The sequence below is a fragment of the Carcharodon carcharias genome, chromosome 29 (genome assembly GCF_017639515.1).
Source record: "Carcharodon carcharias isolate sCarCar2 chromosome 29, sCarCar2.pri, whole genome shotgun sequence".
Taxonomy (NCBI): domain Eukaryota; kingdom Metazoa; phylum Chordata; class Chondrichthyes; order Lamniformes; family Lamnidae; genus Carcharodon; species Carcharodon carcharias.
Genome location: NC_054495.1, coordinates 2,536,371 through 2,607,663, shown reverse-complemented (window position 1 = coordinate 2,607,663; position 71,293 = coordinate 2,536,371). Strand labels below are relative to the sequence as shown.

Sequence of the window (71,293 nt, the reverse complement as noted above, 5' to 3'; positions counted from 1 at the left end):
GTGCGCTAAAGCAATGACGCAGCGTCTCGATAGTTGCACTCGGTGCTGGCAATTTGACTTTGTACACATCCATCAGGCAACGTCTGTTGCTGCTGACAGTGCTTGACCAAGCTTTCAATGTCACTGTCAAAGCCTAGCCACCAAACATAGCTTCGCGCAAATATTTTCATTTTGGACATGCCTGGATGCGCTCTGTGAATCTCCGTCATGAGTGGTTCTCTACCTCGTGAAGGGAGGACAACTCTCAATCCTCACAACAAGACTCCATCTTGGCAACTTAACTCTGTGTTTCGAGCATGGAATGGCCTCATCTCTTCAGACCCTGGTGAATTTGACCATTCTTGCAATACAAGGTCTCTGACTTTCGACAATATTGGTTCGTCCAGTTTCTAATTTGCTTTGCACACACAGACGAAGAATCCAGGAAATTCAACAGGAGCACAGCTTCTTGTGGCACTGGAGCATGTTCAACGCTATCTGGTAACGGGAGACGACTGAGTGCGTCCGCATCTGCGATATGTAAGCCAGGACGGTACATTATACTCATACGCAGATAATATCAAAGCCCACTGTTGTGTTCTTGCTGAGGCTATTGGAGGAATGGCCTTAACCTCACTGAATAAACCCTTTGAAAGTGAAAGTCACCAAAGTCCCGGAGGACCATAGGCTGCCCTCTGATCAGAGAGAGACGACTGGGGGCGAGTTTAACCTGAGGGTCACCATGCCTCAGGTGAGGGGTGAGGTTGAGAAGGTATGACTTTCATGGCGACCTCAGCTGACACAGGAACTGAACCCATGCAGCTGGCATCACTCCGCATCACAAAGCAGTCGTCCAGCCAACTGAGCTAACCCATCCCCAATAAACCCATTAATAGCTTATGGTCCAACACTATAGTGAAATGTCGTCCATGTAGATACTGGTGGAATTTCTTCACTCCGAATATCACCGATAAACCTTTTTCTAGCTGGGAATAACCCTTCTCGGCTGTGGAGAGGGTTCATGAGATGTAGCCAATGGGTCTTTCTGATCCATTTTCCATTCTATGTGATAACACAGCTCCTACACCATAAGGAGAGGCATCACATGTTAATACCAACCCTCTCGATGGGTGGTAGTGCACCAATAAACACGGGGAATGTAATAGCTTCTTAACTTTCACAAAGGCTTCTTCCTGTTGTGAATTCCACGACCAACCGTGATTCTTTTTTAACAAGTGTAATGATGCTAACATAGTTGATAAGTTCAGCAAGAAGCGGCTATAGGAGTTGATCATACCCAGGAAGGACTTGAGTTCAGTTACATTGGATGGTGAGGGAGCATCTATTATTGCCTGAACTTTCTCTTCTACTGGATGTAAACCCATGGCATCCACCCTGTGACCCAGGTAAATAATTTCTGATGCTTGGAATGTACATTTCTCTTTCTTTAATCATACCCGGCTTCCAAGAATCTCCTTAGTGCCTCCTCCAGGTTTGCCAAGTGTTCGGTCTCAGTTGACCCTGTGATCAGAACATCGTTTAGGTGTACTACCACTCGGGGAAGCCCCTTGCAAAAGTCTCTCCATTATCCTCTGGAAGATAGCACACGCAATGACACTCCAAAGGGTAGGCGATTGTACTGATAAAGAGCCTTGTGCATGTTTATATTCACATATCCTCTCGACATGCTATCCAGTTCTAATTGATGGTCAGCGTGACCCATGTCCAATTTTGTATAGGACTTGCCTCCAGCCAGCTTTGCATATAAGTCGTCTATCCTTGGAATTGGTTATTTATCTAGTTTTGTTGCCTTATTAACAGTTAATTTACAGTCCCCACAAGTCGGTCAGACTTAACCACTGGGACTATGGGTGCTGCCCATTCCGGGAATTGAACAGGTTGGGTGATGCCCCAGCTTTTCTAACCAGCTCAGTTCTGCATCCACCTTCTCCTTTAACACGTGAGGCACAGGCCTGACCTTAATGAAATGTGGTGTCGCCTGAGAATCCCCATATATTTTTTGCTTGCAAGCCTTTTAACTTCCCTTATTCGTCTCGAAATACCCGGTCGTATTGCCTCAGCCATCCAGGAACTTTTCTTCTTCTCCAGTAAAATATTTCAGACCAGTCAAGCCTTGATTTTCTGAAACCAGTCTCAGCCCAGAAGACCAGGTCCTTCTCCTGTCACTATCATCACTGGAAGCTGGGCTGTCTAATGCCTATAAGACACTGGTACTGTGGCGATGCCCTTTACCTGAATAGATTCTCCAGCATATGTCTTCAATTTAGCGGTCGCCTGCTCCAGATTCAGTGGCTGGGGACCTTCAGTTAGCTATTTAAATGTGTTCTCTCCACCCACTGCAGCTGAGGTTCCCATCTCCACCTCCATTATTAGTGGCTTCCCATTAACTTGGATTGTGATGGTGATAGGTTTGGTTTTTACAGCGGTTTACGTTATACAGTGGATAGATGTCGGTGTCGGCAGCTTCAGGCTCTGCTGTAACACGTTGGTTTGCTGCTTTATGGCCTGTTCCAACTTTACCTGGCATTGCCTTACTGGTCACCACATTATAGGAAGGATGTGTTTGCACTGGAGAGGGTGCAGAGGAGATTGACCAGGATGTTGCCTGGGATGAAACATTTTAAGTTATGAAGAGAGGTTGGATAGACTTGGGTTGTTTTCGTTGGAGCAGAGAAGACTGAGGGGCGACCTGATCGAGGTGTACAAGATTATGAGGGGCATGGACAGGGTGGATAGGGAGCAGCTGTTCCCCTTAGTTGAAGGGTCAGTCACAAGGGGGCATAAATTCAAGGTGAGGGGCAGGAGGTTTCGGGGGGATGTGACGAAAAACCTTTTTACCCAGAGGGTGGTGACGGTCTGGAATGCACTGCCTGGGAGGGTGGTGGAGGCAGGTTGCCTCACATCCTTTAAAAAGTACCTGGATGAGCACTTGGCATGTCATAACATTCAAGGCTATGGGCCAAGTGCTGGTAAATGGGGTTAGGTAGGTAGGTCGGGTGTTTGTCGCGTGTCAGTGCAGACTCGATGGGCCGAAGGGCCTCTTCTGCACTGTGAGATTCTGTGATTCTGTGATCTATCTTACAGTAATAATGGCATTCAGCCTCCTTGAATCTGTAGGTGTCCGGTGTGTAGTCGCCCCCACTTCTATCACAGATTAACCTCAGAGCCGCTGCCAAAGTGTCTCTACTCGGCCTTTTCATGTTTCTGATACCGGACATTGTCTCTCGCTTCGACGCTGTTGTCTGGTTTTCACACCACGCTTGGCAGCAGGTTCCCGCCCCACCTGATGGACAGCCAGCGCCATGTCGCGTGCGTTGCAAAGCCTGCTCATCTCACGCAGCACTTTCCACGCGAGGGAGATCCCTAGGGTGCGCTTAAAGTCGATGTCGCCCTCTGGGAGTAAACAGCGCTGGACGGTGTCACCCTCAACCCCACAAACTAATCGGTCCCGCAGCAAATCATTCAACGTGCCCCAGAAGTTGCAGGACTCCATCAACCTGCTTCAACTTCATTACATAGCTGGCGATGGACTCTCCCAGGCGCCCGAGCTCTGGAATTAAATTTAAAACGCTGCATTATTACCGATGGCTCCGGCTGGAAGTGTCTTTTCACAAGGTCCGCTAACTCATTGTCAGGCTTAGAACTGGGCGCGTTCAGGACCGTCAGGGCTGTGGACGAGGCTGTATGTCTTCCTACCACATACACGCAAAAGGATGGCTTTCTGCTTCCCCTCCGCGGTAATTTTGCTTGCTACGAAATAAAGACCAAGGCGCTTGACACACTGGTTCTGGTCTTCCATGGTCACATCATGAGGATCGATTCTGCTGGCATGACTGGTCAGTGGTCTTTTCTCTTATCCTTAAGATTCGATATCCTCGCATTGGCAAGGCGAGAGCTATTTATACTCAACAGGTTTCAACAAGAAACAGGTAAACTTTATGACGGAGAGCTGTTCAGGAGCTACCCCGCTCGATCAAGACTATCGACAGGAAGTCCCACCCCCCTGACCCCACCTCCCCGCCCACCCAGAATCACCCGCGCTTAAGGCCCATTGGTCAGAGCCTCCACGTGACCCCCTGATAGGCAGCAGGAGAGGCTCTACCGTCAGTTGCTACGGTGCGGAAGAGGGAGAGGGAGGAACTCTGCATCCTAACTGCGCGCTTCACTCACACGCTCTTTCTACTCGGTCAAATGTATCACCATCTTTACACACCCCTGTGCTCTCCGTCACAGCTCAGCCCATTTTCACTATCCCAGGGTGAGTAAAGATGGAAAGTAAGGATTTGTAATTCCATTGCGCTGCTTTTTTCAATCAGCTCACTTCAAACATCCCCAATTCTTCAAGGGTTTGTTGTTTGGTTGCTGAGAGGCTGCTTCCCCCACTGGCTCAAGAGTCTAGGAGTGGGAGATTCTAGACTGAAATGAGGAGAAATTTCTTCACTCAGAGGGTTGTGAATCTTAGGAACTCTCTGACCGACATTACACAGAAGGAGGCCATTTGGCCCAACCAGTCCATGTCGGTGTTTATGCTCCACTTGAGCCTCTTTCCTCATCTAAATTGACCTTGTTGGTTTCGTTGGGCACAGCCTGCCCTCTGAAAAAGGTCATTCAAGTCTGATGCCAGAGGTCCAGACCAATGGTCTCAGTGGAGAACACAGTGGGAGTCCTGCACTGTCGGAGGGTCAGTACTGAGGGAGTGCTGCACTGTCAGAGGGTCAGTACTGAGGGAGCGCTGCCCTGTCGGAGGATCAGTACTGAGGGAGTGCTGCACTGTCAGAGGGTCAGTACTGAGGGAGCGCTGCCCTGTCGGAGGATCAGTACTGAGGGAGTGCTGCACTGTCAGAGGGTCAGTACTGAAGGAGTGCTGCGCTGTTGGAGGATCAGTACTGAGGGAGTCCTGCACTGTCAGAGGGTCAGTACTGAGGGAGTGCTGCACTGTTGGAGGATCAGTACTGAGGGAGTGCTGCACTGTCAGAGGGTCAGTACTGAGGGAGTGCTGCACTGTCGGAGGGTCAGTACTGAGGGAGTGCTGCACTGTCAGAGGGTCAGTACTGAGGGAGTGCTGCACTGTTGGAGGGTCAGTACTGAGGGAGTGCTGCGCTGTTGGATGTTCAGTACTGAGGGAGTGCTGCACTGTCGGAGGGTCAGTACTGAGGGAGTGCTGCACTGTTGGAGGGTCAGTACTGAGGGAGTGCTGCACTGTTGGAGGGTCAGTACTGAGGGAACGCTGCGCTGTCGGAGGATCAGTACTGAGGGAGTGCTGCACTGTCAGAAGATCAGTACTGAGGGAGTGCTGTGCTGCCAGAAAGTCAGTACTGTGGAAGCACTGCACTGTCAGAGGGTCAGTATTGCAGGAGTGCTGCACTGTCAGAGTCAGTACTGAGGGAGTGCTGCATTGTGCAGGAGTCAGTGCGGTGGTCAGTGCTGAAGAAGTGCTGCTCTGTCGTGGGTCAGTAGTGAGGGAGGGGTGCACTGTCAGAGGGGCAGGACTGAAGGACTGCTACACTGGCAGAGGGGGGAGCTCTGAGGGAGCACTGCATTGACGGAGGGGCAGTACTGAGAGAAAGCTGCACTGTCAGTCAGTACTGAGGGATGCTGCATTGTTGGAGGGGCAGGAATGAGGCAACACTGAAATGGCAGAGGGTGGGCACCGAGTGACCACTGCATTAACGGAGGGGCAGTACTGAGGGAGTGCTGCACTCTCAGCGGTGCCGTCTTTCAGATGAGACATGAAACCAAGTGACCCACCTGCCCGCTCAGATGGATGCAAAAGGTCCCACAGTACTATTTTAAGAAGAGTATGGGGGTATTATCCTTACTTTCATGTGTCACATTAAACAACATCACTGAAACAGATCACCCTGCTCTTTATCACATTAGAGTTTGTGGAATCTTACTGTGCGCCTGTTTGCTTTCACGTTTCCAAATGACAACAGTGATCACACTGCATAAGCAGTTTACTGGCATAAGGAACTTCGTAACAACAAAACTTCTGCATTTATATCACAGTTTTAATTGTCCAAAATGCTTCACAGGGAGCGATTGTCCAACAAAATTTGACCCAGAACCACGTACGGAGATATCAGGGACAGGCGATCAAAAGCTCAGTCAAAGAGGGAGGTTTTAAGGAGTGTCTTAAAAGAAGAGAGAGTGAGAGAGAGAGAGAGAGAGGGGCGGAGAGATTTAGGGAGGGAATTCCAGAGCTTAGGGCCCCCCAGGCAGCTGAAGGCACGGCCGCCAACAATGGAGCGATGGGAAACGGGGGGGGGACGCTCAAGAGGCCAGAGTTGGAGGAGCGCAGAGATCTTGGAGGGTTGTAGGGGCTGGAGGAGGTTACAGAGATAGGGAGGGGTGTAGGGGCTGGAGAAGGTTACAGAGATAGGGAGGGTTGTAGGGGCTGGAGAAGGTTACAGAGATAGGGAGGGTTGTAGGGGCTGGAGGAGGTTACAAAGATCTCGGCGGATTGTAGGGGCTGGAGGAGGTTACAGAGATAGGGAGGGTTGTAGGGGCTGAAGGAGGTTATAGAGATAGGGAGGGTTGTAGGGGCTGAAGGAGATTACAGACATGGGGAGGGTTGTAGGGGCTGGAGGAGTTTACTGAGATAGGGAGGGTTGTAGGAGCTGGAGGAAGTTACAGAGATAGGGAGGGTTGTAGGGGCCGGAGGAGGTTACAAAGATCTCGGAGGGTTGTAGGGGCTGGAGGAGTTTACTGAGATAGGGAGGGTTGTAGGGGCTGGAGGAGGTTACAGAGATAGGGAGGGTTGTAGGGGCTGGAGGAGGTTACAGGGATAGGGGGAGTTGTAGAGGCTGGAAAAGGTTACAGTGATAGGTGGGGTTTTAGGGCTGGCGGAGGTTACAGAGATAGGGAGGGTTGTAGGGGCTGGAGGAGGTTACAGAGATAGGGAGGGTTGTAGGGGCTGGAGGAGGTTACAGGGATAGGGAGGGTTGTAGGGGCTGGAGGAGGTTACAGAGATAGGGAGGGTTGTAGGGGCTGGAGGAGGTTACAGGGATAGGAGGAGTTGTAGAGGCTGGAAAAGGTTACAGTGATAGGTGGGGTTTTAGGGCTGGCGGAGGTTACAGAGATAGGGAGGGTTGTAGGGGCTGGAGGAGGTTACAGAGATAGGGAGGGTTGTAGGGGCTGGAGGAGGTTACAGGGATAGGAGGAGTTGTAGAGGCTGGAAAAGGTTACAGTGATAGGTGGGGTTTTAGGGCTGGCGGAGGTTACAGAGATAGGAATGGGATGGGGCTCAAGGAGGCATTTGCACACAGAGAGAATTTTAAAATGGAGGCACCACTGGGCCAGGTGCCAATGTAGGTCAGTGAGCAACAGAGGGTGATGGTTAAATGGGACTTGATGTGAGTTAGGATATGGGTTGCAGAATCGAACATGAGGTGACCTGAGCTTGTGAATGGCATTGTATAAATGAAGGTTTCTCTTGTATTGTAGAATTTGGCTATGATATAACTGCAGGATAGACACTCTTGATGACACAGTCAGGCTGCTCACTAACTTCCTTATTTGGGAAGGTTGGGTTATCTCTCTGTAGACACTTTATTGAAAGGCTCAGCATTTTGCCCCTGTTAACATGTGGGGGGGTCGTGGGGGGGTGGGGGGTGGTGCTCAAGACTCAAACTGAGACCCCTGCTGGCTACCCTCTCCCATGGGACCCCCTCCTAAAATGAAATAATAATTTCCTATTCCCACTCCTACAGACCCCCAACAATCCTGTAAGAAACATGTCTTTTTATTTTCTATTTGATTGTCAATTGGTATTGCAATGGCTACAGTTTGAGAGACATGTCCACTGAGGCAGGATGAGAGATATATGCAATGTTGCAGTCCTGGAACAGAGTGTGACATGAAAGACCGGACGGTGCCAGAAAGGAGTCCTGGACCAAGGGAGCTACCTGACAACAGCGTGTTAATTGGCTTCTGACCAAGTGACCAGGGTTTTGTGTGGTAGCAGTGAGCAGAAAGCTCCTGGCCTGCAAAGAGAAAACATCTAAAATCTCTCTTCCTCATATCTCTATAACCTGCTCTCTTTCTGAAAACCCTTGTAAAAAAGAAAAGGGGAAAAACATTGTTACAGACATTGAAAAGCAAGTTCTCAACCAGTGAACTAAATACTGAAAGTGCTGGAAGACCACCTCGTGTCATCAACAAGAACTGAACGGAATTTGAAAGACATCAATCAAAATCAATCCATCAAATCCGTTACTCCGGAATTGGTGCTATTGAACTGTTTTATCCCACTCTTAAAATCCATGTTTTGTATGTCTTATGTGTCTGGTGTATATGTGTGTGTGTATGTTTTTGTATGTGTGTTTGTGTGTGTGTGTGTGTTTATGTATGTGTGTGTGTGTGTGTGTCTGTTTTTGTGTATGTGTGTTTGTGTGTGTGTACGTTTGTGTGTGTGTGTTTTTGTGTGTTTATGTGTTTTGTATATGTGTGTTTTGTGTGTGTGTATGTGTTTGTGTGTGTGTGTGTTTTGTGTGTGTGTGTGTGTGTGTTTGTGTGTGTGTGTGTGTTTTGTGTGTGTATTTGTTTTGTGTGTGTGTTTTGTGTGTGTGTTTGTGTGTGTGTGTTTGTGTGTGTATGTGTGTGTTTGTGTTTTGTGTGTGTGTATGTGTGTATGTGTTTGTGTGTTTTTGTGTTTGTGTGTGTTGTGTGTTTGTATGTATTGTGAGCGTGTTTTTTGTGTTTGTGTGTTGTGTGTTTGTGTGTGTTGTGCGTTTGTATGTATTGTGAGCGTGTGTGTGTTTGTGTTTGTGTATGTGTGTGTGTTTGTGTGTGTGTTTGTATGTGTGTTTTTGTGTGTGTGTTTGTGTGTGTGTTTGTGTGTGTGTGTGTTTTTGTGTGTGTGTTTGTGTGTGTGTGTGTTTTTGTGTTTGTGTGTGTGTTTTGTGTGTGTGTATGTGTGTGTTTGTGTGGGTGTGTTTTTGTGTGTGAGTGTGTTTGTGTGTGTGTTTGTGTGTGTGTTTGTGTGTGTGTTTGTGTGTGTGTTTTTGTGTGTGTGTTTGTGTGTGTGTGTTTTTGTGTTTGTGTGTGTGTTTTGTGTGTGTGTATGTGTGTGTTTGTGTGGGTGTGTTTTTGTGTGTGAGTGTGTTTGTGTGTGTGTTTGTGTGTGTGTTTGTGTGTGTGTTTGTGTGTGTGTTTTTGTGTGTGTGTTTGTGTGTGTGTGTGTTTTTGTGTTTGTGTGTGTGTTTTGTGTGTGTGTATGTGTGTGTTTTTGTGGGTGTGTTTTTGTGTGTGAGTGTGTTTGTGTGTGTGTATGTGTGTACGAATTTAAGAAGGGAGTAGAGTTTAAATTCCAGATTTCAAAATTAGCAGTTCTTTCTTTTGCCACTGATTAACGACAGTTTGTTCAATAAACAGTTGTTTACTGATTAAGTTTACTAACCTGGTGCTCGTATTCTGTTATCCTAGATTAAACAGGTAGAATTGGGGCAATCTGGTGGTTTAATCAAAATTTTTCACATTTGCTGTGGCTGGGGGAGCAATGGGGCTGATATGACAGCGCACTATCCGCAGTGAGGCAGGACAATCCACCAACTCTAAACTGTGCCACTGCACTGCCAGGTGGAATTGAATATCAAAACTGTTGTGACTTACGTGAGGCATAAATATGTGGGGACTTTTGTCACTTTCCTACTTATTGGGACATTGTAACTGTCACGAAGCAGCTGCAGGTTTCGCAAGTCATAAAATCGTTGGACATTAGTAAGTCAACAACATGGGGAGCACATTGCAACAGTTGTGGCAAAAGCAGTTAAAATCTCCCTCAGCTCTAAGCCCATGGGTCCTGGACTCAAATCCCAATCCAGAGATCCAATTCCAAAATCCACACCAACATTCCCAGTATCAGAGCGGGAAGAGCACTGCACTGTCGGAGGGTCAGTACTGAGGGAGTGCTGCACTGTCGGAGGGTCAGTACTGAGGGAGTGCTGCACTGTCGGAGGGTCAGTACTGAGGGAGTGCTGCACTGTCGGAGAGTCAGTACTGAGGGAGTGCTGCACTGTCGGAGGGTCAGTACTGAGGGAGTGCTGCACTGTCGGAGGGTCAGTACTGAGGGAGTGCTGCACTGTCAGAGGGTCAGTACTGAGGGAGTGCTGCACTGTCGGAGGTTCAATACTGAGGGAGTGCTGCACTGTTGGAGGGTCAGTACTGAGGGAGTGCTGCACTGTCGGAGGTCAGTACTGAGGGAGCGCTGCACTGTCGGAGGGTCAGTACTGAGGGAGTGCTGCACTGTCGGAGGGTCAGTACCGAGGGAGTGCTGCACTGTCAGAGGGTCAGTACTGAGGGAGTGCTGCACTGTCGGAGGGTCAGTACTGAGGGAGTGCTGCATTGTCGGAGGTTCAATACTGAGGGAGTGCTGCACTGTTGGAGGGTCAGTACTGAGGGAGTGATGCACTGTCGGAGGTCAGTACTGAGGGAGCGCTGCACTGTCGGAGGGTCAGTACTGAGGGAGTGCTGCACTGTTGGAGGTTCAATACTGAGGGAGGGCTGCACTGTCAGAGGGTCAGTACTGAGGGAGGGCTGCACTGTCGGAGGGTCAATACTGAATGAATGCTGCACTGTCAGAGGGTCAGTACTGAGGGAGTGCTGCACTGTCGGAGGGTCAGTACTGAGGGAGTGCTGCACTGTCAGAGGGTCAGTACTGAGGGAGTGCTGCACTGTCGGAGGTTCAATACTGAGGGATTGCTGCACTGTTGGAGGTCAGTACTGATGGAGTGCTGCACTGTCGGAGGTCAGTACTGAGGGAGCGCTGCACTGTCGGAGGGTCAGTACTGAAAGAGTGCTGCACTGTCAGAGGGTCAGTACTGAGGGAGTGCTGCACTGTCGGAGGTCAGTACTGAGGGAGCGCTGCACTGTCGGAGCGTCAGTACTGAGGGAGTGCTGCACTGTTGGAGGGTCAGTACTGAGGGAGTGCTGCACTGTCGGAGGGTCAGTACTGAAAGAGTGCTGCACTGTCAGAGGGTCAGTACTGAGGGAGTGCTGCACTGTCTGAGAGTCAGTACTGAGGGAGGGCTGCACTGTCGGAGGGTCAGTACTGAGGAAGTGCTGCACTGTCAGAGGGTCAGTACTGAGGGAGTGCTGCACTGTCAGAGGGTCAGTACTGAGGGAGGGCTGCACTGTCGGAGGGTCAGTACTGAGGGAGTGCTGCACTTTCAGAGTGTCAGTACTGAGGGAGTGCTGCACTGTCAGAGTGTCAGTACTGAGGGAGTGCTGCAGTGTTGGAGGGTCAGTACTGAGGGAGTGCTGCACTGTCGGAGGGTCAGTACTGAGGGAGGGCTGCACTGTCGGAGGGTCAGTACTGAGGGAAGGCTGCACTGTCGGAGGGTCAATACTGAATGAATGCTGCACTGTCAGAGGGTCAGTACTGAGGGAGTGCTGCACTGTCGGAGGGTCAGTACTGAGCGAGTGCTGCACAGTCAGAGGGTCAGTACTGAGGGAGTGCTGCACTGTCGGAGGGTCAGTACTGAGGGAGTGCTGCACTGTCGGAGGGTCAGTACTGAGGGAGCGCTGCACTGTCGGAGGGTCAGTACTGAGGAAGTGCTGCACTGTCAGAGGGTCAGTACTGAGGGAGTGCTGCACTGTCAGAGGGTCAGTACTGAGGGAGGGCTGCACTGTCGGAGGGTCAGTACTGAGGGAGTGCTGCATTTTCAGAGTGTCAGTACTGAGGGAGTGCTGCACTGTCAGAGTGTCAGTACTGAGGGAGTGCTGCAGTGTTGGAGGGTCAGTACTGAGGGAGTGCTGCACTGTCGGAGGGTCAGTACTGAGGGAAGGCTGCACTGTCGGAGGGTCAATACTGAATGAATGCTGCACTGTCAGAGGGTCAGTACTGAGGGAGTGCTGCACTGTCGGAGGGTCAGTACTGAGCGAGTGCTGCACAGTCAGAGGGTCAGTACTGAGGGAGTGCTGCACTGTCGGAGGGTCAGTACTGAGGGAGTGCTGCACTGTCGGAGGGTCAGTACTGAGGGAGCGCTGCACTGTCGGAGGGTCAGTACTGAGGAAGACTAGCTTTATATTCTAGATTAATTGATTGGATATGATGTTCTGAGAGCTGCCATTTGAACCAGTGTGCCCAAAGGCAATGGCCTGGGCCCCTGAATTACTAACCCAGCGACATGAACCACTAGACCACCATCTTCCCACAACTACTAGGCCTTGTCCTCATTCCCTTCTCTGTCACTCCTGATAGGTGGTGACCAGGAACATTAAGAATCCATTCTGGGCCCCTGTTAGAACCACGTCTCTTAATGTAAACCCATAAGTGCGAAGCCTTTCTCTGCGTTTGCGAGTTTCGTGAGTGACAATGACGAGGGGAATTTTGTAAGTTGGGATATTGTAACAGCCCCTGAAGCTGTTGGGAGTTTCGTAATTCACAAAGCCGTTAGGGATTTGTAATCTAGCACCACTTTCCAATAAATAAAGCTGCAGCCTTGTGTTGGGACCCTGCAGGATAGTCACTGACTGTAACGCACCACAAGACAATGAGAGCCTGCATCTTCCTGTTGCTGCTCCTTGCTGGAGCCTCTCGGGGTGAGTTTGACACCTTAAACCTGGAGTTCTGTTCATGTACAGGGGCTGCAATGTTAACTTGTTAACCTAGTGTTCAGGGTAAGACATCCCCTGAATCCCAGATGCCCTCAATGCTTATTTTTTACTGTGCCTGCTGGAACAAGTGTCTGCAAAGCTTTCACCACATGTCCTCCTTCTCAGGGTCATTCGTTTAGGGCCTCTGGTATGCTGTCTCTCACTCATGGTGTCTCACGCACTGTTTCTCGCTCACTGTTTCTCATTTTCTCTCTCTGTCCTTTACTCTCTCTCACTCTCACTCACTGTCTCTCTCTCTGTCTCAGTATCTCTCTCTCTCTCTCCCACTCGCTCTGTGTATCACACAGGCTCACTCACTCTCACTCACACAGTCTCACTCTCCCTTACTCTCTCTCCCATTCTCTCTCATACTTTCACAACTTTGTCTCTCGCTCACTCTCTCACTCTCGCACTCATGCTCTCCTTCACTTTCATACTCTCACTTGCTCTCACACTCTCTCACCCGCTCACACATTCTTATCCCCTCTCTCTCACCCCCTCTCTCTCGCTCGACCTCTCTCACCCTCTCTCTTTCTCTCTCTCTTTCACCCTCTCTTTCTCTCTCTTTCACACACTCGTTCTCTGTCTCTCCCTCTCTCATTCACTCTCTCTCTCTCAATCTCTCTCAGTCTCTATCACCCCCTCTCTCTCACACTTTATAATTCACTCCTCTTTCATCTCACCACTCTCTCACCCTCCCTCTCCCAGTCTCTCCCTTACTCAGTCTCTCTCACCCTCTCTCTTTCACCCTTTCTCTTCCTCTAACACTTCTCTCTCACTTTATCTCTCTCTCTCTCTCTCTCTCACCTTCTCTCACTCAGTCTCCCTCTCACTCTCTATCTCAGTCTCAACCTCTCACCCTCCCTCTCACTCTCTCACCCACTCTCTTTCACTCTTTCTCTCTCACTTGCCCCTCTCTCATTCTCTCTCTGTCATTCTCATTCACTCACTCCCTCTCACCCCTCCATTCTCTCTCTCATTTTCCCTCTCACTCACTTTCTCTCAGACTCTCTCAATCTCTCTCATTCACTCACCCTTACTCCCTCTCATCCTCTTTCTCTCTCTCTGTCGTGATCTCTCTCTCCCACCGAATCTCACACTCTGTCTCTCTCATCGCCTTTTCTCTCTCACTTTCTCTCACTCTCACTCACACTCCCTCACACTTTCTGTCTCCCTCAGTCACACACACTCTCCCTCACACTCTCTCTGTCTCCCTCAGTCACACTCACTCTCCCTCACACTCTGTCTCCCTCAGTCACACTCACTCTCCCTCACACTCTCTCTGTCTCCCTCAATCACACACACTCTCCCTCACACTCTCTGTCTCCCTCAGTCACACACACTCTCCCTCACACTCTCTCTGTTTCCCTCAGTCACACACACTCTCCCTCACACTCTCTCTGTCTCCCTCAGTCACACACACTCTCCCTCACACTCTCTCTGTCTCCCTCAGTCACACACACTCTCCCTCACACTCTGTCTCCCTCAGTCACACACGCTCTCCCTCACACTCTCTCTGTCTCCCTCAGTCACACACACTCTCCCTCACACTCTCTCTGTCTCCCTCAGTCACACACACTCTCCCTTACACTTTCTCTGTCTCCCTCAGTCACACACACTCTCCCTCACACTCTGTCTCCCTCAGTCACACACGCTCTCCCTCACACTCTCTCTGTCTCCCTCAATCACACACACTCTCCCTCACACTCTCTCTGTCTCACTCAGTAACACTCACTCTCCCTCACACTCCCTCTGTCTCCCTCAGTCATACACACTCTCCCTCACACTCTGTCCCCCTCAGTCACACACGCTCTCCCTCACACTCTCTCTGTCCCCCTCACTCACACACTCTCCCTCATACTCTCTCTGTCTCCTTCAGTCACACACACTCTCCCTCACACTCTCCCTGTCTCCCTCAGTCACACACGCTCTCCCACACACTCTGTCCCCCTCAGTCACACTCACTCTCCCTCACACTCTCTCTGTCTACCTCAGTCACACACGCTCTCCCTCACACTCTGTACCCCTCAGTCACACACACTCTCCCTCACACTCTCTCTGTTTCCCTCAGTCACACACACTCTCCCTCACACTCTCTCTGTCTCCCTCAGTCACACACACTCTCCCTCACACTCTCTCTGTCTCCCTCAGTCACACACACTCTCCCTCACACTCTGTCTCCCTCAGTCACACACGCTCTCCCTCACACTCTCTCTGTCTCCCTCAGTCACACACACTCTCCCTCACACTCTCTCTGTCTCCCTCAGTCACACACACTCTCCCTTACACTCTCTCTGTCTCCCTCAGTCACACACACTCTCCCTCACACTCTGTCTCCCTCAGTCACACACGCTCTCCCTCACACTCTCTCTGTCTACCTCAGTCACACACACTCTCCCTCACACTCTGTCTCCCTCAGTCACACACACTCTCCCTTACACTCTCTCTGTCTCCCTCAGTCACACACACTCTCCATCACACTCTCTCTGTCCCCCTCAGTCACACACACTCTCCCTCACACTCTCTCTGTCTCCCTCAGTCACACACACTCTCCCTCACACTCTCTCTGTCTCCCTCAGTCACACACACTCTCCCTCACACTGTCTCCTTCAGTCACACACACTCTCCCTTATACTCTCTCTGTCTCCCTCAGTCACACACACTCTCCCTCACACTCTCTCTGTCCCCCTCAGTCACACACACTCTCCCTCACACTCTCTCTGTCTCCCTCAGTCACACACACTCTCCCTCACACTCTCTCTGTCTCCCTCAGTCACACACACTCTCCCTCACACTCTCTCTGTCTCCCTCAGTCACACACACTCTCCCTCACACTCTCTCTGTCTCCCTCAGTCACACACACTCTCCCTCACACTCTGTCTGCCTCACTCACACACACTCTCCCTCACACGCTCCCTGTCTACCTCAGTCACACACGCTCTCCCTCACACTCTGTCCCCCTCAGTCACACACACTCTCCCTCACACTCTGTCTCCCTCAGTCACACACGCTCTCCCTCACACTCTCTCTGTCTCCCTCAGTCACACTCACTCTCCCTCACACTCTCTCTGTCTCCCTCAGTCACACTCACTCTCCCTCACACTCTCTCTGTCTCCCTCAATCACACACACTCTCCCTCACACTCTCTGTCTCACTCAGTAACACTCACTCTCCCTCATACTCTCTCTGTCTCCTTCAGTCACACACACTCTCCCTCACACTCTCTCTGTCTCCCTCAGTCACACACACTCTCCCTCACACTCTCTCTGTCTCCCTCAGTCACACACGCTCTCCCACACACTCTGTCCCCCTCAGTCACACTCACTCTCCCTCACACTCTCTCTGTCTCCCTCAGTCACACACGCTCTCCCTCACACTCTGTACCCCTCAGTCACACACACTCTCCCTCACACTCTCTCTGTTTCCCTCAGTCACACACACTCTCCCTCACACTCTCTCTGTCTCCCTCAGTCACACACACTCTCCCTCACACTCTCTCTGTCTCCCTCAGTCACACACACTCTCCCTCACACTCTGTCTCCCTCAGTCACACACGCTCTCCCTCACACTCTCTCTGTCTCCCTCAGTCACACACACTCTCCCTCACACTCTCTCTGTCTCCCTCAGTCACACACACTCTCCCTTACACTCTCTCTGTCTCCCTCAGTCACACACACTCTCCCTCACACTCTGTCTCCCTCAGTCACACACGCTCTCCCTCACACTCTCTCTGTCTACCTCAGTCACACACACTCTCCCTCACACTCTGTCTCCCTCAGTCACACACACTCTCCCTTACACTCTCTCTGTCTCCCTCAGTCACACACACTCTCCCTCACACTCTCTCTGTCCCCCTCAGTCACACACACTCTCCCTCACACTCTCTCTGTCTCCCTCAGTCACACACACTCTCCCTCACACTCTCTCTGTCTCCCTCAGTCACACACACTCTCCCTCACACTGTCTCCTTCAGTCACACACACTCTCCCTTATACTCTCTCTGTCTCCCTCAGTCACACACACTCTCCCTCACACTCTCTCTGTCCCCCTCAGTCACACACACTCTCCCTCACACTCTCTCTGTCTCCCTCAGTCACACACACTCTCCCTCACACTCTCTCTGTCTCCCTCAGTCACACACACTCTCCCTCACACTCTCTCTGTCTCCCTCAGTCACACACACTCTCCCTCACACTCTCTCTGTCTCCCTCAGTCACACACACTCTCCCTCACACTCTGTCTGCCTCACTCACACACACTCTCCCTCACACGCTCCCTGTCTACCTCAGTCACACACGCTCTCCCTCACACTCTGTCCCCCTCAGTCACACACACTCTCCCTCACACTCTGTCGCCCTCAGTCACACACGCTCTCCCTCACACTCTCTCTGTCTCCCTCAGTCACACTCACTCTCCCTCACACTCTCTCTGTCTCCCTCAGTCACACTCACTCTCCCTCACACTCTCTCTGTCTCCCTCAATCACACACACTCTCCCTCACACTCTCTGTCTCACTCAGTAACACTCACTCTCCCTCACACTCCCTCTGTCTCCCTCAGTCATACACACTCTCCCTCACACTCTGTCCCCCTCAGTCACACACGCTCTCCCTCACACTCTCTCTGTCCCTCTCACTCACACACTCTCCCTCATACTCTCTCTGTCTCCTTCAGTCACACACACTCTCCCTCACACTCTCTCTGTCTCCCTCAGTCACACACACTCTCCCTCACACTCTCTCTGTCTCCCTCAGTCACACACGCTCTCCCACACACTCTGTCCCCCTCAGTCACACTCACTCTCCCTCACACTCTCTCTGTCTCCCTCAGTCACACACGCTCTCCCTCACACTCTGTACCCCTCAGTCACACACACTCTCCCTCACACTCTCTCTGTTTCCCTCAGTCACACACACTCTCCCTCACACTCTCTCTGTCTCCCTCAGTCACACACACTCTCCCTCACTCTCTCTCTGTCTCCCTCAGTCACACACACTCTCCCTCACACTCTGTCTCCCTCAGTCACACACGCTCTCCCTCACACTCTCTCTGTCTCCCTCAGTCACACACACTCTCCCTTACACTCTCTCTGTCTCCCTCAGTCACACACACTCTCCCTCACACTCTGTCTCCCTCAGTCACACACGCTCTCCCTCACACTCTCTCTGTCCCCCTCACTCACACACACTCTCCCTCACACTCTCTCTGTCTACCTCAGTCACACACACTCTCCCTCACACTCTGTCCCCTCAGTCACACACACTCTCCCTCACACTCTGTCTCCCTCAGTCACACACGCTCTCCCTCACACTCTCTCTGTCCCCCTCACTCACACACACTCTCCCTCACACTCTCTCTGTCTACCTCAGTCACACACACTCTCCCTCACACTCTGTCCCCTCAGTCACACACACTCTCCCTCACACTCTCTCTGTCTCCCTCAGTCACACACACTCTCCCTCACACTCTGTCCCCCTCAGTCACACACACTCTCCCTCACACTCTCTCTGTCTCCCTCAGTCACACACGCTCTCCCTCACACTCTCTCTGTCCCCCTCACTCACACACACTCTCCCTCACACTCTCTCTGTCTACCTCAGTCACACACACTCTCCCTCACACTGTCTCCCTCAGTCACACACACTCTCCCTTACACTCTCTCTGTCTCCCTCAGTCACACACACTCTCCCTTACACTCTCTCTGTCTCCCTCAGTCACACACACTCTCCCTCACACTCTCTCTGTCTCCCTCAGTCACACACACTCTCCCTCACACTCTGTCTCCCTCAGTCACACACACTCTCCCTCACACTCTCTCTGTCTCCCTCAGTCACACACACTCTCCCTCACACTCTCTCTGTCTCCCTCAGTCACACACACTCTCCCTCACACTCTGTCTTCCTCAGTCACACACACTCTCCCTCACACTCTGTCTTCCTCAGTCACACACACTCTCCCTCACACTCTGTCCCCCTCAGTCACACACACTCTCCCTCACACTCTCTCTGTCTCCCTCAGTCACACACACTCTCCCTCACACTCTGTCTCCCTCAGTCACACACGCTCTCCCTCACACTCTGTCCCCCTCAGTCACACACGCTCTCCCTCACACTCTCTCTGTCTCCCTCAGTCACACACACTCTCCCTCACACTCTCTCTGTCTACCTCAGTCACACACGCTCTCCCTCACACTTTCTGTCTCCCTCAGTCACACACGCTCTCCCTCACACTCTCTCTGTCTCCCTCAGTCACACACACTCTCCCTCACACTCTGACCCCTCAGTCACACACACTCTCCCTCACACTCTCTCTGTCTCCCTCAGTCACACTCAATCTCCTTCACACTCTGTCCCCCTCAGTCACACACACTCTCCCTCACACTCTCTCTGTCTCCCTCAGTCACACTCAATCTCCCTCACACTCTGTCCCCCTCAGTCACACACACTCTCCCTCACACTCTCTCTGTCTCCCTCAGTCACACACACTCTTCCTCACACTCTCTCTGTCTCCCTCAGTCACACACACTCTCCCTCACACTCTCTCTGTCCCCCTCACTCACACACACTCTCCCTCACACTCTCTCTGTCTACCTGTCACACACGCTCTCCCTCACACTCTGTCCCCCTCAGTCACACACACTCTCTCTCACACTCTCTCTGTCTCCCTCAGTCACACACACTCTCCCTCACACTCTGTCTCCCTCAGTCACACACGCTCTCCCTCACACTCTGTCCCCCTCAGTCACACACACTCTCCCTCACACTCTCTCTGTCTCCCTAAGTCACACACACTATCCTTCACACTCTCTCTGTCTCTCTCAGTCACACACACTCTCCATCACACTCTCTCTGTCTCCCTCAGTCACACACACTCTCCCTCACACTCTCTCTGTCTCCCTCAGTCACACACACTCTCCCTCACACTCTGTCCCCCTCAGTCACACACATTCTCCCTCACACTCTGTCTCCCTCAGTCACACTCACGCTCCCTCACACTCTCTCTGTCTCCCTCAGTCACACATGCTCTCCCTCATACTCTGTCTCCCTCAGTCACACACGCTCTCCCTCACACTCTGTGTCCGGTGGTGTATGCAGACAATATGGCGTGATCGGTTTTATGACAGCGGGAAGGCAGGTGTCGATTGTCCGTTCAGCCTAACGACAGTGGGCCGCGTTCCCACCAACGGGGTCATTGGGGAGCACATTGTAACACACCAGCTCATCATTAAAGGGCCATCTGGCTAGTCTCTCGGACCCCCACCGGATCGCCCGTCCAATTCGCTGGGAAAGCACGTCAACTTGTTTCACAACAGCACAGAGCACTTGGTGGCCTCCCCTCTGGGGGAACTGGAGGTGAGTGAACAATATCGTTCTGCCGAGGTTACCTGGACTGTCTGTAGCTTTGCAGGCTTCTGGGACCAGGGTGAAATGCCGCCCTAACACAGAGGTGGCTATTGTCGGGGGGGGGGAGGTGGTGTGGGGCTAGTGTCTGGGGGCAAATGCTGCTCAGCCTCGGAAGCGACTGTGGTCAGGGTGTTATGGGCGGGGCAACCGCTGCCCTAGTGTTGGATCCCACGCACAAGAAATCGAGGTGTTTGGGGGGGGGCAGGGCAGGTGCGGGGAGTGGCCAGGCGGTTGGGACTCCTGTATAAACTGACCGTTCCTCTGCAACTGAGACAGATCAGGCGCAGTCACAGTGATGTGATTGGGGTCGGGCTCCTAGCCTGCCCACCCATCTAAGCAACCCAGAGGTACCAAGCGCCCCAGACCTTACCCACACCCATCACCCCCCCCCCGCCATCATAGCCCCCCCCCACCAACCTCACAGAATAGGCTGTGAGTCCGTGGACTCTTTATTGGACTGTGCAGCAGTTGGACTGCACACGTTGTACAATCTCCTCGCCAACGCTGGCCATGGAGCAGTCGCTGCTGGAGGTCACTCACAGCTCCTTGCAACTTCAGTATCCTAGTTTGGACCAGTCTCCCCCATGTCGCAGGTTGACAGGGCAGACATGCAGCGCACTCACCTCTGGCCATCCGAGGGGTGACCAGCGCTCTCCGAGAAACGTCAAAGGGCCCTCACACAGGGCCAGGAAAGGTGCTAAGTTCACCTAGGCTAACCACGTCTCTCTCTCTCTCTTTCATGCTGCAGGAGCATGGAGCCTGGTGACCTAGCTGCATTGCCTGATGGCCGACAGAGAGCGGAGAAGACGGAGGAGAGAGCAGCTGAGGCTCCTGGCTGTGTAAAGGCAGGAGCAGCAACCCCAGGAAGAAGGGACAGCAGGGGCTCCCACACACGCTGCCCAGGGGTGACAGCGAGCCTTGGCTGGTCGGCGCCTAGCGAGACCCAGGGTCTATCGACTGCCTGTTATCCCTGCAGATGACTGAGAACCAGATTTGTGGAGGATGATGACTGCGCATGTCCAGTGACCTGGTCACTCACATCTGCCACTTACTGCAGGGCTTGGTGCCAAGGGGACGTGGAGGGCATCCACTGCCAGTGGCTGTGAGAGTGACCGCGGTGCTCAATTTCTATGTCAGTGGCTCTTTTCAGGGCTCCACAGGTGACCTCTGTGGGGTATCACAAGCCGCCACCCACAAATGCATCCACGAGGTCACGGATGCCATCTTGTCAAGGGCACACAATTTTGTGCAATTAGCCTGGGACCGGGACAGCCAGGATGCGAGGGCCATTGGATTCACCCTGATCTCGGGATTCCCACAGGTGCAGAGTGCGATGGACTGCACTATGTGGCGCTCATGTCTCTGTTGTTACACACAGTGGACTACATCAACCACACTCAGAATGTGCAGCTGGTGTGTGACCACCAGAAACAACTGCAGGCGTGCGCACGGTTTCCAGGGAGTGTCCACGACTCCTACACCCTCAGTTGGTCACCCATCCCTGGAGTCTTCTAGGGCCCACAGAGGCTGCAAGGTTGGCTCCTCAGGGACAAGGGCTACCCGCAGGGGCCGTGGCTGACTACATCCATGCGGCAGCCTCAGACTGCAGCAGAGCGACAGGATAATGAGGCTCATGCTGCAGCTCGCAACTTGGTGGAGGTGACCATCGAGCTGCTGAAGATGTGGTTCCAGTGCCTGGACCGGCCTGGTGGAGCCCTGCAATACAGTCCGCAGAGGGTGTCACGCATCATCATCGTCTGCTGTGCCTTTTACAACCTGGCGCTGCAATGGGGAGAGGAGCTGGCTGAGGAGGAGATGGAGGGAGCTGCACATCTCCTCCGATGAGGATGACGCTGACGGGGATGAGGGTGAGGTGGTCCTCGGAGGAAACAGTGACGGGATGAGGCTCTCGCACTGGCTAAATGAGGCAGGCACACTCAAGAGGCCCTCAGAGCTGCCAGATTTGTGGAGGATGATGACGACATGTGGTGAGGTGTCCCTGTAGATCCTCACAGCGCATTTGTGAATGTTTGACTCTAGTCTGGCTTATGACAGTGCGAATACCCTCTGACAATGCCCCTGTCATGGAGATGCAGTGGAGGCCCTAATAGTCGCACGATTGCAGGAGGATGATGATGACGTGCAGTGAGGCCACTCCATTAATCTTCATATAGCCTCGGAGAATGTCTGACTCCTGTCTGGCTGAGGGCAGCTCGCTTACACTCCATGATCTGTGTCATATCAGAGAGACGCAGCCAAGAAACTTTAGAAGCATTTGTCCGCCTTCAGCACCTGAGCCCTTCAGGAGCTGGTGCACAGTATCATTGGTCACAGATGCTGGTGTGATGGGGACCAAACCCTCCTTAAAGGTGCTGAGGGCACATTGAGAGAATGAGGGAACTCTATGGCACCTGCCCACTACATTCTGGCAGCAATGACCAGCACCGCCGAGGTGCAGGCATCAGTAATGTTTCCAGGGAGTGTGAGGCTGGACCATCACTGGGGTCTGAAGGCTGCACAGAGCACAGGGATAAGGCCCTGGACTGAGACACCTGCCTCTTGTGTGGAAAGGATGGGGTGGATGGTCCCGGTGTGTGCAGCTGCTGATCCTCCTCCTGATGGGTGGCCAAGGGCCCCTGGCTGACTCCTTGAGGTGCAGGGGGAGCTGGAGTGAGATATAGTTGCCCAGCACCCCTCTCATGTGCACACTGTTGGAGGCCAACTATGGCATCAGCGATGGAGTTGAGCCTGCGCAGCAGTGCAGGAGTGACGTCCTAGACTAAGGTCTCCATGAAAGCCGCCATCCTACCAGTGTTGACCTTGATGCATTGGCATGCCGTCGCTATCACCTCAGACTGAAGGCAGACAGACTCCTCCATCGTGCCTTGCAATCTGAGGAGTGCAGTGGACATCCCTTCCTGATGATCCCGTGTTTGCCTTTGCAGCTCCAGCAACTGTGACATGACTGAATCCAGAGGCTCATCATCTGACTCAGACTCAGCAACGTTCAGGTCTCCAGCAGTCCTCTGAATGCCAGACGCCTGGAAAGTCCCTGCCTCCACCTGCTGTGGGTCAGACAGTGCAATGTGCTCACCAGATTGTGATCCCAGGGCTACTCTAAAGCTAGGTCCCACCGAGGTGTGTGTCTCTGCGCTGGTAGAGGGTGTGGGTGAGCGCTGTGATGGGACTTCAGGGAGGGTACCTTCAGATTCCTCTTCAGAGGTTTCTTCAGGCCTTGAGTGGAGGCTCAGGGTCATGGACTCTGTTGGATGTTTCCCAGATGTGCCTGCGGAAGCAAGGTGGGGTGATTAGTGCATGGCAGTGGCCTGTGAAAGGGGACACATCACTCGCTGACATGGTTAGCTGATGGATGCTGCACTGCTGGATCCTCACTTGGTAGAGCAGCACCGATCTCACCGTCAGCACAGGACCGGTCCAGGTCCTCACCGGACAGCTGGATGGCTCTGTTTTCAAAGTCCGTGAGGACCTTGATTTCGGGCAGTCCCCCATTGGTCTGCGACCTCTCTCTCTCTCTCTCTCTTGACCTGTGCCCGTGTGTCCTGCATGGAGAGAGATGGAGAGAGTGCAAGCAGGACACCTGCCGGGCCAGAGGATAAGTATGCCTGGCCTGTGTGGGTGGTGAGTGGCCCCATGGACAGGATGGGGACAACGATGGTGAGCGTGAGAGAGCGAATGGTGATGTCCCTTGCACCAGCAGTGAGTGAGGGCCCTGTGGGTGTGTGATGGGGTTTGTGAGTGTGCGAGTTGGGAGTGATGAAAAGAGTGACTTACCCTGGCGGAACGGAGGAGATCATTCATCCTCTTGGGGCACTGGGCGGCTGTCGTCTTCTGAAGGGCTTTGGCACTGACCACCACTGCCACCGCCTTCCAAGCCCAGGTTGGTGACATTGCTGCCCATCCTGCGGCCAGAGTGGGGGGTACGGGACATCCCGACAGGTCTCCACGGCATCCAGCAGTCGCTCGGGGGACCCGTTGTTGAAGCTGGTGGTGGGGGTGGGGTGGTGGGGCTGCAGTCTTATTCCCTTTGCCAGCCATGTCTCCCGGGCAGCGGTGGTGGAGCTGGAGGCGATGAGCTCTGTGCTTGTGGCTGGACCTTAAACATGGCCCCTGGCGGGTAAATGAGAGCCCTCCTCGCCATGGAAACGGCGTGTTTCCCGGGAGCGGATAGACAAGGAGGCGAGTTCGGGATGACAAGGAGTGAAAGCACGCCATGGCGGCTGACGGGTACAGTTTTACCCACCTGCTCCCACACTTAGTGCAAATCCAGGAAAATTCCACCCTCAATCTGTCTCTCACCTCCGCTTCTCTCTCTCTCCTGAAAACTCTACACATTCTCCTCACTGTAGTATTTGCCTCAGGAATATCGTCCAGCTGTTCACCAATTATTTGGCGAGAACATTGGGGGAAATGGATTGAGGTGTTAGTTACGGCCTCCTTACACCTGACAGACTCTGCACACCAACACCCCCCCACCCCACTATTTCCTAAGCCTTCGGCATCTAAAAGGGTATTTTGTTTTTTATCGGAACGATTATCTTGGTTTTATGACCTTTAATGCCTGAAAACTGCCCTGTGACAAAACACAACTACCGTAACTACTTTAACTGCCTTAAGCCATTTTGCCCTAACTTGGTGTCACCTGGTGTCAGAGTTGTCATTCTGGCTGGAGGCACTCATGGCGGTCCTATCACATGACACCACCCCCCGCCCCCCACCCCCCCTCAACTGCTCCGCCCCCAACCTCCCACTATTGATCACCCAGCATGTCAATCCTCACCCTCCCTCCACCCGGTTGGAAGCGAGCTGACTCTTTGTCACCCGATTGGATGACCCTCAACTGCTATTATTACTAATGAACAAAAGTGTTCGGAAAAATATGAGGAAAGAAAAGTGTCACGACCTGAGTCTTCCAATTGGAATAGCGGCGATGGTTGAGAGAGTCATACATACACATTGATCTCCAGTGCAGTACCAGAGTGGGAAGTGATTTATTTTAATGGTATGTTAATTATTTTGTTAGGATACACATTGTTTAATTAAGTACTTTGAGCGTGTATAACTAGGGTGTTGGGTGTTGGAAAGAGAGGTATGGGACTGAACAAAGCCAATAAAATCTCTCATTAAAGAAGAGCTGTGTTTTGGTTTTGACTTCATCAACCGGCTTGGATTCTATTAGCAAAGAGTATAAATAGGGGACAGCGGGGGCACTGGGCGTTGGAAGGAGAGGCGTGGGACTGAACAAAAGTCAATAAAATCTCTCATTAAAGAACAGCTCTGTGTCTTGGTTTTACTTAACCAACTGGCTTGGATTCAATTAACAACTTACAGTGGAAGACCTATTGGGAGGCTTATATCTAAGACTAAATGTATTCAAAAGCAAACTTATAGAACAACCCCTCCACCTCACCTCAACCCCCACTATCCAAACTCTGACCCCTATCTCCCAACCCCACTCCACCCCATCACAACCATCAACCCCCCATCCCTCCATGCAATCCAACACCCCTCCTTCCACCCTGCCTCCCCACCTTCACCTCACACCTCCATCCTAACCCACAATCCCACCGCCACACTACTCCCTCCCTACTCCACCACTACCTCATTCCCCCATATCCCGGCCATCAGCCTCCACCCCACCAACCAGCACTAAGTTCAGTGATAAAAATATAGAATAAACACCATGTAAACTATTGAGTCCAGTTATAAATAATTTAAAGCAACCATATAAAAACAATCTAAATGGTTTAAAAGGTGAGGAACTGTTAGTTATGTTACTAGATCACATTTACAATGCTTTAAAATGTATTTGCCATTTATTTCATTTTAAGTAGTTATTTTAAAATTAAATTCAAGACATTTCCACATTTACTTACGTTAAATTGAAGGCTATATAAACTCATAAAAGCAATTAAAAAATCTTTCCAAGATTAAAAATTGTTTAAAAATGCTTAAGCACCTTGAAAGGAAACATTCACCTCAACACTGCAAGGTTTCTGGGACTCTAGGGGCACGTGTAGTGCTGCTGACATTAAAGGGACATGGCATTGGTGTTTCTGCACCTCGTCACTACCCCTCATGTCTCTCTGCACTAGCGGCTGCGTCTGCAAACAGGACAAAAAGTCCATAAAACTTGAACACAAAAAGATTAAGTCATGGTTTCAATCAGGGTCAGCAGTGTAGGCCTCAGACTTGCCGCTGACTGGAAAATCTGACCCTGTTTTTTAAAATTCCCGTGTTATTTTTCTCTCGTGCGCTTTCACTCACAGCCTTGTTCCAGACGCCAATCTCCAATTCCTGGAGACTCCATGGCTTGGAGGGTCGGCAACCCCACATCCCATGGAACTCGAGCCTATCCGCCGTTCGATGAGATCATGGCTGATGTGCGGCCTAACTCCAGCTACCCAGCTTTCTCCCATGTCCCTTCATCCCCGTGTCTAACAAAAACCTCCCAGTCTCAGATGAAAACTTAACTATTGACCCAGCATCAATTGCCATTGGGGGAAAAGAGTTCCAGATTTGCACCACCCCTTGTGTGTTTACATTAGACTACATAGGGGATATGGCACAGAAACAGGCCATTCAGCCCAACCAGTCCATGCTCCACTCAAGCCTCCTAACCTTCCTCATCTAAATCTTCGATCGTAACCCTCTATTCTCTTCTCCCTCATATGCTTATCTAGCTTCCCCTCAAACACGTCTGTACTATTCACTTCCTGCTTTCACCCCTGGAAAGTCTGGCTCTAAATTTTCAACTATGTCCCTTAGACCCCACAAGCAGCGGAAATATTTTTTCCCAATCTACCCTATCAGTTGCGTTTAATGTCTTGAAAACTTCAAACAATTCACCCCTCAATCTTCTAAATTCTAGGAAAGTAGAAGGAAACAGGGCTATTCTTGGGATTGAGGGTCTTGACTTATGAAGAAAGGTGGAGCAGGTTGGGCCTGTACCCATTGGAGTTTAGAAGAATGAGAGGAGACTTTATTGAAACAAATAAGATCCTGAGGGGATTTGATAGGGTGGGATAATAGGAGGATGTTCCCACTTATAGGACTAGTCTGAACTAGGGGACACAGTTTAAGAATAAGAGGCCTACCATTTAAGATGGAGGCGAGGAGAATTTTTTTTCTCTCAGAGGGTTGTTAGTTTGTGGAATTCTCTTCCCCTGAAAGCAGTGGAGGCTGGGTCATTGAATTTATTCGAGGCTGGGTTAGACAGATTTTTCATTGACAAGGGGGTCAAGGGATATAGTGGGGGTGGAGGGCGAGGGATGCAGATGGCAAAGTGGACCAGATCAGCCATGATCTTATTGAATGACAGAGTCGGCTCAAAGGGCTGAATGGCCTACTCCTTACCCAAGTCCCATGTTCCTATGGAATACAATATAGTTTGTGTAACCCATTCAAGGTGATGTGTAATCCATTATCTGTATGGAATCATTCTCTGTCATGGTGAAACATGGGCTTTAACAAGTGACGTCTCTCGTTCTCTCTCTCTCTCTCTCTCTTTATCTTTCTTTTCAGCTCTCGTCTGCAAGCAGGTCTGGGGGCGCATGAAACAAATCGACGCCAGCAATGGTCAGGTGTTTGCAGTAGATTTCGAGGGCAACGTGTACACCAGAATGGCTGAATCCTGGGCCAGAGTGCCAGGGAATCTTAACCACGTCACTGTGGGTGCGGCTGGAGTCTGGGGAGTTAGCAAGGACCAAAAATTTTATCGATTGGTTGACGGATCCTGGGCTGTATTGGCAGGTAAGAGCTCTCCTCTGTCCCTATCCTGCTTGTGGCTACACCTACGAGGAGATCCGCTGTCATGGTGTGTCACACTCGTCTGCCTTGCACTCTCCTCGCACACCCGCTGTAGCTCATCCACAGCCACCCTGTGACGTCCATCATCCAACTACATCCAGGCCGACCCCTCTTGCTTCTGCCCTGCACTTTGACCTCTAGCGGAGATCTCTGTAGCTTCCCAGCTCTGATCTAATGGCACCATCTTTTCTGGATGCCCCTCTTTAGCAGATCCTTTTAGCTCTTCCGATTTCAAGCGCCTCTTCATTTCTCTTTATGGTCTGTAAGCGGAATTTTTAAGCGCACATCTTAGCATCCACATGTCAAAGGCCTGTATTTTCTTCCACCAATCTTCATTTATTGCCCAGGTTTCTGAAGCAGACGGGAAGAGGGATAGAATGTGGCATCTTATGGGTTTTTCCCGTCATTACAAAGCTTGGGTTTCCTTGCTATTAACACACACCTTTCATGTTCACAATATTCCTTCTGTCCAGCCCTTTCCTTCTGATTTCAGCATCACATCTGCCATCTTCTGTCACCATTTGTCCGAAATATGCAAACTTATCTACTTGGGTCCAGCGTGACACCATTCACTTCAATAGTTTCCTCTAATCTATTCCTTCTAGCCGCCACTATTTTTTTGTCTTTTCGATGCTATTACACAATCCATATTCTAAACTTTTAGATTTTTCATGACCCACGATATTCTCTTCTGATTCTGCAAGGACCACAGTGTTGTCAGCACACCGCAAGTTTGTTACATTCTTGCCCCCATTTCCCCCCCCCTGTAATTACAGCTAATTCTCCGAATATCTGTCCTGTGTACAGCTGTAAAAATTTTGGGGACAGCCCACAACCTTCTCGTACTCCTTTCTTCACTAGAAACATGTCTGATTGTTCATCTTCCAGCCTGATGTTCGCCATTTGGTCCCAATATAGGCTCTGGATAAATCTCAGATCTTTACTGTCAATGTCACATTCCAACAGCGCATCAGTTAGCTTTTGGTGATCAGCACATCTGGACGCTTTCTCATAAGTTATGAGGCATAAAAACTGTTTTTGATTACTTCTCTATATTTGTCGAAGATTGTTCTTAGGTTAAATATTCCTGCCCTTGCTCCCGCTCCAGTTCTAAATCCAGACTGTGTAAGCTATTAAACTCATGTAAAATTACTGAGCTAGTTAATAATTCATTTACATATCTTAAAGGGTCTTTATGTCATCTTGATTTCAGGGTGCCCTTTGAGAGATTGACCTGTGGTTTTAAAGACCTGTTCAAAATTTTCCAATTCTTGTCATTTGTCCCATTTTTCATGGGAGCTTGCTATGCACAAATTTGCTGTTGCCTTTCCTAAATTACAGCATTGAATACAGTTTGACAGTGCTTAATTGATGCTTAATTAATTAATTAATCAATTGGAACACTTTGGGATGTGTAAGGCACTATATAAATGCAAGTTCTTTCTTCCTTTCTTGAGCCAAAGCACATCACAATCATCAAACATTCGAAGTTAGGTCATTGTTATAATCATAAAAATGTGAGCTGGAGCATCACAGCATCACCGGTCCTGGCCATAATCTATACTGTGTAACTACCCACCACTTCCTGCATTTTGCTGGACAAATCAGTTGCTTTAATCAGGAAGCTTTGCTGCAGTTTCAGTCATGAGCTCTGTTTGCTGTAGCTCACAGAGACCCTTTTAAAATAGATCCTGTAGGATGTTTGATGTAGTGTGCTGTTTAAATAGACCCTGTAGACAGTTTGCTGTGCTGACTCTATAGGCTGTTTGCTGTTGTGCGATGATTAAATAAAATCTGTAGACTGTTTGATGTGGTGTGCAGATTAAATAGACTCTGTAGACAGTTTGCTGTGGTGTGATGTATAAAAAGACACTGTAGACTGTTTGTTGGATTGAACTATTTAAATGGACTCTGTTTGATGATTAAATAGACTCAGTTTTCTGTAAAAGTGGACTGTTTGCTGTGAGTTCCACCCCCACCTTCAACTCACTGATGCGACATCATGATGTCAATAGAATGCAATCCTCTCATCCAAATGTGCTTCCTCCTGACAGGACTGCTGATGCAAGTCGACGCTGGTGGGGATCAGATTGTGGCCGGGGTTGACAGAAGCAACAATATATTTTGTTCCAACAAGAATGCCACAGTCGCAGCAGCCAGCTTTTCCACCCCAGCTTACAGTCAAATCCACGGCAAGATGAAGTATTACTCCTGTGGACCCCAGACTTGCTGGGGCGTCAACGCTAGGGGCTACATCTACTGCCGATTGCACGTCCACCCAAAGGCCTGCATTGGATTGCATTGGCGGAGGGTATCTGGCAGATTCTTGATGGTTGAGGTTGGAACGGATGGCACTGTCTATGGAATAGGACACACTGGGATGATCTTTCGCAGGTAAGGCACACGGGCAAAGGGTCTTGGCTAAAACCGGTTACTCTGTTCCAAAAATAAACATGTAAGAAGATATTTCTTCCCCTCTGGTTCAGAGCATCATAGAAATGACCAAACATTTGTAGAATGGAAGGAGGCCATTCGGCCCATCGTATCCAGATGGGCCGACAAGCTTCCATCCGATTTAACCCCGCTTTCCAGCTCTTGGTTTTTTTTTTTGCTATTCATTCACGGGGATGCGGGTGTCGCTGGCTGGGCCCAGCATTTATTACCCATCCCTAATTGCCCCTTGAGAAGGTGGTTGGTGAGCTGCCTTCTTGAGCCGCTGCAGTCCATGTGGTGTAGGTACACCCACCGTGCTGTTAGGGAGGGAGTTCCAGGATTTTGACCCAGCGACAGTGAAGGAACAGCCGATATATTTCCAAGTCAGGGTGGTGAGTGGCTCGGAGGGGAACTTGCAGGTGGTGGTGTTCCCCATGTGTCTGCTGCCCTTGTCCTTCTAGATGGTAGCGGTCGTGGGGTTGGAAGATGCCCTGGTGAATTCCTGGTCTGTAGCCTTGGAGGGTTACAGCTTTCCAAGTGCATGCCCAAGTGTTTTTTTTTAAATGAGTTGAGGCATTTCTGTTTCGACCACCCTCTCAGGGAGTGGGTTCCAGATGCCTCCCATCCTCTGGGTGAAAGGATTACGCTTGAACCCTTGCACCCTCCCCGGTGAAATCACATCTCTCCCACAGCAAGTAAGTGGCCAGACTGTGCCCAGCCACCCAGCGGCCAGACTGTGCCCAGCCCTCCAGTGACGAGTCTGTGCCCAGCGCTCCAGTGACGAGTCTGTGCCCAGCCCTCCAGCGACGAGTCTGTGCCCAGCGCTCCAGTGACCAGACTGTGCCCTGCCCTCCAGTGACCAGACTGTGCCCTGCCCTCCAGTGACCAGACTGTGCCCTGCCCTCCAGTGGCCAGACTGTGCCCTGCCCTCCAGTGGCCAGACTGTGCCCTGCCCTCCAGCGACCAGACTGTGCCCAGCCCTCCAGCCGTGGCCTAACCAGCATCTTTGCACAGTGCAATCCCGCACATTCTCTGCCTTGGATTATCAACGATAAAGTTCCCACCCACCTCCTGAACCTCCTGAGCTACCCGTCCAGCCACCGTCAGTGGACTCCAAGGCCCCCCTGTCCCTCCACACCTCTCACGATCCAAATGTTAATCCTCTATCCCCGTGTGTGTGTAAACCTTCCCCGGGCTCATTCCTCTGGATTGAACACCACTTTTCACTCCACCACCCACCAGACCAGCCCGCTGACATCTTCCTGTCGTCTCCAGTTTCCTTCCTCGCTATCAACACATTTTTGTATTATCTGCAAACTTCTTAATTCCACCACCACCCCCCTCACCCCTGCCCCCCCCTCCCCCGCCCTGCATTTTAGCTACTCCTGGGATGTGGCAGTAATTGGCAGGGTTGGTATCTATTGCCCACCCCTGAGTTGCCTCATGAGGCAGAGCTGGGTGGGCCGTCTCCATTGCCCCACTGCTTGGGGGTTTGATACCGCTGGTGGGGGGGTTGGGGCTCACTAGATGACAGCAGGGGCTTGCTAAAGATCACTCCCTCCCTCTCTGGAGTCACACAGAGGCCCACCTCATTTAAGGGATGGCCCGGTCCCTTCCCAAGGGGGCATCAGTGACTTGTCTCTTTCCAACAATCCAATACCTTCGTGGTCACTCCTACGGAGGCCAATTGCTTATTTCCAGATGGGGTGAGTTCAATTCCTCAGCCCTGCCGAAGTTGGATTTGAATTCACGTTCTCTGGACGACTGGCTCAGGACTCAGGTCAGTCCATGAGAAACACCTCACCATGTGACCACAGAAAGGAAAGGTTAAGGGAAGAAACATACCTACTGAAATCAAATGCTCTCACGTCGTCAAACTCATAGGAATGTGCATATGGTCCACTCCCTCTCTCTGACACACAAACACACACTCCCTCTCTCTCACACACACACACACTCCGTCTCACTCACACACACACACACTCCGTCTCACTCACACTCACACACACACACTCCCTCTCTCTCTCTCACACACACACACACACACACACACACACTGCCTCTCTCTCTCACACATACACACACTCCGTTTCACTCACACTCACACACACACACTCCCTCTCTCTCTTTCACACACACACACACTCCCTCTCTCACACACACACACACACACTCCCTCACTCTCTCTCACACACACACACACTCGCAAACTCTCATACACACTCACACACACACTCGCAAACTCTCATACACACACACACACACTCGCAAACTCTCATACACACTCACACACACACACACACACTCACAAACTCTCATACACACTCACACACACTCGCAAACTCTCATACACTCACACACACACTCGCAAACTCTCATACACACCCACACACCCACAAACTCTCGTACACACTCACACACACTCGCAAACTCTCATACATACACACACACTCACAAACTCTCATACACACACACTCGCAAACTCTCATACACACACACACACTCGCAAACTCTCATACACACTCACACACACACAAGTTAAGGGGATTGGTAGAAGGATTAGAGGGGACATAAGGGAAAGCTTTCCCACCCAGAGGGTGGTGGGTGTCTGGAATTCACTGCCTCAGTTGGTGGTTGAGGCTGAAACACTCAACTCATTTAAACTGTACCTGGATCAGCATCTGAAGTGCTGGAACCTGCAAGGCTATGGGCCAGGGGCCGGGAAGAGGATGAACATGAGCAGCTAGTTTCATTTTCCCTTTTTTTGGTTGGAGCAGACATGATGGGCTGAATGGCCTCTTTCTGCACAGTCACTTTTCTGCAGTTCTATGGTTCTACCTCATTCAACCTGTGCGATCACAATGGTGTGCAGTGTGACTGTGAAAAAGGGCTTTATTTACACATACCTGCCTCCCTCCTGATCCACATGTATCCACACTCCAGACACTTCAGTAACGGCAGCCAAGAACTGAGAGTAAAAATCCCAGTGCCATTACTGAGGGAGTGCTGCACTGTCGGAGGGTCAGTACTGAGGGAGTGCTGCACTGTCGGAGGGTCAGTACTGAGGGAGTGCTGCACTGTCAGAGGGTCGGTACTGAGGGAGCGCTGCACTGTCAGAGGGTCAGTACTGAGGGAGTGCTGCACTGTCGGAGGATCAGTACTGAGGGAGTGCTGCACTGTCGGAGGGTCAGTACTGAGGGAGTGCTGCACTGTCGGAGGGTCAGTACTGAGGGAGTGCTGCACTGTCAGAGGGTCGGTCCTGAGGGAGTGCTGCACTGTCGGAGGATCAGTACTGAGGGAGTGCTGCACTGTCGGAGGATCAGTACTGAGGGAGTGCTGCACTGTCGGAGGATCAGTGCTGAGGGACTGCTGCACTGTCAGAGGGTCAGTACTGAGGGAGCGCTGCACTGACAGAGGGTCAGTCCTGAGGGAGTGCTGCACTGTCAGAGGATCAGTATTGGGAGGGTGCCGCCTTGTCTTCCTGATTGGACGATAAACCGAAGCCCATCTGCCTCTCAGATTGACGTAAAACATCCCACAGCCACGCTTGTGAAGAAGAGCAGAGAGGCATTCATCCCGGTATACTGCAGAAAATATTCACCCCTTCATCACTATCACCAAAAAACACATCTGCTGGTTGCAAATTTCATTGCTTTTTGCGGGATCTTGCTCTGTAAATTAGCCGCCACGTTTCCCGACATTACATTAGAGGCTACTGTCAAGTTGTAAAGCGTTTTGTGACATCTTGAGTGAACGGCGCTATGGAAAGTCAACTTCCTTCCTTTGAAACTCTTGGCCCTGACTCCCCGTGTGCAATGCCATGGGAGGCTGGCTGAGGGGCAAGTGAATTATTTGTAATTGTGAAACCCTTGTGCCTTTATTCTGCAGAGTTGGGATCTCTACAACGAAACCCGAAGGGACGAAATGGGTCCTCCTTCACTTCTTGGGCAGGAGGTTCCGGCACGTTTCGGCCGATCTCGGAACTCTCTGGCTGATCGAGACCAAGGGTACCATCATTCGTTGCCACTGAAGTCGTGAGAGTGGCACCAGCACGGAGGAAACCATTTGGCAGAATATTGCAGTTTTGTGAAAGAGAAGTTCCCTCTATCTGTCTATGTCTCCGTGTCTGCTGGATTTTGAATTAAAATGTGGCTCTCATTCCATCTCAGTGAAAGTCATTGCAGCCACAGAATAAATAATGTGTGAAATACACTCATTTTCCCTGTATTTAACCATGTAAACATGTCACGCTGTGATTACACCCTCCAACCACTGGGGACATTCTAGCTGACATCTCCTCCCATCTTGTGTCCCAGGACCATGTGTGCCGCGTGCAAAGGTACTGGGGGCAAGGAGGCTGCAGACGTCTCAAGATGGTCCTTGGTCAGATGGTGACTGGTCAATTTTTGAGACAATGGTGTTTGGTTCTGCCAATCATTAATTTGTTAATTGTGGAAATGATTGAGTTTTACTCTGTATCTAACCCCGTGCTGTACCTGTCCTGGGAGTGTTTGATGGGGACAATGTAGAGGGAGCTTTACTCTGTACCTAACCCTGTGCTCTACCTGCACTGGGAGTGTTTGATGGGGACAATGTAGAGGGAGCTTTACTCTGTATCTAATCCCGTGCTGTACCTGTCCTGGGAGCGTTTGATGGGGACAGTAGAGAGGGAGACCTACTTGGTATCTAACGCTGTGCAGAGGTTGGAGTAAAATGGAGAATGTTCCATTTCCCTGCAGTAACTCACTCTGAATTGTTTATCAAAATCAAAATGTTAAAAGGTATGGAGTTCTGTTGGAGTTTCCTCCAATCCTCCCACTTCAAGAGTGTTGCCTATGCAGAGAGATTGAATAGAATGGGCTTATATTCCCTGGATTCGAGAAGAATGAGGTGACCTCCTTTAAAGACATAAAATCCTATTTGCGCTTCACAGGGTCGACGCTGAGAAGCTGTTCTCCCCAGCCCCCCCGGCTAAAGAGCATCGAACTGGGGGGAGTCACAGTCTCAGGATAAGTGTCCGGCTGTGAGCAGGAGAAATTCCTGCACTCAGACGGCTGTGAATTTATGGAAATCCCTCCCCCAAGGAGCTGGGCATGTTCAGTCGTTGAGTCTATTCAAGACAGAGATCGATTGATTTTTGGGCAATAAGGGTTAGGGCTGGAAAGCGGAGTTCAGCTAGAAGATCAGCCAGGGTTTGGTGAATGGAGAAGCAGGTTCAAGGGGCCAAATGGCCCTCCTGCTCCAATTTCTACTGTTTTTATGTGCAAGCAGCTGAGATTTGATGCAGTAACCTCATGGCCTGTTCTCTCCAATCCCACACGCTGAATGAGTCTTTTGCAAACTGGGCCTCATAATGAGAGCTTAACGGTCATTAAAGCAAGCAGGAAAGTTAACAAATCATTGTATTCAAATATAACAGTGACAAAACTTGAATTCGGATTGCACCTTTAATATTGCAAAATATCCCAAGGACTTTCAGTGGAGTGATTATCAAATAAAATTTGACTGGGAAACATATAAGGAGATATTAGGGACAGATGACCAAAGACTCGGTCAAAGAGAGAGAGGGGGAGGTGGAGAGGTTTAGGGAAGGAGTTCCAGAGCTCAGGGCCCCAGGCAGCTGAAGGCACGGCCGCCAATGGTGGAGCGATGGAAATCGGGGGATGGTCAAGAGGCCGGAATTGGAGGAGCGCAGAGATCTCGGAGGATTTTAGGGGCTGGAGGAGGTTACAGAGATAGGGAGGGTTGAAGGGGCTGAAGGAGGTTACAGAGATAGGGAGGTTGAAGGGGCTGAAGGAGGTTACTGAGATAGGGAGGGTTGTTGGGGCTGAAGGAGGTTACAGAGATAGGGAGGGCTATAGGGGCTGGAGGAGGTTACAGAGGTTGGGAGGGTTGTAAGGACTGGAGGAGGTTATGGAGTTATGGAGGGTTGTAGGGCTGGTGGAGGTTAGAGATGGGTAGGGTTGTAGGGTCTGGAGGAGGTTACAGAGATAGGGAGGGGTGTAGGGCTGGAGGAGGTTACAGAGGTAGGGAGGGTTGTAGGGACTGGAGGAGGTTACAGAGACAGGAAGGGTTGTGGGGCTGAAGGAGGTTACAGAGGTCAGGAGGGTTGTAGAGGCTGGAGGAGGTTATGGAGTTATGGAGGGTTGTAGGGCTGGAGGAGGTTACAGAAATAGGGAGAGTTGTAAGGGTTGGAGGATTTTACATATTTAGGGATGGGTGTCGGGGCTGGAGGTGGCTACAGAGATAGGGAAGGGACTCGAGAATTTTAAAATGGAGGCGTTGCCAGTCCGGGAGCCAATGTAGGTCAGGGAATGACGATGGCGGGGGGGGTGGAGATGATGGGTAAATGGGGTTCGGTGAGGGTCAGGTTTGGACAAGCTGAGGTTGACGGAGGGCGAAACGTGAAGGCTTGAGCAGAGGTTTTGTTGATCAGCGGGACGGGGCTCACTGAGGTAGAAGCCGGCAGGAGGCGGAGGCCTCAATTCCCGAAAGCTGGGAAACGGGGTCGCTCAGAGCTCCGAGGAGGTCCCTCCCTCTCTGCTACTCTGGCGGCTGATCAGTCTGGGCACCTTCAGGGAGCCAATGTCCGCCAAGACGCTCAGCATCTCCCTGCGGAATTTGACGCCGATGAAGGCATAAAGCAGAGGGTTTAGGCAGGAGTGGACCAGCCCGAGGCTCTGGGTGATGGTGCGGCTGATGTCCAGGATATTCAACATGGCACAGTGGGTTTCGATGGCGCCCAACGACTGGAGGGTGTCGACAAAGAGCACGGCGTTGTACGGCAGCCAGCAAGCGACAAAGACCACCACGATGGCGACGATCACCTTCAGGGACTTCTGCCTCTTGAATATGCTGGTGTGCCACAGGGTCCTGAAGATCATGCAGTAGCAATACAACATGGCCGCCACTGGCAAGAAGAAGCCCAGGCAGTGGTGCACCAGCCGCAAAGCCAGCTTCCAGCTCTCCGCGTTCTCCGCCCCAAACAAGTACGTGCAGGCTTTCAGGTCCAAATAGCTGGGCTCGTAAACGTCGCGAAAAATCAGGTCAATGACCGCCAGGAGGACACAGGAGGCCCAGACGATGAGGCAGGCACTGTGGATGTACATGGGCTTGCGTTTCCGGTGTATGTGGATGGCATGGATGATGGCCATGTAGCGGTCGAAGCTGATGCACACCAGGAAGAGGATGCTGCTGTACAGGTTGAGGGCGAAGATGCCGCCGGTTATTTTGCACATGGCGCTGCCAAAGACCCAGCCGCTGATCGCCTCCGTCATCCAGAACGGGAGCGTGAGAACCAGGAGGAAATCTGCCACAGCCAAGTGAAAAATGAAGGTGTCCATGAGGGTTCGGGAGTGTTTATATCGGGCAATAATGAAGATCAACATCCCATTCCCAAACACTCCCAGCAATAGCACAATGGAGTAAATGATAGGTATGAAGAGGCTGTTGAAATGTCCAATCATTATGGGTTTGCAAGGCTGTGCATATAGTAGGGAACTTGGCACAAAATCGGAATAATCCTTTAAAAAAGGAGAGGGCCATTATGTAACAACAATAGTTTGCAGGTTCTGTCAGCTTCAAACAGCTCATTTCATTTTAACTGCTTTACGCTGATCATTTAAATATGGTCCTAGTTCAACATTAACCATAGGTCTCCACAAAAAGGCAGCGAGGTTAAAGCTTGGGTTAGATACAGAGTGCATTTCCCTCTCCACTGTCCCCATCAAACACTCCCAGGGCAGGTACGGAACAGGGTTAGATACAGAGTAAAGCTCCCTCTACACTGTCCCCATCAAATACTCCCAGGACAGGTACAGCATGGGGTTAGATACAGAGTAAAGCTCTCTCTACACTGTCCCCATCAAACACTCCCAGGACAGGTACAGCATGGGGTTAGATACAGAGTAAAGCTCTCTCTACACTGTCCCCATCAAACACTCCCAGGACAGGTACAGCATGGGGTTAGATAGAGAGTAAAGCTCCCTCTACATTGTCCCCATCGAACACTCCCAGGACAGGTACAGCACGGTGTTCGATACAGAGTAAAGCTCCCTCTACACTGTCCCCATCAAACACTCCCAGGACAGGTACAGCACGGGGTTAGATAAAGAGTAAAGCTCCCTCCACACTGTCCCCATCAAACACTCCCAGGACAGGTACAGCATGGGGTTAGATACAGAGTAAAGCTCCCTCTACATTGTCCCCATCGAACACTCCCAGGACAGGTACAGCACAGGGTTAGATACAGAGTAAAGATCCCTCTATACTGTGCCCATCAAACACTCCCAGGACAGGTACAGCACGGGGTTCGATACAGAGTAAAGCTCCCACTACACGGTCCCCGTCAAACACTCCCAGGACAGGTACAGCACGGGGTTAGATACAGAGTAAAGATCACCCTAATTTTGCTCCTTGCTTTCTACATCACTAGAACGCTCTCTGTACAGTACATCCCTCACTGTAAACCTGCCTGTATTATTACTGTGACAAAAGAGACAGTTTTCCATTAACGATTGCTTTATTACACATATATAGAGCATAATGCATTGGAAGGAAACATGTTATACACACATGTTTTACACACATGTTATACACACATGTTATACACTGTGCCATCAACAGCGTTATGAGAACAATCTTATGATAATGCCTGGGGAAGCTTAGATGAATTTTAATAACATATTGCAAAGTCAGAGTGCTTTAGCCAGAGCATTGAATGACTGTTTAACTAAGGAAGGCTTAGGGTGGAAATGGCTCATGTAAAAAGGATAGAAATGTTCTGTTAATGAAGCTCTCTTTATGATTGAGTGCGTAAGTGCTGTCACCTCGCGTGGAACTTCACCACACGTGGACATCGGGATCAATATCCAGTCAGTGCTCCGTTGTCCAGCGTGAACCTGAAAGGCCGCTAAATCGGCCAAGTTTCGTGTGTCTGGTGATGCTTATGAAGAGCTCTCCTATAATTAGTCATTTGGTAGCACAGAACATGAGTATTGCTGAAAAAAGAGACACGTCAAAGCTTTTCACCTTGTGCTCAACAGGACACTTCACAAGAATACCAATATAAGGGGAAAACAACAATTTATACTGCATGTGAAGAGAGTACTGGTTGGTTGGCAAGTGGCACTGCCATGGAGAATGCATCAGTGATGGCGACTGACAGTTAACTGCCAAGCATTGTTTGAAATTTAAACCAGGCAGCTTGACCCTGATTTGTCAAGGCATTGCCTTGACGAATGAGTCTGTGAATGGCTGTCACTTATTTTGTTTAGCTGAAACAGGCATAATACATGTACATGTTCTTTTTGTCTGCAAAGAACAGGGCCCTGTGTACTGTAGCTTCCAGTACACTCAAATGCACTACACTGCAAGGCCAGACTGACAATCTTAAATTGGTTGCCAGCATAATTCTTAGCACATTGGCTAAATAATCCTCAGTATGCTAAGAATTATGCTACGTATATTAGTGCACAGGGCCTTCGTAGACAGAAAACATTGCGCCTGTTTCAGCTAAACAAAATAAGTGACAGCCATTCGCTGACTCATTCCTCAGGGCAAAGTCTTGACTAATCAGAGTCAAGCTGCCTGGTTTAAATTTCAAACAATGCTTGGCAGTTAACTGTCAGTCACCATCACTGGCGCATTCTCCATGGCAACGCCACTTGCCAACCAAACAGCACACTCTTCACACACAGTATAAATTGTTGTTTTCCCCTCATACTGGTATTCCTGCGAGACATCCTGATGAGTGCAAGACAAAAAGCTTAGGCATGTCTCTTCTGTTCTCCTAGAATTATTGAATATACAGCACAGGAAGAGGCCATTCGGTCCATTGTGCCTATGTTGGCTCTTTGAAAGATCTATCCAATTAGTCCCCGCTCTCTCCCCCCCCACCCCCCCTAGGCTCTTTCCCCCACAGCCTTGCAAATTTTTCCCCTTCAAGTATTTATCCAATTCCCCCTTTCGAAAGTTCCTATTGAATCTGTTTCCACCTTTCAGGCAGTGCCTTCCAGATCACAGCAACTCGCTGTGTAAAAAGAAAATTCTCCTCATCTCCCTCTCCTTTGCTTGTCTGGGGTTTGGGCAGAGGGGGGGAGGACAGAATATGAGAGCCTTCATGACCAAATAGCCCATGGTGGGGGGGTCACACATGAGGAATGGGGGCAATTAGCCCATGGATTATCCACCAGGGAATGTAAGTACTTTAGGAAAGGAGGGTGGGCCAGATGGGAGGGTCGGGGAGGGGGGGGAGAGACAGGATGGCATGGGGTGGGGTGGGGTGTGTGAGAACAGTATAGAAATTTGAGCACGATGGAGGTTGAACCTCATTGTGGGGGGGCGGCGGGGGCGAATGAAATTCCTGCAGCTCCAAAAAAAGTTGAGGCGTCTTCCAAAACATCCCCTCTTCAACCAACATCACCAAGTGGAGACGCCAGGTTAACGGTAATGTCGAACAGTAATTCAGAGACCGACGCCTAAGCTGTGGGGGGCCTGGGTTCAGAGCCTGAACGGCTGGTGTCATTTAAATTCAGTTAATAAAATCTGGAATTGGATGCTAGTCTCAGTGATGGAACTATCGTCAATTGGTTGGGGGGGGGTGGGGGGTGTGGTGGGGGAACCCCATCTGGTTCACTAATGCCCTTTGGGGAGGGAAATCTGCCATCCTCACCCGGTCTGGCCTACACATGATTCCGGGTCCACAGTAAACGCGGTTGACTTTTGGCTGCCCCTCCGAAATGGCTGAGCGGGCCACTCAGTTCAAGGGCAATTAGGGACGGGCAACAAATGTTGGCCTTGCCAGCAGCGCCCCACCTCCCATGAAAAGAATAAAGGCAAAAAAATGACAAAGGAAAAGCAGGTTTAACTGGTAAGTCAATTCATTGCTTCTGCGGGTAAGTGGTTTGTCAGATGGTAACGCTTACTGAGAGTCATTGTAAATCACTTGGTGGGAGCTCTGCATGAAGATAAGTACAAGTTCTGTATCTCTCCGGTCTCCGAAGTCTTTGGTTGGAAAGTCAATGGTTGGCTGGATCTTGGACACTCTCTACCATATTGTTGAGTGAGAGGTTGAGGTTTCTGAGTCTGATATGGCGGAGGATGCCCGCTTGCTTTTCCCAGCGTGGCGACTCACCACCAGCTTCTTCTTCAAGCAGCCGATGCCCACCAAGACCCTCACCATCTCATGCCGGAACCTGACCCCGATAAAGGCATAGAGGAGTGGGTTTAAGCAGGAGTGGATGAGCCCGAGGGTCTGGGTGATGGTGCGGCTGATGTCCAGTGTGTTGAACATGGTGCAGGAGGTGCCAATGGTGCCCAGCGACTGGAGGGTGTCGACAAAGAGCACGGTGTTGTACGGCAGCCAGCAGATGATGAAGACCACCACGATGACGATGACAACCTTCAGGGTCTTCTGCCTCTCAAACATCTGGGCATGGCACAGCGTCTTGAAGATCATGCAGTAGCAATACAACATGGCCACCATGGGGACGAAGAAGCCAATAGTGTGGTGGGCAACACGGATGGCCAGTTTCCAGGCACCGGCACTATCTGGATGAAACATGTAGATGCAAACTGTCGAGTTAAGGTAGGTAGAGCGGTACTCCTCACGGAAAATTAGATCAATCATCGCCAGAAGGAGACACAAGGCCCAGACGATGAGGCAGGTGACGTGGATGTAAATGGGCTTGCGCTTCCTGTACATGTGGATGGCATGGACAATGGCCAGGTAGCGGTCGAAGCTGATGCACACCAGGAAGAGGATGCTGCTGTACAGGTTGAGGGCAAAGATGGTGCCAATTAGCTTGCACATGACAGTGCCAAAGACCCAGCCCCTCACCGCCTCCACCGCCCAGAAGGGGAGGGTGAAGGCCAGGAGCACATCCGCTATGGCCAAATGAAGGATGAAGGTGTCTGTGATAGTTCTCCGAGCTCTCTTGTAGCGGCCAAGGATGAGAATCACCAGCATGTTACCGAGAGCACCCAAGAGAAGGACGAGGGAGTACAGGATAGGCACAAAGATGCGAACAAACTTCTCAACTACAATGGGTCTGCAAGGCTGGGCTATAGAAAAGTCAGTTTCAAAATCATCGTAGTTGTAGTACGCCTTTAAAAAAACAGAAAATAAATATTACTTCATGTACTGGGCCTACGTTCCAGTTTTATTCACCTCCTCCATTCCAAGAGATGTTCAACTCTTTCTGGGGAAGGCCCGCTCAGTACCTCACTCAGGAGAACAGTCTCCCGTGTGAGTGTACAACAGGCCGGGACAGTCCATTCCGAGGACAGGTAGCACAGGTATTTCCTCGAGTCTACAAGATTAAGGGGGTGAGCTAACTGACGACTTTAAGATGATAAAAGGATTTGATAGAGTCGATAGTGAGAAACTGTTTCCTCTGGTAGGGTGGGGGGGGGCACAGTCCAGAATAAGGGGGCAGAACCTTCAAATTGGAGCCAAGCCGTTCAGGGGGTGATGTCAGGAAGGATTTCTTCACACTAAGGGGAATCTAGAACTCCCCAATTGATAATTTCAAAACTGGAATTGATAGATCTGTGCTCTGGAAGGGGATTAAAGATTACAGAACCAAAGTGGGTGGATGGAGTTCCAATATAGTTCAGCCACAATCGAATTAAATGCCTGAACAGGCTCAAGGGGCTGAATGGGCCTCCTCAGTACCTATGTTGTTAGGCAGGAGTCTATCAGCAGGTTGTATAGCTGTGTCGGAGGGAGACACCATGAATTATCGGAATAATCATGTTCTCACTCTACACCCATATGCATAAACATACACACACAAACACACACACGCACACAGACACAGATACACGCACACAGACATAGACACACGCACACACAGACATATACATACACACACACACACTCACACACACATAGACACAGACACACACGCATTCACATACAGACTCACAGACACACACACACATACACATAAATACACACACAACACACACACAAATACTTTCTTACACACACACAACACACACACTCACTCACACTCACAACAAACACACTCTCTCTCACACACACACACAAACACACTCTCTCTCTCTCTCTCACACACACACAACAAACACACACACACCCTCTCCCTCTCTCTCACACACACACACACACACACACACACACACACACACACAAATCTGTGCCCAACACAACAACCAGTGCCACTGGTGGAAGGAGTGGAGAAATCAACTTCACAGTTTGCAAAAATAGTTTACAGCTTCAAGATAGCTGATTTTTAATGTACCCAGGGTGCTATCCCCTTTCCCAGCCCAAGCACCACAGCCTGTGGGTGAGACACCCTGGGAACCTCTTGCTCTGTGTGGTTCAGTGTCCTTTGCAGCAAGCTAGTCTTTTTCAAACCGGGTTTAATGGAAATATTCTGGAACTCCAACCATCCCATTTTCACCATATGAACTGGCCATGCATTCTTTTATTCATTCATGGGATGTGGGCGTCAGTGGCTGGGCCAGCATTTATTGCCCATCCTAATTGCCCCTTGAGAAGGTGGTGGTGAGCTGTCCTCTTGAACCGCTGCAGCCCTGTGTGGTGCAGGTACACCCACAGGGCTGTTAAGGAGGGAGTTCCAGGATTTTGACCCAGCGATAATGAAGGAACGGCCGATATATTTCCAAGTCAGGATATGGCTTGGAGGGGAATTTCCAGGTGATGGTCTTCCCATCTATCTGCTGCCCTCGTCCTTCTAGGTGGTAGTGGTCATGGGTTTGGAAGGTGCTGTCTAAGGAGCCTTGGTGAATTCCTGCAGTGCCTCTTGTAGATGGTACACACACTGCTGCTACTATGTGTCGGTGATGGAGGGAGTGAATGTTTGTGGATGTGGTGCCAATTAAGCAGGACTGCTTTGTCCTGGATGGTGTCGAGCTTCTTGAGTGTTGTGGGAGCTGCACTCATCCAGGCAATTGGGGAGTATTCCATCACACTCCTGACTTGTGCCTTGTAGATGGTGGACAGGCTTTGGGGAGTCAGGAGGTGAGTTACTGTCCACAGGATTCCCAGCCTCTGACCTGCTCTTGTAGCCACAGTATTTATATGGCTAGTCCAGTTCAGTTTCTGGTCAATGGTAGCCCCCAGGGTGTTGACCGTGCCATCAGCATCCGTGGTGGCTCAGTGAGTTAATGATACCTTTTTATATCGTGTATTTAAGAAAGTAACATGCCCCAAGGCATTTGTTGACATTATTTGTCTCCAATTCATTGAAGGAGAAATCAGGAAAGATAACCAAAAGCTTGATCAATAGTGTAGGTCCCCAGGAGCAGCTTAAAGGAGAGAGGGAGGGAGGCAGAAAGGCCAAGGAGTTACAGTGAATGATTATAAAACACTGGTTCAGCCTCAACTGGTGTAACGCATCCAGATCTGAGCACCACATTTTAGGGAAGATGTGAAGGCTTTAAAGAGGATGCATAAAATATTCATGAGAATGGTTCCAGGACGAGGAACTTCAGTTCCGTGGACAGATTGGAGAATCTGGGACTGTTACTCCTTGGAGAAGAGGAGGTTGACAGGAGATTTGATCGAGGTGTTCAAAATCATGAGGGGTCCGGGCAGAGTAGTTAGGGAGAATCTATTCCCATGGGTGGAAGGACCGAGAACCAGAGGGGCACAAATTTAAAGCGACTGGCAAAAGACGCAACGGAGACATGAGGAGAGAAGTTTCCACGCAGCGAGTGGTTAGGATCTGGAATGCGCTGCCCGAGACTGTGGAGGAGGCAGATTCAATCGAGGTTTTCCAAAGGGAATTGGATCATTAACTGAAGAGAAAATAATTGCAAGATTAGGGGGAGTTGGACTGGCTGAGTTGCTCTTGCAGAGGGTCAGCACAGACACGATGGGCTGAATGGCCTCCTTCTGTGCTGTAGGCGTTCTATGATCCATCCTGGGGTTCTATGAGAGTTTCAGGGAGTTAAGGCCACAATCAGGTCAGTCATGATCTTATGGAATGGTGGCGCAGGCTCGATGGGCCTAATGGTCCTACTCCCACTCCTATTTCAATGGGCTGAATGGTCTTACTCCTGCTCCTATTTCTTATGCTCGTAAGCATGAAGGGACCGGTGCATAAACTACACGGCTAAGCTCAAGGAGGTCGTAAATCCACCAGACTGGGTACCCTTGGCCCAGCCAGCTGTGTTCGTCTTCAGAAAAGAGGTCGGAGTAGGATCACCAAAATGTGAAGGCCCTTTCTTCTGAATAGGTGAAGAGACTCTTTCACTGATCAAACCTCTGGGTCTGTGATGTTTTTGAGCTGGTTCTATTTCCTGGGACTTCTCGTTCCTTGGACATTCGTTCTTCCGGATGAGGGGGTTTAACTCGTCCTCTGGGCAAGTCCTTAATCTCCGCCCAGTTCTAGGTCAGCTTCTCGTAACATCGGAGGATCCCAGCATGAGACCAAACTAATAACATCTGCTTCAACGCCCCCCACCCACCCCTCCGCTCGGAGGCAGTCGTCTGGGAGGGAGAGTCGGCTTCACCTCAAATCTGGCTCCTCATTATCCTCAAGTATATGGAGCCCCTCGGGAGCAAACAGGAGAGTCCTTGAAATCTCACCAAGAGGTGATGGGATAGAAAGCCCCATATCCGTGTTTGCAGACGACGGAGAGTTAGGCCGCATTGTAAGCAGAGTGGATGGAAGTGTAAGAGTACAAAGAGATATTTATAAAGTGGGTTGGGATAAACTGTGACAAATGGATATCAATGTTGGCAAGTGTGAGGTCATCCGCATCTATAAAGAACAGAACAGGGAGCTTCCTAATGGTGAGAAGCTTGAAGCGATGGAGGTTCAAAGAGGCTTGGGGAGGGTCCGGGTACACGGATCAGTAATTTATTACAAACTGGTACTGAAAGTAATTTAGAAGTCCAATGGAACATTGGCCTTTCTATCTCAAAGACTAGAATGCTAGGGGGTAGGAGTCATGCTTCAGTCTACACAAAGCCCTGGTTAGACCACACCTGGAGTCACTGAGACGCTCTGGGCCCCACACCTTAGGAAGGATGTACTGACCCCGGAGGGAGCGCAGTGTCGATTTACCAGAATGAGGCCAGCACCCCAAGGATTAAATTGTAAGGAGAGATTACACAAACTTGACTTGTATTCCCTGGAATTTAGAAGGTTAAGGGGGGGGATTTGATCAAAGTTTTGAAGATATTAAGGGGAACAGATCGGGGTCGATAGAGAGAAACTATTTCCCCTGGTTTGCGGGGGGAGTCTGGGATTTGGGGGCAGAGTCTAAAAAAGAGAGGCCTACATTTCAGGAGTGAAATGAGGAAACATTTCTACACACAAAGGGTGGGGGATGTTTGGAATTCTCTTCCCCAAATGGCAATAGATCAATTGTTAATTTTAAATCTGAGAGATTGATAGACTGTTGTTATTCAAAGGGATTGATACGGGGCAAAGGCGGTTATGTGGAGTTAGGTCACAGATCAGCTAGAATTTCACTGAACAGAGGAACTGTTGGGTGGGAGCTGGTACCAGGTGAATCTGCGTGAGGGTGAGTCTGCTGTCAGTCAGCCAACACAAAGGCGGCAGTATATCACTGCGCTCGGAATGAAATGTTAGCACAATTTCAGACGACTTTTGATTCAGCGCAAATCAAACCACAGAACAGAGTCCCTGTAACACGGAAAAAGCTGGCACTCAGCTGGTAATCTCACTCAGACGACATCTGCATTGTTAACAAAACTCATCTGCTGTACTTGTTCTGGGAGAGTTTGATGGGGACAGTGTAGAGGGAGCTTTACTCTCTACCTAACCCCGTGCTGTACCTGCCCTGGGAGTGTTTGATGGGGACAGTGTAGAGGGAGCTTTACTCTGTATCTAACCCCGTGCTGTACCTGTCCTGGGAGTGTTTGATGGGGATAGTGTAGAGGGAGCTTTATTCTGTATCTAACCCCGTGCTGTACCTGTCCTGGGAGTGTTTGATGGGGATAGTGTAGAGGGAGTGTTACTCTGTATCTAACTCCGTGCTGTACCTGTCCTGGGAATGTTTGATGGAGACAGTGTAGAGGGAGATTTACTCTGTATCTAACCCCGTGCTGTACCTGTTCTGGGAGTGTTTGATGGGGACAGTGTAGAGGGAGTGTTACTCTGTATCTAACTCCGTGCTGTACCTGTCCTGGGAATGTTTGATGGAGACAGTGTAGAGGGAGATTTACTCTGTATCTAACCCCGTGCTGTACCTGTTCTGGGAGTGTTTGATGGGGACAGTGTAGAGGGAGCGTTACTCTGTATCTAACCCCGTGCTGTACCTGTCCTGGGAGTGTTTGATGGGGATAGTGTAGAGGGAGCTTTACTCTGTATCTCACCCCGTGCTGTACCTGTCCTGGGAGTGTTTGATGGGGACAGTGTAGAGGGAGCTTTACTCTGTATCTAACCCCGTGCTGTACCTGTCCTGGGAGTGTTTGATGGGGACAGTGTAGAGGGAGCATTACTCTGTATCTAACTCCGTGCTGTACCTGTCCTGGGAGTTAACAGCAACATCATTCGCTGCGATGAGTTGAACCAAGTAATAAAGACGAGCATTATATTAAGCAACAAGCCTCTCCCTGGCCAGTTGAGCCTCCGCAGGCTTTGGCAAGAAGTGGAAGTGGGATTGAGGGGGAGAAGCTGGCTCGGTGACATTCATATTTCGGAACAAACGTTGGTTAGAAATTTGATGATGGAGCAAAAATAGATTTCACACGAACCCCACTTGCATCATCAGCAGCTGCTTCCATTCCACGTCACTGTCAGTCCAAGCTAACATTCACGTTCAAGTGTTGAGCAACATGATTGACACTCTTCCCTTCACTCTGTGGGGGTGGGTTGGGGAGGTGTAAGTGGGGGTGGGTTGCCTGTCTGGACACAGAGATTTCACCAGAAGCCACAGCACAGGGAGAGAAACAGACCTTTGCCTCCCTTCTGCCACGGGCAGCCATGGTGTATTGGCGGGGGGTTGGGGGGAGCGAGGTGGAGTGTCCACTGCACCATCTAAACGACTTTGGGTCACGAACATCGACAGCTTTGATCCCCAAATAGTTGCTGGTTCCCTAATTTCCACCCCTGCGGCCATTTCGTGTGCCTCAGTGCCACAAAAGCTCAAGAAAATAGGAGCAGGAGTAGGCCATTCAGCCCGTCGGGGCCTGCTCTGCCAATCAATGCCCTCACGGTTGATCTTGGGCTTCGACTCCATTTTCCCGCCCGCTCCCCATATCCCTTAATTCCCTGAGAGGCCAAAAATCTGTCTATCCCCAGCCGTAAACGTGGTCAGCGATGGGGCATCCACAATGCTGCATGACCTGCTGAATATTTCCAGCATTTTCTGTTTTAACCAGGGCAGGGACCCTATTTGTACTTCGGTGAATGGGAGAGAGAGTCAAATTCCTGATATATATACCAATCAAAGGGGTTCGTTCCTTTGGGAGAGATGGGTGAGACCATTAGCAATAAGGAACTCAGGGATACAGGATCCTGGGCTTTATAAACAGAGCCATAGAACATAAAAACAAGGATGTTATAGTAAAACTTTATAAACCACTGTTTAGGCCTTTGATGGAGGATTATGTCCCATTCTGGGCCCCGCATTTTAGGAAGCCTGTCAAGGACTTGGGGAGGGTGTCGGGGGGTATTTACTAGAATGTTCTCAGGGATGAGGGAGTTCAGTTCACATGGAGAGACTGGAGAAGCTGGGATTGTTCTCCTTAGAGCAGAGACGATTAAGGGAGAGATTGAATCGAGATGTTCCAAATCATGAGGGGTTTGGACAGAGTAAATAAGGAGAAACTGTTTCCAGCGGCAGGAGGGTCAGTGCCAGATGGACACAGGTTGAAGAGAAAAACAGAATTACTTGGAAAAACTCAGCAGGTCTGGCAGCATCGGTGGAGAAGAAAAGAGTTGACGTTTCGAGTCCTCATGACCCAGTTCTGTCGAAGGGTCATGAGGACTCGAAACGTCAACTCTTTTCTTCTCCGCCGATGCTGCCAGACCTGCTGAGTTTTTCCAGGTAATTCTGTTTTTGTTTTGGATTTCCAGCATCCGCAGTTTTTTTGTTTTTATACAGGTTGAAGAGAATCGGGAAAAGAGCCAGAGTAGGGGAGGGGAGATGAGGGGTTTTTTGTTTTACACAGTGAGTTGTGATCTGGAACACGCTGCCTGAAAGGGCGATGGAAGCAGATTCAATAGGAACTTTCAAAAAGGGGAATTGGATAAAAAGTTGAAGGGGAAAAATTTGCAGGGATGTGGGAGAAAGAGCAGGGGAAGGAGTGATGATGTTCCTTGGAACAGTGGCTGTTTTAGTGCTTGGCTGACCGAGATAGGGAACTCGCTCCAGTTTATGAGTAAAAGTTTGCTGAATCCCCTTTTAGCCCTAAGAATGGCATTTGTGGCTCAGTGCAGGTTACAACACACCTGCCTGTGCTCAATGGGGCTGTGGGTTCCAGCCCAGGCCTCCCTACCCTTCATCCTCCCCAACTCCAGCCACTTGAGTGAATAATCCAGCCTGATGCTCCTGGTTGCAGTGCTAAGGGAGTGCATGTTATCAGGGGTGCCACCTTTCAGTTGAGCCATCATACCAAGGCCTCAGTCTGACGCCTTATCTAAAAGATGCCATTCTTACTGTTTGCAGAAGACAAGGCGGGGGAGTTTCCCCTGGGGTCAATGTTTATCCTTCGAACAACTTCACTGAAACAGATTATCTGGTTTATAGCGCATTTCTGTTTGTGGGATCTTGCTGTGCGCAAATTAACGGCAGTGTTTCCTGCGTTGCAACAATGAGCGCACTTCAGAGAAGTTCTTCACTGGCTGTGCAATGATTTGGGATGTTCTGAGGTGATGACGGGCGCTATAGAAATGTAAGTCCTTTCTTCCACTGGGCAGGAACCAAGATGCTAATTTGACCCGATTGTGGCACGATGATGTTGGTGCCTCTCAGTTGGAGGGAACAATAATGGCCAGTGGCTCTATTCCTGATAGCATTCCAGTGGAGGTGAACTTGTGATTGGGTGTCAGTCTGGGAAGCAATGCCTCGCCAGGTCAAATAGCTGACTGCCCAGACTTGTGTCCAGAAATGGGCTCTTGGACATGATTTTGGAGGGTTTCCATATCACCAGTCCATACCTTGATGAGGATTGAATCTTAATAAACCCAAAATAAGTGGAGAGGAGTCCTGAGATTGTGCCACACACCTTAAAGCTAGTATTTGGAATATGCAAGGGCAATACATGCCATGGAGAATTTGTGTGTGTGTATGTGTGTGTGTGTGAGAGAGAGAGAGAGAGAGTGTGTGTGTGTGTGTGTGTGTGTGTGCATGTGTGTGTGTGTGTGCATGTGTGTGTGCGTGTGTGAGAGAGTGTGTGTGTGCGTGTGTGTGTGTGACAATGTGTGCAAGAGAGAGAGTGTGTGTGTGTGTGTGTGTGTGCATGCGTCTTAGAGAGAGTGTGTGTGTGTGCGTGAGGGAAAGCATGTGTGTGCGTGTGTGTGTGCATGTGTGTGAGTGTGTGTGAGTGTGTGTGTGTGTGAGAGAAAGAGTGTGTGCGTTTGTATGTGTGTGTGTATGTGAGAAAGAGAGAGTGCGCGTTTGTGTGTGTGTGGATGTGCGCGAGTGCATGTCTGTGCGCATGTGAGTGTGCACGTGTGTGTGTATGTGTGAGTGCATGTGTATGTGTGTGTGTGTGTGTGTGTGTCTATGTGTGTGTGGGTGAGTGAGAGTGTGTGTGTCTGAGTGTGTGTGTGTGTGTGTGTGTGCGTTTGGAGATTGTAGGACGAAAGTACATGTGAAACCGATGAGGTTGAGGGCTAGAGATTATTGAGTAAAATCCACTTCTGTCTTTCTGTGGTTTCTGCACTATGACCATGGATGTTGTCATGTCAGTGAAATCAGGCAGATTTCACAGACCCTGACCCTAACAATGCACAAAGGGTCATGTTCCCTCAGCCTCTGAGAGATTTACCTACAAACTGCCTGCTCTGAATTAAATTTGAAACCCTGAGAACTCTATTTTTACGGAATTATAGACCAATGCAGCACAGAAAGAGGCCATTCAGCCCATTGTGCCTGTTCCTGCTCTTTGAAAGATCTATCCAATTAGTCCCCACTCTCCCCCTGCTCTTTTCCCCACAGCCCTGCAAATTTTCCCCCTTCAAGTATTTACCCAATTCCCCTTTTTGAAAGTTCCTATTGAATCTGCTTCCACCGCCCTTTCAGGCAGCGCCTTCCAGATCACAGCAACTCGCTGTGTCAAAAAAAATTCCCCTCATCTCACCCTCTGGGTCTTTTCAGATTCTCTTCAATCTGTGTCCCTCTGGTTACCGATCTTCCTGCCACTAGAAACAGTTTCTCCTTATTTACTCTATCCAAACCTTTCATGGTTTTGAACGCCTCAATTCAATCTCCCCCTTAACCTTCTCTGCTCTAAGGCAAACAATCCCAGCTTCTCCAGTCTCTCCACATGAACTGAAGTCCCCTCATATTCCAAACAAATATTGAGTCTCACCCTGTGTATTCAAGCTCCCCATCTGGGCGTCTGTGTGTAACAAGTGCAACTCCAAAGGCTACAAAATCTAGGCCGACACTCCCACTGCAGTGCTGAAGGAGTGCTGCACTGCCAGAGGTCCTGTCTTCCATTAAACCAAGAAGCCATTTATCCTCTCAGGTGGATTCCACGGCCAATAGTTCTTTGACGAGCTGGGGCAGGTTCTCTTCAGGGGTCAAAACCCTCGAACCAACAGCGCCACAAAACTGGTGACATGGGTGCTGTTATCAAGTTGCTGCTGGCGGGATCTTGCTGTGCACAAATTGGCTGCCGCGTTTCCTACATTGCAACGGCGACCACCCTCCAATGAGGTAAAGCCGTGAAGCGCTTTCGCAGCCTGAGGTCGTGAAAGGCGCTGTATAAACTTGTTTCTCTTTGACATTACCAACGGTTGCACAGGGACAAGTTCAGAGGGCAGCAGGGAGATGCTGGGACAGGGCATTTGAAGCAGCATTACTCAGTCTCCAGAAGGTAGTTTGGACAATTCGGCAATCATTTCACACTGAGAGGGGGTTGAGGTGCCCCGGTTTATCTGAAGTAAGGCAACCCAGTGAGATTCTGGAGCACGGTGGGGGGGTCATAACTAATGATTTGGGAGAGTTAAGTATCGATGACAGGAGTCGATGAGGTAACTCGATCTCATAGAGGCTGTGAGCCTGTTAGACTGAAAGCGTTATTCATCTAGGTCAAGCAAGGTGACTCAGTGATGTGAAGAATCGTGGCGGGTCTCTAATTCGTTATCGATAGAGGCATCAGGCTGCACCCATTGAACAGTCATAACTGTTCCTCCCTACATTCGCCTCGTTGTTTGGCTGCAGGTAGCTCAGCTACTTGTACATAGTCCACTCATCCCCGTTACAGCAGGGGGGTGGGGGGGGGGGAATCAATAATTTAAAGTCCAACGATGACCATGAAACCATTGCCAACTGTCTTAAAAACCCATCAAGGAAATCTGTTGTCCTTACCCAGTCTGGCCTACATGGGACTCCAGACCCACAACAATGTGGTTGACTCTTAAATGCCCCCTAATTGCTAGCCAGCGATGCCCACATTCCCAAGAATGAATTTTTAAAAAATGAAGTGTGGATGGAGATAGTGGAAGGGCTTTCCTTAATCTTCCAATCTTCCCTGGACATGGGAAGGTGTCAGAGGATTGGAAAAAGTGATACCCTTATTCAAGAAAGGATGTAAGGGCATTCCTAGAAACTACAGTTTAACAGAAATGGTAGGTGAGGTCTTAGAATCGATAAACAGGGAAATAAATCTTGGAGAAATTGAGTTAATCCCGCATGGATTTATAAATTGCAGATCGTGCTTGACTAATCGAACTGAGTTTTTTGATGAAGTGACTGGGAATGTTGATGAAGGGAATGCAATGGGTATTGTCTCGATAGATTTTAAGAAAGGCCAGGATTTTCCAGTCAGCAGGACCGCAAATTCCTGCCCGAGGTCAACAGGCGGTAAAATTTTCCTTCCCGCCCATGACGATTCCCACCACAGGCGGGACCGGAAGATCCTGGCCAAAGTGCCACATGAAAGGCTGGTTTACGAAATTGAAGTTCGTGGAATAGGAGGATCAGTGTCAGCTTGGATACAAAACTGGAAACAGCGATTCATGGATTGAAAGATGGTAGACAGTGGGTTCCCCAAGGTTCAGTGCAGGGGGAAGTGCTTTTTTTAATGATACATAAATAACTTAGATCTTGGAACACAAAGAAGAACTTCAAAATTTGCCGATGATACCAAATTTGGAGGAGAGGCAAAGAGTGAGGTTGACATGAATTTCCCACAACATGATATATATATATATATTATATATATAAGCTAACAAAATGGGCAGGCGAGTGGCAGGCAGAATTTAATATAGACAAGTTTGAGGTGATGTATTTTGGCAGAAGGGATAGGAAGAGACAATATAAACTTAATGGCACAGCTCTAAAAAGTGTTCGGGGCAGAGTGACCTGGGAGTTCACGTGCATAAATCTTTGAAGCTGCCAGGACAATATTGAGAGAGTGGTTAGAAAAGCATATGGTATCTTGTGCTTCATAAATAGAGGGATTGAGCACAAAAGCAGGGAATTTATGCTGTATCTTTCTAAAACTCTGGTTAATTAGGTCTCAACCACGGTATTGTGTCCAGTCCCCGGTCACTTCACTTTCGGAAGGGTGTGAGTGTCCTTGAGAGGGGGCGGAGGAGATTGACCAGAATGGGTCCAGGGATGAGGGGTTTTAACTACAAGGTTGGGTTGGAGAAGCTGGGGTTGTTCTCCTTGGAGCAAAGGAGATTGAGGGGAGATCTGATCGAGGTGTACAAGATTAGGACAGGTTTATATGCAAACATAGGAAATAGGAGCTGAAGTAGGCCATTTGGCCCCTTGAGCCTGCTCCGCCATTCAATAAGATTGTTTGTGTTTCAATTTCCACATTCCCATGTAACCCCCTGATAACCTTTGATTCCCTTGCCTAACAAGAATCTATCTACATCCACCTTAAACATATTCAATGACCCTACCTCCACCACCTCCTGAGGCAGAGAGTTCCAAAGCCACACAACCCTCTGAGAGAAATAATTCTCCTCATCTCTGTCCTAAAAGGGTGACCCCTAATTTTAAAACAGTGCCCCCGAGTTCTGGACTCACCCACAAGAGGAAACATCCTTTCCACATTCACCTTGTCAAGGCCGTTCAGGATCTTATCTTCAATCAAACCACCCCTCACTCTTCTAAACTGCAGTGGAAACAAGCCCAGTCTGTTCAACCTTTCCTCATAAGACAACCCACTCATTCCAGGTATCAATCTAGTAAACCTCCTCTGAACCGCCTCCAATGCATTTACATCGTTCCTTAAATAAGGACACAATATTCGACATGTGGTCTCACCAATGCTCTGCAACACTGAAGGACAGCATCCTTGCTTTTATGTTCAGTTCCTCTCACAATAAAGGATAGCGTTCCATTAGCCTTCTTAATTACATGCTGCACCTTTTCGTTTAGTCATTTAAGGGATGTGGGTATCGCTGGCTGGGCCCAGCATTTATTGCCCATCCCCAATTGCCCTTGAGAAGGTGGTGGTGAGCTGACTTCCTGAACCACTGCAGTCTGTGTATACTAACCTGCACACTGACTTTTACTGCATACTCGCAGTATACCAACATTTTGTGACTCATGGACTAGAGCACCTAGATCCCTCTGCACCTCAGAATTCTTGCAGTCATTCTCCACTTAAGTAATACTCTGCTTTTTTATTCTTCCTGCCAAAGTGAACAACTTCATATTTTCCACATTATACGGCCAGATTTTTGACCACTCGGTTAACCTATCTGTATCTATCTGCAAACACCTTATGTCCTTTTCACAACATATTTTCCTGTCTATCTTTGCAACTTTAGATAAGAAACACTCTTCCCATTAGCTGAAGGGACAAGGAATAGGGGACTCAGATTTAAGATTTTGGCAAGGAAATGGAGGGTCAAAGTGCGGAAGAACTTTTCACTGCAATGACTGGTAATGAGGACTGTGGGAAGAGTGTTCCTTATCTAAAGTTGCAAAGATAGGCAGGAAAATATGTTGTAAAAAGGAAATAGGGTGTTTGCAGGTGGTGGAAGTGGTGACAAACAATGATTTCAAAATGATGGGCACTTGAGGGAAGTAAACTTGCAGGGTTATGGGGGAGAGCAGGGGAAATGGGACTGACTGGATTGCTCTGCAAAGAGCTGGCATGGACTCGATGGGCCAAAAGGCCACCTTCTACGCTGTAAATGACTCTATGAGTGTGATAATGCACAGGGTATCTGGGGGCATTACAGGATGACAGGGAGCTCTATACATAGGGTAATAGTGAGTGCAATATATATAATGGTTAAGACATAGGCTGTGTTCTTTACAGGGCAGATTAGGAATGGCACCTCTCTCTGTAACCTCCTCCAGCCCCTACAACCCTCCCTATCTCTGTAACCTCCTCCAGCCCCTACACCCCTCCCTATCTCTGTAACCTCCTCCAGCCCCTAAAACCCTCCCTAGCTCTGTAACCTCCTCCAGCCCCTACAACCCTCCCTATCTCTGTAACCTCCTCCAGCCCCGACACCTCTCCCTATCTCTGTAACCTCCTCCAGCCCCACCAACCCTCCCTATCTCTGTAACCTCCTCCAGCCCCTACAATCCTCCCTATCTCTGTAACCTGCTCCAGCCCCTACAACACTCCCTATCTCTGTAACCTCCTCCAGCCCCTACAACCCTCCCTATCTGTGTAACCTCCTCCAGCCCCCTACAACCCTCCCTATCTCTGTAACATCCTCCAACCACTACAACCCTCCCTAGCTCTGCAATCTCCTCCAGCCCCTCCAACCCTCCCTATCTCTCCAACCTCCTCCAGCCCCTACAACACTCCCTATCTCTGTAACCTCCTCCAGTCCCTACAAGTCTCCCTATCACTGTAACCTCCTCCAGCCCCTACAACCCTCTCTATCTCTGTAGCATCCTCCAAGCCCTACAACCCTCCCTATCTCTGCAATCACCTCCAGCCCCTACAACACTCCCTATCTCTGTAACCTCCTTCATCCCCTACAACCCTCCCTATTTCTGTAACCTCCTCCAACCCTCCCTATCTCTGTAACCTCCTCCAGCCCTTACAATCTTCCTTATCTGTGTAACCTCCTCCAGCCCCTACAATCCTCCTTATCTCTGTAACCTCCTCTAGCCCTTACAACCCTCCCTATCTCTGTAACCTACTCCACCAATGACAACCCTCCCTGTCACTGTAATCTCCTCCGGCACCTACAACCCTCCGAAATCTCTGCTCTCCTCCAATTCCGGCCTCTTGAGCATCCCCTGATTCCCATCGCTCCACCATTGGCCGCCATGCCTTCAGCTGCCTGGGGCCCTAAGCTCTGGAATTCCCTTTTAAACCTCCCCTCCTCTCTCTCTCTCTCACTTTCTCCCTTTAAGATGTTCCTTAAAACCTCCCTCTTTGACCGAGCTATTCATGACCAGTCCTAATACTGCCTTATATAGTTTGGTGTCAAATTTTGCTTGTAGCTGTGAAATTGTGACTCAAAAGCTCCCTGCGCTCAGCAGGACTTTTATGAACAATGTGGTGATCTGTGGCGGTGCATAGATATTATCTACACACTTAAAGGAAATTCAGTAGAAACAGTACAAAGTTTATCAGGTAAACAGGAAAGTGTTAAAATGAAACAGCATATAATGTGCAAAGTCATGGACTTCCTTCACCTATTATAACTTAATGAAAATACAGGACCAATAAAGTGTGGCAGGGAGGAGTTGACAACAGAAGGCAGAGCAGCTGGTTCGAAACCAAATTACCAAGAAACTGGGAACTAATTAATACAACTTCAAAATAGCCCAAATTGCCTCAGGGCTTTTCATGTGACATCTGAAGCAACGAGATTCTCGGTAGAGAAGGAATTTGCATTCATATAGCACCTTTCACAATCTCAGGACGTCTGAGGGCGCTTTACAAGACAATGAAGTACTTTTCAAAGCGTCATCTGAATGGCGGCACTGTGGTGTTGGCCTGCGTTCACTGCCTCCATGCAGAGCAGCCCCAACATCACAACATCGTGAACGGTACCATGAGGAGCTCTTATGTTCAAAAATGTGAACAGGGCTGGGGATGCAGGCGATCTTGTGGCGCGGTGGGTAGCGCACCCTGCCTCTGAGCCAGGCGCTCTGGGCTCGAGTCCCACTCCATGACCCTTTTGGCCCAAGGGAAGTGAGTTCATAATATGGCCAAGCCTGCAATTGCTCCGGGGGTACGGGTTCAAATCCCACCACGGCAGCTGGTGGAATTTAAATTCAAATAATTAATAAGTCTGGAACTGAAAGCCAGTCTCAGTCACGGTGATCATGAAACTATCATCGATTGTTGTAAAAACCCATCTGGTTCACTAATGCCCCTTTAGGGAGGGAAATCCGCCCTCCTTCCCCGGTCTGGCCTACATGTGAATCCAGCGACGCAGTTGACTCTTAACTGCCCTCTGAAATGACCTTACAGGCCAACAAGGGCAATTAGGGATGGGCAACAAATGCTCACCCACATCCCATGAAAGAATAAATAAAGAAAAACTTGGACCGCCCCCCCACCACCCCCCGAGTGACCTGTTACTTGTCATCGCCACACTACAGCGGGAGGCCATTTGGTGCTTCTTGACTGTGCTAGCTCTCTCAGATTGGCACTTCGCAGCCTTCCTGACTCAACAACTTCACAACACAATCATTGCACTTTTTAATCAGGCTGCTGTTTACCATTCACACCTCTTCTAGACCTATCTCTTGTATCTTCACCACTTCCTTCAGTCTTGCAAAATCATCCCTTTTATTATTTCATGGCTTCTGGCCTCTGCACAGTCTGTCCTTCCCTCCCCTGTCCCCCCTCACCCTGCATCTGCGTTTGTTTAAAAAATATATATATATTTCTAATAGTTACCAGCTCTGAAGGGACGCAGACCTGAAACAATAACCCGGCTTCTCTCTCCGCTGACACTGCCAGACCAGTGTTTTCTATTTCTCTAATGGAGCTTTGCTTCATAATTGTACCCAGTCATGTCCCCAGTTTCCCATTTGACATCGCTCGCCCAATTCTGATAACAATGACCATAGGCCTCTGCTTCCCAAGAAGACCGATTTCAATTCTACTCAGCTTCAGGAAGTGCCATCAGGGCCAGCCTGACAGCTTTTGAAAATGCTGAAGGCTTGAGTGACGAATCTGTGGACACATCTGTTCTTGTACATTCACATCCCATTCGCAACTGCCCAAATTTAACTAAGCGAGAGACGATTTCATCACTCTGCACAGAACATGCAACTCAGTAAAGAAGGACATCTGTGTGTCTATCTATAGAACTTCAACGGGTTAGAATTACTCACTACTATCCCTGCCCCAGGTGAGCCTTGTGGCACAGTGGGTAGCATTCCCTTTCTCTGAGCCAGACGCTTGGGGGTTCGAGTCCTGCCCCAAGACTTAATGGCCAAGGAAAATGTGTTTGTAATGCGGCCAAACAGGGTGAATATAAAACTTGCAAATCCTTCCAGCACAGACAGTCAGAGTGGGAGAGATTCCTGGTCAGCCATGTGATGGAGAGAACATTGGAGCCTCTACCATCACTTTCCATAGCTCCAGAACACAATATGCATGGAAGAGTCGACGTTACCACAGCAGCTCAAAGCTCAACTTTAGTGTGGCAAAAACAGACCATTCTGCCCATCTGCTTCAGGCCAGGTTTTATCCTTCACATAAGCCTCTCCATCTTACTCCATCATCATATCCTTCTATTCATTTCGCCCCTATGTATATCTAATTCTCCTCAGATGCATCAATATTGTTCACCTCAACCATTCCCGGAAACTGGGCACCACATGTCCTGTTATCTAAAAGGATGCGCTCCTTTGAACTGCAGATGTGACTCCTACAGCCCTCTCTGTCTCTGTAACCACCTCCAGTCCCTACAACCCTCCCTGTCTCCGTAACCTCCTCCAGCCCCTACAACCCTCTCTATCTCCGTAACCTCCTCCAGCCCCTACAACCCTCCCTATCTCTCTAACTTCCTCCACTCCCTACAACCTTCTCTGTCTCTGTAACCTCCTACAACCCTCCGAGATCTCTGCGCTCCTCCAATTCCGGCCTCTTGACCATCCCCTGATTCCCATCGCTCCACCATTGGTGGCCGTGCCTTCAGCTGCCTGAGGCCCTAAGCTCTGGAATTCCCTCCCTAAACCTCTCCGCCTCTCTCTCTCTCTCTCCTCCTTTAAGACGCTCGTTAAAAACCAGTCTCTTTAAATGAACTTTTGGTCACCTGTCTCTAATATCTCCCTTGCATGGCTCGGGATCCAATATCATCTGATGTACACTGCTGTGAAACAGGTTAGGATGTTTTACTATGCTACCAGTGCTATACCTTGAAGGATTTGGATAGAGTAAATAAGGAGAAACTGTTTCCAGTGACAGGAGGGTCGGTAACCAGACGGACTCAGATTGAAGAGAATCGGGAAAAGAACCAGAGGGGGAGATGAGGAGAATTTTATTTTGACACGCCGAGTTGTCGTGATCTGGGAGGCGCTGCCTGAAAGGGCGACGGAAGCAGATTCAATAGGAACTTTCAAAAGGGGGGAATTGGATAAATACTTGAAGGGGAGAAGTTTGCAGGGATATGGGGGAAAGAGCAGTGGGGTGGGAGTGGGGACTAATTGGATAGATCTTTCAAAGAGCTGGCACAGGCCTGATGGGCTGAAAGGTCTCCTCCTGTGCTGTAAGATTCTGTCGCTCAATAAACTACCTGAATTCCTCAAATGTCTGTTTGCCGAAGCTAACAACAGTCACTTACAGGAATTGTTTCCTGACCAATCAGTCTGCTTCTGTTTGACCTATAACTGTGCAGATTGGGAACATTTCTGAACTGTTCATTTCAAAAGGGCAATATTAAAGCAATCAAGCGTGGCAATCAATATTTGAAATACTAATAATTCTGAACACATTGCTTAAATAATTTTGGCTGATCAATTTGTCCATGCAGAGCTGCATTAATAAGGAGCCTTAGAAGTATTAGTAAATCAGAAATATATAATACCATTTTCATAAGTATAAAGCAAAGGTTTAATTTAATGAAATTGAGGAAAGGTTATTACCTCTGTCATCTCCTGCACTGGTGGCTGGGTTGAATTGTCCATAACTTTAGCTGCTGTGCCCTCAAATCAAATGAGATTACTGGCAGAAATTGAATCGAAAAGCAGATCTGGTTTATTTAAAACCCGTCTCTAACTTCCTGACCACGTGCAGCCAGTGACTCACTGTTGGTCTGAGAGACATCTTAACGTCAAGTTATTTCCCTGCTCAAAAACAGAATTACCTGGAAAAACTCAGCAGGTCTGGCAGCATCGGCGGAGAAGAAAAGAGTTGACGTTTCCCTGCTGACTGGTCTTAACCAAGCAATCGCATTTGCCAACAAAGAGCACCAAATTGTCTGAAATTGTTCAATGAGAACTGTTGAGTTACCTTAACAATTAACTCCTCATAATTAGCTTCACACAAGCACCAGGCAATGACCATATCGACAAGAGACAATCGAAACATCGTCCCTTGACGTTCAATTGCATTACCATCACCGAATCCTACACTATCAACATCCCGGAGGTTACCATTGACCAGAAACTGGACCAGCCATATAAATACAGTGGCTACAAGAGCAGGTCAGAGGCTAGGAATTGTGCGAGGAGTAACTCACCTCCTGACTCCCCAAAGCCTGTCCACCATCTACAAGGCACAAGTCAGGAGTGTGATGAGAATACTCTCCACTTGGCTGGTGAGTGCAGCTCCCACAACACTCAAGAAGCTCGACACCATCCAGGTAAAGCAGCCCCGCTTGATCGACACCCCATCCACAAACATTTACTCCCTCCACCACCGACACACCGTAGCCAGTAGTGTGTACCATCTACAAGATGCACTGCAGCAAAACACTGAGGCACTTTCAACAGGAACTTCTGACGCCACAAAACTCACAGAATCACATTGCAGAAGAGGCCCTTCGGCCCATGGAGTCTGCACCAATATGTGAGAAACACCTGACCTACCTACCTAACCCATAGGTAGCCCATAGCCTTGAATGTTATGACGTGCCAAGTGCTCATCCAGGTACTTTTTAAAGGATGTGAGGCAACCTGCCTCCACCACCCTCCCAGGCAGTGCATTCCAGACCTTCACCAACCTCTGGATAAAAAGCTTTTTCCTCATGCCCCCTAAACCTCATGCCCCTCACCTTGAATTTGTGTCCCCTCATGACTGACCCTTCAACTAAGGGGAACAGCTGCTATCTACTCTGCCCATGCCCTTCATAATCTTGTAAACCTTGATCAGGTCGCCCCTCAGTCTTCTCTGCTCCAACAAAAACAATCTAAGCCTATCTAACCTCTCTTCATAACTTAAATGTTTCATCCCAGGCAACATCCTGGTCAATCTGCTCTGCACCCCTTCCAGTGCAATCACATCCTTCCTATAATGTGGCAACCAGAACTGCACACAGTACTCCAGCTGTGGCCTCACCAAGGTTCTATACAACTCCAACATGACCTCCCTACTTTTGTAATCTATGCCCCGATTGATAAAGGCAAGTGTCCCATATGCCTTTTTCACCACCCCACTAACATGCCCCTCTGTCTTCAGAGATCTATGGACACACACGCCAAGGTCCCTTTGTTCCTCAGAACTTCCTAGTGCCATGCCGTTCACTGAATACTTCCTTGTCAAATTACTCCTTCTAAAGTTTATCACCTCACTTTTCAGGGTTAAATTTCATCTGCCACTTATCTGCCCATTTGACCATCCTGTCTATATCTTCCTGTAGCCCAAGACACTCAACCTCACTGTTAACCACCCGGCCAATCTTGTGTCATCCGCAAACTTACTAATCCTACCCCCCACATAGTCATCTATGTCGTTTATATAAATGGCAAATAATAGGGGACCCAGCACAGATCCCTGTGGTACGCCACTGGACACTGGCTTCCAGTCACTAAAGCATCCTTCTGTCATCACCCTCTGCCTCCTACAACTAAGCTAATTTTGAATCCACCTTATCAAATTACCCTGTATCCCATGTGCATTTGCCTTCTTCATAAGTCTCCCATGTGGGACCTTGTCAAAGGCTTTGTTAAAATCCAAATAAACTACATCAACTGCACTACCCTCATCTAAACACCTGGTCACCTCCTCAAAACATTCAATCAAATTTGTTAGGCATGACCTCCCTCTGACAAAGCCACGCTGACTATCTCTGATCAAACCTTGCCTCTCCAAGTGGAGATAGATTCTCTCCTTCAGAACTTTCTCCAATAGTTTCCCTACCACTGACGTGAGACTCACTGGCCTGTCATTCCCTGGCTTATCTCTACAACCCTTCTTAAATAGCGGAACCACATTAGCGGTTCTCCAGTCTTCTGGCACCACCCCGTGGCCAAAGAGGAATTAAAAATTGGGGTCAGAGCCCCTGCAAACTCCTTCCTTGCCTCCCTCAGCAGTCTGGGACACAAATCATCTGGACCTGGAGATTTGTCTACTTTTAAGCCTGCCAACACCTCCAATACCTTGTCACTCCCTATATCAATTTGCTCAAGAACCTCGCAGTCTCTCTCCTCGAGTTCCATACCTTCATCCTCATTCTCTTGGGTGAAGACAGATGTGAAGTATTTGGTCAACACTCTAACAATGTCCTCTGTGTGTGGGATGATTCATAAAACGTTGCTTAAATTAGCACAAGGAAGCTGGATAATGATAAGATGAAGTGTGTCGATAACACTGAGGGGCTTGGTAGGCCATGTTAAGAAACAGTAGAGTGACACACATGATCGTGTGGGTCAGGAGTCACAGGTAGACCAGACCAAGTAAAAATGGGAGACATAATCTTTGAAAGAACCAAATGGGGTTTTGTGACATTCCGACAGCTTCACAGTCGCTTTTTATGAGATGGGCTTTTTACTTACACATTTTTCAAACCAGGAGACAGAGATTTCAGGTTTTGGGCTGGAGATGCAGGGGGGGATGTGAGGAAGGACTTTTTCCCCACAGCGAGTGAGAGTGACCGGAAGTTCGCTGGGTGGTGGAAGCGGAGATGACGAATGATTTCAAAAGGAAATCAGATGGACAATTGATTTCCCCTTGGTCCCTAATGGGCCCTACTCTTTCTCTTATCCTCTTCCCATTGACATATTTATAGAATATCTTGGGATGGCCCCTGGAACTGACCCTCCACCAGTGCAGCATTCACTCAATACTGACCATCTGACAGTTCAACACACCCTCAGTATGACCCTCCAACAGTGCAGCACGTCCTCAGTACTGACCCTCCAACAGTGCAGCACATCCTCAGTACTGACCCTCCAATAGTGCAGCACGTCCTCAGTACTGACCCTCCAACAGTGCAGCACACCCTCAGTATGACCCTCCAACAGTGCAGCACGTCCTCAGTACTGACCCTCCAACAGTGCAGCACATCCTCAGTACTGACCCTCCAATAGTGCAGCACGTCCTCAGTACTGACTCTCTGACAGTGCAGCACTCCCTCAGTACTGACCCTCCAATAGTGCAGCACGTCCTCAGTACTGACCCTCCAACAGTTCAGCACTCCTTCAGTACTGACCCTCCGACAGTGCAGATCTCACTCAGTACTAACCTCTGATAGTGCAGCGCTTCCTCATTGCTGACCCTCTGACAATGCTGCACTCCCTCAGCACTGACCATCCGACACTTCAGCATACCCTCAGTATGACCCTCCAACACTGCAGCTCTGCCTCAGTACTGACCCTCTGACAGTGCGGCACTCCCTCAGTATGACCCTCCAACACTGCAGCTCTGCCTCAGTACTGACCCTCTGACAGTGCGGCACTCCCTCAGTACTGACCCTTCGAGAGTGTAGCACTCCCTCAGTGCCCAACAACGCAGCAAGTGTATTTCCCTCAATTGTCCATCTGATTTCCTTTTGAAATCATTCGTCATCTCCGCTTCCACCACCCAGCGAGCTCCCGGTCACTCTCACTCGCTGTGGGGAAAAAGTCCTTCCTCACATCACCCCCTGCATCTCCAGCCCAAAACCTGAAATCTCTGTCCCCGGTTTGAAAAATGTGTAAGTAAAAAGTCCATCTCATAAAAAGCGACTATGAAGCTGTCGGAATGTCACAAAACCCCATTTGGTTCATGAATGTCCTTTCGAGGATTATGTCTGCCCAGTTTACTTGGTCCGGTCTAACTGTGACTCCTGACCCACACGATCATGTGTGATTCTCTACTGTTTCTTAACATGGCCTACCAAGCCCCTCAGTGTTATCGACACACTCCATCTTATCATTATCCAGCTTCCTTGTGCTAATTTAAGCAACGTTTTATGAATGATCCCACATCGCACATATAGCATAGAAACTGTCCTTCAGCATACCCAGCTTCCCCTTAAACTCAACAATACTACTCAGCTCGACAACCCCTCCTTGTAATGAGTTCCATATTCTCCCCCCTCCCTGGATAAAGAGGTTTCTCCTGAATTCCCCACTGGATTTATTGGTGACGATCTTATATTGATAGCCCCCTAGTCCTGGTCTCTCCCACACAAGTGGAGGCATCTTCTCTACGTCTACCTGCTCGAAACCCTTTTATCATTTTGAAGACCTCGATCAGTTCACCCCTCAGTCTTCTCTTTTCTAGAGAAACAAGCCCCAGCCTGTTCAACCTTTCCCAATAGTTACAGCCTCTCATTGAACTTAAGACCACAATTGTTAATGAATTGTTTTTGCATCTTCCCCGGAATCTCTACATCCTATTTTATAAATGGAGATCCGAACTATGCAAATGCTCTAAGTGTGGTCCAACCAAGGCATAAGGAGACCATAAAAGTGTACAGTGCACATGGCTGCGCACATTTTTCCAGATATCATCTAATCAAGTGATATGGAGACCAGAATTATGCACGGGGCTCTAAGTGTGGCCTAACCAAGGGATATGGAGGCCTCAACTGTGCACAGTGCTCCAGGTGTGGTCAAAACAAGGTATATGGAGAGCAGAATTGTGCACAGTGCTCCAAGTGTGGTCTAACCAAGGTACACGGAGAGCCAAACTGTGCTCTAAGTGTGATCTACCCAAGGGATACAGAGACCAGAACTGTGAACATTGCTCCAAGTGTGGGCAACCAAGGGGTATGGAGTCCAGAGCTGTGCATAGTGCTACAAGTGCTGGCTAACCAAGTGGTATGAGGACCAGAACTGTGCACAGTCAACCAAGGGGTGTGGAGACCAGAACTGTGTTCAATGCTCCAAGTGTGGTCTAAACAAGGGATATGGAGATTAGAACGGCGCACAATGCTCCAAATGTGATCTAACCAGGGGATATGGTGAACAGAACTGTCCACAGTGCTCCAGATGTGGTCTAACCAAGGTATATGAAGAGCAGAATTGTGCACAGTGCTCCTACTGTGGTCTAACCAAGGGATATAGAGATAGTGTACAGTGTATGTGCACAGCACTCTAAGTGTGGTCTAATCAAGGGATATGGAGACCAGGACAGTGCATAATGATCCAAGTGTGGTCTAACCAAGGTACACAGAGAGCAGAACTGTGCACAGTGCTCCACATGTGGTGTAACCAAGGTATACAGAGAACATAACTGTGCACAGTGCTCTAAGTGTGGTCCAACCAAGGTGTATGGACACCAGAACTATAAACAATGCTCCAAGTGTGGTAGAGCCAAGTGATATGGAGACTAGAACTGTGCACAGTGCTCCAGGTGTGGTCAAACAAGGGGTATGGAGACCAGAACTGTGCACAGTGCACCAAGTGTGGTCAGACTGCGGGATATGAGATCCAGAACTGTGCACAGTGCACCAAGTGTGGTCAGACTGCGGGATATGAGATCCAGAACTGTGCACAGTGCTCCATGTGTGATCTTGCCAATGTATATGGAGACCAGAACTGTGCTCAGTGCTCCAAGTGTGGTCTAACCAAGGTAAATGGAGACCAAAACGGTGCACAGTGCTCTAATTGTGGTCCATCCAAGGTAACTGAAGAGCAGAACTGTGCACAGTGCTCCAAGTGTGGTATAACCAAGGGATATGGAGACCAGAACTGTGTACAGTGCTCCAAGTGTGGTACAACCAAGGGATATGGAGACCAGAACTGTGCACAGTGCTCCAAGTGTGGTCAAACCATGGGATATGAGGTCCAGAACTGTGCAAATTGCTCCAGGTGTGGTCAACTAAGTAGTATGAGGACCAGAACTGTGCACAGTGCTCCATGTGTGATCTTGCCAATGTATATGGAGACCAGAACTGTGCTCAGTGCTCCAAGTGTGGTCTAACCAAGGTAAATGGAGACCAAAACGGTGCACAGTGCTCTAATTGTGGTCCATCCAAGGTAACTGAAGAGCAGAACTGTGCACAGTGCTCCAAGTGTGGTATAACCAAGGGATATGGAGACCAGAACTGTGCCCAGTGCTCCAAGTGTGGTCAAACCATGGGATATGAGGTCCAGAACTGTGCAAATTGCTCCAGGTGTGGTCAACTAAGTAGTATGAGGACCAGAACTGTGCACAGTGCTCCAACCAAGGGGTATGGGGACCAGAACTGCGCACAGTGCTCCAGATGTGGCCCAACCAAGGCGCATGGAGTCTAGATGTTTGCACAGTGCTCCAAGTGTGGTCTAACGAAGGTAGATGGAGACCAGAACTATGCATAGTGCTCCATGAGTGGTCTGACCAAGGTATATGGAGACCAGATGTGTACACGCTGCTCCAAGTGTGGTCTAACCAAGGGATATAGAGGTAGTGTATGTGCAGAGTGCCTAAGTGCAGACTAACCAAGGGATCTGGAGACTAGAAATGTGTACAGTGCACCAGCTGGAGTCAAACCAAGGGATATGGGGAGCAGAACTGTGCAAATTGCCCCAAGTGTGGTGTACCCAAGGTATAAAGAGACCATGACTGTGCAAAGTGTTCCAGATATCATCTAACCAAGGGATATGGAGACCAAAACTTTGCACAGTGCTCCAGGTGTGTTCTAACCAAATGGATATGGAGACCAGAACTATGCACAGTGCTTCCAGTGTGCTCCAACCAAGTGATATGGAGATTAGAACAGTGCACAGTGCTCCAAATTCGATCTAACCAAAGGTATGGAGACCAGAACTGTGCACAGTGCTCCAAGTGTGATCTTGCTAATGCACATGGAGACCAGAATTGTGCTCAGTGCTCCAAGTGTGGTCTAACCAAGGTAAATGGAGACCAAAACGGTGCACAGTGCTCTAAGTGTGGTCCATCCAAGGTATCTGAAGAGCAGAACTGTGCACAGTGCTCCAAGTACGGTCTAACCAAGGGATATGGAGACCAGAACTGTGCACAGTGCTCCAGGTGTGGTCTAACCAAGGGATATGAGGTCGAGAACTGTGCAAATTGCTCCAAGTGTGGTCTAACCAAGGTAAATGGAGACCAAAAGGGTGCACAGTGCTCTAAGTGTGGTCCATCCAAGGTATCTGAAGAGCAGAACTGTGCACAGTGCTCCAAGTGTGGTATAACCAAGGGATATGAGGTCCAGAACTGTGCAAATTGCTCCAAGTGTGGTCTAACCAAGGTATAAGGAGACCATGACTGTACACAGTGTTCCAGATATCATCTAACCAAGGGATATGGAGACCAGAATTGTGCACATTGCTCCAGGAGTGGTCTAACCGAGAGATATGGAGACCAAAACTTTGCACAGTGCTCCAATAGTGGTCCAACCAAGTGATATGTAGATTAGAACAGTGCACAGTACTCCAAATTTGATCTAACCAGGGCGTATGGAGACCAGAACTGTGCACAGTGCTCCCAAGTGTGGTCTAACCAAGGTATATGGAGACCAGAATGGTGCACAGTGCACCAGGTGTGGTCCAACCAAGTGATATGGAGATTAGAACAGTGCACAGTGCTCCAAATTCGATCTAACCAGGGGTATGGAGACCAGAACTGTGCACAGTGCTCTAAGTGTGGTCTAACCGAGGGATATGGAGACCAGAACTGTGTTCAGTGCTCCAAGTGTGGTCTAACCAAGGTAAATGGAGACCAGAACTTTGCACAGTGCTCTAAGTGTGGTCCATCCAAGGTGTCTGAAGAGCAGAACTGTGCACAGTGCTCCAAGTGTGGTCTAACCAAGGGATATGGAGACCAGAACTGTGCACATTGCTCCAGGTGTGGTCAAACCAAGGGATATGAGGTCCAGAACTGTGCAAGTTGCTCCATGTGTGGTCTAACCAAGGTATAAGAGACCATGACTGTGCACATTGTTCCAGATATCACGTAACCAAGGGATATAGAGACCAGAATTGTGCACATTGTTCCAGGTGTGGTCTAACCGAGAGCTATGAAAACCAAAACTTTGCACAGTACTCCAATAGTGGTCCAACCAAGTGATATGAAGATTAGAACAGTGCACAGTACTCCAAATGTGATCTAACCAGGGCGTATGGAGACCAGAACTGTGCACAGTGCTCCAGGTGTGCTCAACCAAGTAGTATCAGGACCAGAACTGTGCACAGTGCTCCAGGTGTGCTCAACCAAGTAGTATGAGGACCAGAACTGTGCATAGTGCTCAAAATGTGATCCAATCAAGGGGTATGGGGACCAGAACTGTGCACAGTGCTCCAGGTGTGATTTCGCCAAGGGATATAGAGATCGGAACAGTACACAGTGCTCCAGGTGTGGTCCAACCAAGGGGTATGGGGACTAGAGCTGTACAAAGTGCTCCAGGTGTGGTCCAACCAAGGTGCTTAGAGTCCAGATGTTTGCACAGTGCTCCAAGTGTGGTCTAACGAAGGTAGATGGAGACCAGAACTATGCATAGTGCTCCATGTGTGGTCTGACCAAGGTATATGGAGACCAGATGTGTACACGCTGCTCCAAGTGTGGTCTAACCAAGGGATATAGAGGTAGTGTATGTGCACAGTGCCCAAGTGCAGACTAACCAAGAGATCTGGAGACCAGAAATGTGCACAGTGCACCAGCTGGAGTCTAACCAAGGCGTATGGGGCCCAGAACTGTGCAAATTGCTCCAAGTGTGGTCTACCCAAGGTATAAGGAGACCATGACTGTGCAAAGTGTTCCAGATACCATCTAACCAAGGGATATGGAGACCAGAATTGTGCACAATGCTCCAGGTGTGGTCTAACCAAATGGATATGGAGACAGAACTATGCACAGTGCTTCAAGTGTGCTCCAACCAAGTGATATGGCGATTAGAACAGTGCACAGTGCTCCAAATTCGATCTAACCAGTGGGTATGGAGACCAGAACTGTGCACAGTGCTCCAAATTCGATCTAACCAAGGGTATGGAGACCAGAACTGTGCACAGTGCTCTAAGTGTGGTCTATCCGAAGGATATGGAGACCAGAACTGTGCACAGTGCTCCATGTGTGATCTTGCTAATGTAAATGGAGACCAGAACTGTGCTCAGTGCTCCAGGTGTGGTCTAACCAAGGTAAATGGAGACCAAAACGGTGCACAGTGCTCTAAGTGTGGTCCATCCAAGGTAACTGAAGAGCAGAACTGTGCACAGTGCTCCAGGTGTGGTCAAACCAAGGGATATGAGGTCCAGAACTGTGCAAATTGCTCCAGGTGTGGTCTAACCAAGGTATAAGAGACCATGACTGTGCACAGTGTTCCAGATATCATCTAACCAAGGGATATGGAGACCAGAACTGTGCACAGTGCTCCAGGTGTGGTCAAACCAAGGGATATGAGGTCCAGAACTGTGCAAATTGCTCCAGGTGTGGTCTAACCAAGGTATAAGAGACCATGACTGTGCACAGTGTTCCAGATATCATCTAACCAAGGGATATGGAGACCAAAACTTTGCACAGTGCTCCAGGTGTGTTCTAACCAAATGGATATGGAGACCAGAACTATGCACAGTGCTTCCAGTGTGCTCCAACCAAGTGATATGGAGATTAGAACAGTGCACAGTGCTCCAAATTCGATCTAACCAAAGGTATGGAGACCAGAACTGTGCACAGTGCTCCAAGTGTGATCTTGCTAATGCACATGGAGACCAGAATTGTGCTCAGTGCTCCAAGTGTGGTCTAACCAAGGTAAATGGAGACCAAAACGGTGCACAGTGCTCTAAGTGTGGTCCATCCAAGGTATCTGAAGAGCAGAACTGTGCACAGTGCTCCAAGTACGGTCTAACCAAGGGATATGGAGACCAGAACTGTGCACAGTGCTCCAGGTGTGGTCTAACCAAGGGATATGAGGTCGAGAACTGTGCAAATTGCTCCAAGTGTGGTCTAACCAAGGTAAATGGAGACCAAAAGGGTGCACAGTGCTCTAAGTGTGGTCCATCCAAGGTATCTGAAGAGCAGAACTGTGCACAGTGCTCCAAGTGTGGTATAACCAAGGGATATGAGGTCCAGAACTGTGCAAATTGCTCCAAGTGTGGTCTAACCAAGGTATAAGGAGACCATGACTGTACACAGTGTTCCAGATATCATCTAACCAAGGGATATGGAGACCAGAATTGCTCCAGGAGTGGTCTAACCGAGAGATATGGAGACCAAAACTTTGCACAGTGCTCCAATAGTGGTCCAACCAAGTGATATGTAGATTAGAACAGTGCACAGTACTCCAAATTTGATCTAACCAGGGCGTATGGAGACCAGAACTGTGCACAGTGCTCCCAAGTGTGGTCTAACCAAGGTATATGGAGACCAGAATGGTGCACAGTGCACCAGGTGTGGTCCAACCAAGTGATATGGAGATTAGAACAGTGCACAGTGCTCCAAATTCGATCTAACCAGGGGTATGGAGACCAGAACTGTGCACAGTGCTCTAAGTGTGGTCTAACCGAGGGATATGGAGACCAGAACTGTGTTCAGTGCTCCAAGTGTGGTCTAACCAAGGTAAATGGAGACCAGAACTTTGCACAGTGCTCTAAGTGTGGTCCATCCAAGGTGTCTGAAGAGCAGAACTGTGCACAGTG

At 49.5% G+C, this 71,293-nt stretch overlaps 3 protein-coding genes across 3 annotated transcripts; 1 reads left to right on the top strand and 2 right to left on the bottom strand.

The window, feature by feature from the left end:
• The first annotated feature begins 24,156 nt into the window (after positions 1–24,156).
• LOC121270998 (fish-egg lectin-like) lies at positions 24,157–34,297 on the top strand. Its single transcript, XM_041176684.1, has 5 exons — positions 24,157–24,244; positions 27,542–27,769; positions 29,881–30,220; positions 31,961–32,039; positions 34,148–34,297. Exons 1-5 carry the CDS (start codon positions 24,157–24,159, stop codon positions 34,295–34,297), a joined length of 885 nt encoding a protein of 294 aa, XP_041032618.1.
• Positions 34,298–36,335: 2,038 nt separating this feature from the next.
• LOC121270997 (C-X-C chemokine receptor type 3-2-like) lies at positions 36,336–39,117 on the bottom strand. The gene is made up of 2 exons (XM_041176683.1): positions 39,088–39,117; positions 36,336–37,782 (listed from the first exon to the last, which is right to left on the bottom strand). The coding sequence occupies exons 1-2, from the start codon at positions 39,115–39,117 to the stop codon at positions 36,772–36,774; spliced, it is 1,041 nt and encodes a 346-aa protein (XP_041032617.1). The 3' UTR covers positions 36,336–36,771.
• A 1,130-nt stretch (positions 39,118–40,247) lies between these two features.
• Positions 40,248–60,518, bottom strand: LOC121270971 (C-X-C chemokine receptor type 3-2-like). The gene is made up of 2 exons (XM_041176647.1): positions 60,443–60,518; positions 40,248–42,365 (listed from the first exon to the last, which is right to left on the bottom strand). Exons 1-2 carry the CDS (start codon positions 60,482–60,484, stop codon positions 41,307–41,309), a joined length of 1,101 nt encoding a protein of 366 aa, XP_041032581.1. The 5' UTR covers positions 60,485–60,518; the 3' UTR covers positions 40,248–41,306.
• Positions 60,519–71,293: the final 10,775 nt, after the last annotated feature.

What these genes read in the sequence shown, in the direction of transcription:
- LOC121270971 (XM_041176647.1), bottom strand. Translation starts at nt 60,484, where the DNA reads ATGGACAATTCAACCCAGCCACCAGTGCAGGAGATGACAGAG. An exon ending in CAGTGCAGGAGATGACAGAG is followed by an intron (nt 42,366 to 60,442) that starts GTAATAACCTTT and finishes GTTTTTTTAAAG; the next exon opens with GCGTACTACAACTACGATGA.
- LOC121270998 (XM_041176684.1), top strand. Translation starts at nt 24,157, where the DNA reads ATGGAAACGGCGTGTTTCCCGGGAGCGGATAGACAAGGAGGCGAGTTC. An exon ending in ATCCTGGGCTGTATTGGCAG is followed by an intron (nt 27,770 to 29,880) that starts GTAAGAGCTCTC and finishes TCCTCCTGACAG; the next exon opens with GACTGCTGATGCAAGTCGAC. An exon ending in ACGACTGGCTCAGGACTCAG is followed by an intron (nt 32,040 to 34,147) that starts GTCAGTCCATGA and finishes TTTATTCTGCAG; the next exon opens with AGTTGGGATCTCTACAACGA.
- LOC121270997 (XM_041176683.1), bottom strand. Translation starts at nt 39,117, where the DNA reads ATGTCCACGTGTGGTGAAGTTCCACGCGAG. An exon ending in GTGGTGAAGTTCCACGCGAG is followed by an intron (nt 37,783 to 39,087) that starts GTGACAGCACTT and finishes CCTTTTTTAAAG; the next exon opens with GATTATTCCGATTTTGTGCC.